Genomic DNA, 72,089 nt, shown 5'->3' on the forward strand with positions numbered 1-72,089 from the left:
CCAGTGACACTGTCAAAGTTTTGAATTTTATCCCGGAACAGTCAGGGGAAATCTTAGTGCTTTATGAGGCTTCATTTCCCCATCCTATCAATCAAGAATTTAAAGTATGTAGTTTCTGTGTGCCTCGAACCCATCATCATGCTCCACCAATAGAGTAGGTGTCACGGTTGTGTCGGGAAGAGGAAGGCGAAGGAGACAGCTTGTGCAAACCAAACTCACGTTAATTAAACAATGAGTATAGGAACTAATGAACACAGGAACATGACCAAATAAGGAAAAACAGGAACCAAACAGGAAACACAAAGAAAACCATAACAAAACAAACTGAACATGTCACAGTAGGCTATTTGAATTTAGCTTTGTGACGTTTCAGATAAGGCGGCTCAATAGTTTCTAGTGATGAACAGTATGCTCTCATGTTGAACGTTGATATTTGTTCAGAGTAATGATACAAGTTAGAGCGCTGAGTCTTTTTTGGTATGACACTATTTAGAGTGTCTACACAAGAATAATAGTTTAACTATATTTGAAGAAATCTCCGGTAAATATTAATGCATAATGTACACTGAGAGTGCTTTGAATACTACGCATTTTATTCTGGGGAGTGATAAAGAAATAACATTAGTACGTTTTTCTTGAGTTTAACCCTGAGGTATTCCTTACTTGGGTCACACTCATACTCCTTGGCGGTCAAAAGTGACCTAACACCTATCAACTAAATAAATGTATTATATTTTAGCTTAATGATATTTATTTAATGTTTTGATGGATATACTAAGTAATATCTGTTCTGTAATTATTACCCGCTGATGACCATATAAAATGTGTAGTTAATTCATCTCTAGGCTGATATTGGTTTGGTGTTCTGTTTTAATACAATTTCATTTTCTTTTAACAAACAAGTACCCAGACAACTTGGCTTATAATCTCTTTAATTAATGTGTAATCTTTTTTAAATGTAATGTTTAATCTTCAATGCCTCTTTCTTTTTCTTTCTTATAATATACGTTAAAACAACTTGATTAACACAATAATTGCTGTACAAAATGCCAAATGTTGTCCATGTCCTCTACTCACCAAGGTGTTGTGGTTCACAACAGCACTCTATGTACTTGTCATTATAGGCTAGTTAGGTTAAGCTGTAGGGTTTAAAACAATGGGCCAGTTCACTCAAAAAAGAAAATTCTGTCATAATCTACTCACCTTTTTTTTCTCTCTATACACTGGAGGTCAATGGTAATCAAAACTGTTATTTATTTACTTATTTATTTGATGGGGGACAGCACTCATTAATAAACAGAAACAATTCCTTAAAGGCTAATTTTCATATAGTAACTGGCCAGTTCTTAATAGGCAACCTAAATTAAAAAGTAAACACATAATCACATCACACAAAAATCACAATTATGACATTTAAAATACAATGCGTTCAGAAGAAGAAGAAGAAGAAGAAGAAGAAGAAGAAGAAGAAACAAACAAATCATGTTCTAGTGCTCCTAACATTCTTAAAAAATATCTATCAAAATATTGTTTTTTGTAGAAGTTTTACAGGGTTGGAATAACATGACAGTGATTAAATTATGACAGATTTTAAATTTGTGCTTTATATATCTCTTTAATTTATTTCTAGTACATAAATGTAATGTGAAATATAACATCAAAGTTTGAGATAAATAGTTGCAGACATGGTCTTCCTTATTTTAATGGAATATTTTATAGTATATTTTTCACTGAATCGTGTTCATTAAGATTGTTCAGTAATCATTTTACTCACAAATAAAAACAGAGCATAAAAATACAGTCCAGCAGGAGTCAGGACAACGCGACAGATGAGGATTATTTTTAAACTAACTTATTACTCAAAATTATTTGTTTGAAGCCTTAGAAAACACATTATTAAACACATTATTCTTATATTCTTATATTCTTATTCTATAACTCTCTCTCTCTCTCTCTCTCTCTCTCTCTCTCTCTCTCTCTCACACACACACACACACACACATATGAAAAAAACATTTGTTTTTGTATATTAACGGGGACTTTCCATTGACTTCTGTTGTTTTTTGCTATTCTGTTTACTGTAGCCCTTACAATGTACAGTATATGAAACCACACACACACACACACACACACACACACACACACACACACACACACACACACACACATTCATATACTTAAGTCATCTAAGTCTGAATAATTTAATGTTTTAAATGTATTTTCTTTTACATTTCCTTTACAATATGTTTTTAGAGATGAACAAATATACAGAGACGAGAACACAAAACTCACAAGCGCACATTTTTTCCTGCCTTCCTTTTTTTTTTTTTTTTTTGGTTATCAAAATTCCAACTTTTCTCATTTAGCACTGAAACTTCAAAATCCAAGTATATTCTGTGAGATGAACTTGTACAATATCACTTTTGCACTTGATCAGTGTGTGTGTGTTTAGTGGCATGTGCTATATATCACACATAGTTCTTTATGGCATAGCCACTGTGAGTGTCCGTCTTGGATAATGTGTATCTCGGTGAGTAGTTGTGGGCAGCTGGTGCAGAGAACCGCCCCACCGACGAACAGAAAGCCCGCCGTGACCCAGCCCACATAGAGCGCTGCTCCCATCTCCCTCTTCAACGCTTCATGCACGATGGGATTATGGAAGTCTCTGATGATGGAGTCGGCTGTCCAGGACACGGGCACCACAGCGGTCAGTCCAGAAAGCATGAAGGTGATCCCAGAGACCACCACGATCCGTGCTTTGGCTCGTGGGTTACTAAGGCAGTTCGTGCAATCAGCCCCAACCAGAAAGATGAGGAAAGCCAAGCATTCCAGAGCCATGGTGGTCACGATCAGCCCGCGAGCCGCCTGCAGGGAAGGATCCAAATCCAGCAGGGCATCGTAGAGTTTACACTGCATCTGTCCAGTGCGCTCGTACACACACGTCATCCACAGGCCCTCCCAGAAGACCTGAGCCACCACAATGTTTGTGCCGATGAAGGCCGTCACCTTCCACATGGGCAGAGCACAGATGATGATGGTTCCTGCAAAGCCGATCATTGAAAGAGTGATTCCCAAGACCTGCAGAGCCATGGAGGGGCTGGAGAGGATAGAAAACAGAGACAACTATTAGGAAATTCTTATTTTATTTCTGAGAAACAATGTTTTAAATAATGGAACAGATGTGATGTAGTTGCAGCAGTAGCATTTGAATGGCTTTCTCTTGTCAGGGGGCAGTATATCAAACTACAGGTGACGTTTAATTAGAATTTGTGTTTGGAGCGTGAATGAAACCGATACTGACTGAGGAGCAGATTTCTCAACAGAGAGCTGGAGAGCCCTTACCAAAAAGTAGTATACTTCAAGTTCATTTTATTAAGTATACTCAAGTAAAGTTCAAGCATATTTTTAAGTATACTTTATGTAGTAGGTATACAAATATCATTGTTCTAGTAGTGTACTTGTAAGTGTACTATTTCAATACTTCTTGGGACTAAATTGGCCCACTTTCTAGTATATAAAATAGATACTTTTGTATATAAAAGTATACTTTAAGTATAACAGTAGCAAACTTTGAGTACACAACTAGTTTACCTCTATGTTTGTAGTTTGTACTGCAGTTATACTTAAAGTGAATATACTGATAGTTTACTAATTAAATACTTTGTACACTTTGAAGTGTACTCTCAGTAAACTACTAGTTTAGTAGTTTTATACTGCAAGTATACTCATAAGTTTCATTTAAGTGAACTTTACATAATACTTTAAGTATACTATGTCCCTATTTAGGTATTAATTTGTATATATTTTGTTATATTAATATCTGAACATACAAAACATCCAAAGAAAGAACAGGATATCTGCTTGTAAACAACATTTTATTTTAGCTTCATGCATTCCTTTTTAAAACACTTTAATGCGGGGTAAAGTTTCATAAAAATTTAAGAAATAACATTTTGAACAAAAAGCTGAAAAAAGACTATAAATTGGATTCAGAATGATAACCAAACGTATATGGAGTCAATCAACACCCCAAAGCTTGACTGTCATTATTACCTCTTCATCGGTCGACATTTTTTTTCATAACGTTACAGTATTGAGTCATGTGTTAGTATCTGTTGTTTCTTCTTCTTCTTCACTTGTGTTTTTTTGGAAATTCTGTACTTTCGCCCTCTACCGTATATTCTTTATCGTTTTACTTTTTAGTATTGTGTTAGTATATTTTGAGCTGTGGTTGCCAGCATTGTACTGTTAGTTTACAGCTCTCTACAGTTAATTTACAGCTCTTCATTTTTACAGTATGTTACCGTTATTATACCATGTGGTAACTCGTTTCATTTGCGAAACCGATTGCTTCAAACCATTCGAGTTAAAAACAACAACAACAAAAAAAAACAACTACTGTTTAGATGCCGTTAGTGCAGCGAACTTATTTCATTTGAGTCCACTAAAAAGAAATACTTCTTAATGTAAAACTGCAAACATTGAAAGTGCAATCAAACAAAGCACAAATTTTACTCAAATCTTTGTAGAACGTCATTAACTAGCAATAGTACACACTTATGTACTAAAATGCTTAGTAAAGCGATTGTCACTGAATCAGCAACTCCACATTTACTGTCTTTATATAAAGCAGCAGAAGATTAGTGTTTGTGGCTCATCATTGACTGAAGCACAGACTCTACTCTCCAGCACAATGGTGAACCACAAAACTACATTAAACTAACAGATCTCTCTTTGTGCAAACACACATTAATACAGCTGAGTTCAGTATTTACTCTCATCATCAGTGTATGACTTTGCATAACTTTTTTTTCTATAAACATTTACTAATATTTTAGTTAAATTAACTTGTTTTGCTCTGTTACGTTTTACAGTATATTGCTGTTTTTCCCTTGAATTAACGGTAATCTACTGGCAGCTCTGGTTGCCAGCATGTTACTGTTTTTCTACAGTTCATTGCCGTAAATTAATTACAGTTTATTGCTGTTAAATTACGTTTCATGCTGTTTTTTTTCGTCATTTTATATCTTTAACTCTTTAAACCCCACAACAAAATCCTTAGTTTTAAATGAACACTTATAATGTGTGCACACTACAGAGTGTTAGAGTAACACTGAATCAGTGAAGTTAATGAGACAATTCTGTGATTAATTAAGTGATAATTGAGCATTAGTGATGAACACCTGCTATTAACAAACGGAATCAGTGAATGAAAGAGAAACACAAGAACTACAATTTTCAAACACAGCCTTAGATGAAATCAACTGAAATGAAAGACATTAAATCTCTCAAGATCTGATTAAACAACTGCTAAAACAGCTTCACCAGCCTCAATTATTACCAGAGTGACTTTATTCCTGTGAAACATCTACAGAAGATCTTACTGAGAGTTACAAAGGTTTTGATGTTCTTCTTCTTTTTTTGTTCACTACCATGATTGAGATCAGTGTTCACTTTAGTTGGGCTCTTGAACCTTGACTTTTTAATATTAACTTTTGCTGCTGTAGCAATGTGTTTCTGGAACATGTTTGTTATGGCACAAAAGAATTAAAAAAAAAAAAAAAAAAAAAAAAAAACCTGCCATTGTTGTTTCATAGCATTGTCCTCTTGCTTCAGATTCACTGATTTTGTCTGGTGTCTCTTCTGAACATTGTTACAGAAAAAGAAGCACAATCAAGCAATCAGTTATGAAAGACTGTAAAAACTCAACACTCATTTCAAAACAATTAAAAAGTTTATTGTAATTTAGACTGACACGTCAATAATCAGCGTATTAATCTCAATAATGGTGACAATCTAAAAAATATATAAACAGATCAGTTCTGAACATCACAAAACATGCTACTAAAGCCAAACACAAAAGCAAAAATAAAAACATAGTAAGAATCCAAGGAAACAAGTGGACAATTGAGCAGTATAATTTATTCATGCTGAAATGCATGCTGGGAGTAATGGGTGGTACCCAGCATGCATTGCATAATGAAGCTTTTGATTGTCACCATTGTTGAGATTCATATGCTGATTCTTGATGTCTCTCTTTGAGTGTTAATCAGATGGTAGTTCAAATAATAATTTAAATCTGAAAAGTTTTAAATTCTTATTTTCTATTTGTTAGACCAGTGATCAAGCTCATAACTGCAAATCACAAAAATATATTTTGTTATTAAGATGTTAGATCATATAATTCAAAACTTCATCAAAACTTTAAAAGCATATTACAGATTATGGTTATTTCAAAAACCCCAACATCACTTGACCATCCACAAACATTTTGCTATAACAATTGTATCTTAACAAAACAGTTATAGCAATTAAACAAACGTTAATGTTCAAAAGTCAAGGGTCAGGAGCACAACTAAAGCAAACACTCATCTCCACAATGGTAACGTCAAACGAAACAATAAAACAGCATCATTTAAACTGTTGTTTATTCTCAATAAGATCTTCTGTAGATGTCTGACAGAAATAAAGTCAGTCTGGTTAGTAATGAGTGAAGCTGGTAAAGCTGTTTGTTGATTGTTTAAATCTTTAAATCAGTTGATTTCATCTAAGGCTGTGGCTGAAGTCAGTTGTAGTTCATGTGTTTGTCTTGTTTCTCTTTTCTTCAGTGTTTTTGTTCGTTAACACAGCAGCTGTTCATCAGTGTCTGAATTCACTCATTAGTTTTCATTCTCTCTGTCAGGTGGAATATATTAGTAAACTCCATGTAGGGAATAGTGAATGAGGGTGTAGGGTGTGATTTGAAACACAGCCTCTGAGTGTCGACTTTGAACGTTGTTAATTCACAATATATATCAGCAGGCTACTTTCTCGAAAATGACAAATATTACCCAGAATGCACTGTTTTAATGGAAAACAGAATGTTACTGTCAAAATTTGGCCGTTTTTTTTACAGCGATTTTTAACAGTGTAACAATGAAATCATGGATTCTAGTAGCACAAGTATAGCTCAAATATATTTAGACTCTTTGTAAGTATAAGTCAAGTATACTTAAATGTCATTTTAAGTATATTTCTGAGGAGTACATAAAGCTCATTTTTGAGAAGTACATAAAAAGTAAACTAAAAGCATACTTTCCTATTTTTAGTTTAAAAGAAGTATACTAATAGCACACTTGTGTAAACTTCTTTTTTGTAAGGGAGGTGCTTGTCATGCTTTAATTTCTTTCTTTGTCATGACTTGTTTACATCTCTAAGAATGCAATTCATGTGCTCTGACATAAAATAATTAGAATGTGCTTTGTTTTAAATAATACATGACATTTCCTTGAAGTGTTGACCAGAAATAGCCCTGTGACTCGGGACTGCTGAGGAGTGAAAATAAGAAATATAACAAATAAGGCTTTCACTGTAAGCAAGGCCAGATTGTTTGTGTGTATAAGCCTGAGAGCTGTGTAACACAAGCCTTGTAAGGAAGGCCAGGCGGGAGAACTGGTTCTCAATTTAACTAAAACTTCTTAACTTTTTTTTATATTAACTATATGTTAACTAAAAATAGCTGTATATTAACTATACATTAACTAAAATTATCTGTATATTAGCTATTATATTAACTAAAATGATCTGTAGTCTAATAGAAATGGATAAAAAAAGCTATGTGTCATCTTGTTCTCAGCGTGCACATGGTTTGTTCGACTGACTAATGGTGTCAGTAGGTTTTCCTGAACAGCAGGTTTTCCTAGTGTTGAGTACTGTGTGTTCCAATCCCCCACACACAGAAAACAGAATGAGAGTGAATGCAGTACAACAAAATAATTAAAATAAATTCTAATAAAATAATAAAAAAAAAATCAACAATTTAGGAAACATCTTTAATTCATTTAAAATTCATATAAGATGTCTCAAAAAGGACCAATCAGTAAAACATTCTCCACAGCAACTGTTTATGCCTGTATGGCCCATCATGTATAGCAACACAAATGCATAATCTTGATTAATGACATGTTCTTCTGCATGTAAACATGGCCACTGTCTTCCCCAGAAGAGCTGAAAGAATGTATGGTGATCATGTTGATAGTTTTTTTTTTCTTTTAATCTTGCTGGCAAATATTAAATTATTTCCATCCACCACTCTTTCACCACTGAGCAGCGAAAGTTTATTTTTTTGGCTGTAAATTCAATCTCGCAAAAGCATCCATATCCTAGGAAATATTCAAAAATCAATCAATCAAACAAACAAACAAATAAATAAATAAATATTTACTTAAAATATGTTTTATAATATATTTATGTAAATGTTTTCTACCAATATATTTTTGCCAATTCTTGAAAAATAATTTTAAAAATATAAATATAGATTTTTTCAAGGCAGTTAAGAACTTATTTTGCCCTCCATATTTTCAATCCAGAAAATACATTCACGTTTCACTTTTTTTTTCTATTGACAAATTTATTTGTTGTCTATAACATGTGTGAACTTATATTTAAGAAAAATTATAAAAAAAATAAAAAAAAAAAATCATTAATGAATCAGTATAATTCTAGATTTGATCTCTAGTTTGATATTTTTTATGTAATTTATTTTGTAATTTATATTTATTTTGTGTGTTGTAAGACTGGAAATGTGTTTTCTTGAACCTGAAATATCTTTTGGAAAATAAACTTTGGTATATGAAGGTTGAATCTAAATATATATATATATATATATATATATATATATATATATATATATATATATATATATATATATATATATACATATATATATATATATATATATATATATATATATATATATATATATATATATTATACATTTGAAAAATAAATATATATAATTTAACTTTATTTTTTATTTACTTATTTTTGCTGTTTGGGCATGTTTAATTCATGCATATAAAACCGCACATCATTACTGAAAAACGAGTGCTTTTGCACTTGAGAGAATTCAAAATGTTTAAAAGTGCTCCAAGAATTTCTCCTGCACTATTCTTTCATTTCATAACACATCACACAATTATCTTTCAGATTGTTTAAGACTGTGTCAGGTGGTCTAGATGTAGGTCTTGGGAGGAGCTGAAGAGCGTGATGCTGGCGCTGTGTGGCTGAGAAGAGTGTCGACCCCACTGGATGGATTTGACATTTTTACAGGATTGAATATGACAGATGTTGAGCAGTTCTCTTTTGGTGGACAAGAACTGCAAAGCAGCCCTCCCAGCACCAGGAGGAGCCCTGCAGCCCAGTCGAGGTACAGTGAAGCACCCAGCTCCCTGCGCTCAGCATCCAGAACGGGATTGTAGAAATCATTTACTATAATGACAGCAGTCCAGGAACAAAACTCCATCAGAACCACCCCAGAAACAATGGATATTTTCACTTTTCTTTGTTCTTCAGCTATGAAGTTTGTCCGTTTCCTTGAGACGATCACCACGAGAATCCCAGCGATGCCCACCACGATGGACTACACCACCAGGACGCAAGCAGCTTTCAGATCAGGGCTCAGCACCAGCATGGAGTCGTATACTTTACACTATATCTGTCCAGTGCTCTCCACCACACAGCTCATCCAGATCCCCTCCCAGAAGATCTGAGCGGTCAGTGCTCTCCACCACACAGCTCATCCAGATCCCTTCATGGGTAGGGCACACACCAGATCACTTCAATGTAGATGTGAGGGGTCTGGGTGGTGAACCAGTAACTGCAAGCCCACAGACGCTATCTCAGTATCAGTCTTTCCAAAAACTAAAGCTAGAGGAGGTAAATGCGCTGGATTCAGAAAAACGCATGCTGTTCCCAGTGAGAATCTGCACAAACTGAGGCAAAACAGTTTTGTGACATTCTGTGTGTTTGAGACAAAAAGTGGTTTTAAATGTGTGAGAGATCGGTTTACGGTCCTTTGTCACTTTCTAAAGGGAGGAATGACACTTTTGTTTAATTAAACTTGTTTAGAAGCATACTGAAAGCTTTCTACAGTAAAAATCAGTGTGACTATATTCATCCAGGTCCATATGAAGTACAGTATTTAATGTTAAGACAGAAAAATTTTACAAAAAGTACCTGACCCACATCCTGTTGTTAATATTCAGACAGACGCCTTTGATAGTATCACCGCTGACATCTTGACTAACCAGTTTGGGAGGACCTGAAACCAACGTTCCAGCAAAACAGCTTCAGAGTGTTTTGGTTGGAATAGAGATTCAATGTTTTTCATTGAACTATTAAAAATCTTCAAACGTCCTGCCTCAGTGAAATAAATAAAATCTGTGCTAACCATGTTTTTTTTTTTTTTTTTTTCTTGAAAAAGTGCTAATTTGCTGAAATGTATGCACATGAATCTCAGGGAGGGATTGTCTTTTTGGCATGCCTCAGGCATAGATATTTCAAAATGGCCCATTAGCAATACATTCAACTGTTTATAACTTTATGACCCATCATACACTCACTTTTAAAAATCGCTGTAAAAAAAACAGCCAAATTTTGACAGTAACATGCTGTTTTTCATTAAAACAGTGCATTCTGGGTAATATTCATCATTTTCAAGAAGGTAGCCTGCTGCTATATATCGTGAATTAACAACGTTCAAAGTCGACGCTCAGAGACTGTTTCAAATCACACCCTACACCCTCATTCACTATTCCCTACATGAGTTTACTAATACAGTCCACCTGACAGAGAGAATGAAAACTAATGAGTGAATTTAGACAATGATGAACAGCTGCTGTTAACAAGCAGAATCACTGAAGAAAAGAGAAACAAGACACACACAAGAACTACAACTGACTTCAACCACAGCCTTAGATGAAATCAACTAAAGATTTAATCAACAAACAGCTTTACCAGCTTCACTCATTACTAACCAGACTGACTTTATTTCTGTCAGATCAGAGATCAGAGATCAAAATATTTTACTGAGAGTTACAGAGATTTAAATGATGTATTATTGTTTCGTTTGACGTTACCATTGAGTTCAGTATTTGCTTTAGCTGGGCTCCTGACCCTTGAATTTTGAACTTTAGTCTTTGTTTGATTGTTACATCTGCATCTTTAAAATACATCTGTTATAGTAAAATCGTTGTGGTTGGTCAAGTGAAGCTGGTTTTTTCAAAAAATCTTTATCTACTGACCTAACTTACAGTATTGCTGGATTAATTTGGTGTGTAGTTATTTGAGTATATGGAACAGATATATATGCACATACATATATTTTTTGTGATTGATCAGTGATGTGAATACCAGAACATAATAATTTAAAAACAATCTAAATTTAAAACATTTTGAACTACCGTGTCATTACCACTCAAAGAGAGACATCGAGAATCAGCATAAGAATCTCAACAATGGTGACAATCAAAAGCTTCATGATGCAATGCATGCTGGGTACCAGCACAGGACAAATCTCATACATGACTCACAGCATGCATGAATAAATAATGCTGCTGAATTGTCCACTTATTTTCTTGAATTCATATGTGCTTGTATTTTTGCTTTTGTCTTAAGTTTTAGTAGCATGTTTGTGGTTCAGAACTGATCTGTTTATTTATTTTGTGGATTGTCACAATTGTTGTGATTCATACACTGATTCTTGATGTGTCTGTCTAAATTGTAACAAAACTCTTTTTTTTTTTAATGAGTGATATGTTTTAACGGTCTTTCATAATTGATGGCTCAGTAGTGCTTGTTCTTCTGCTCTATTACCAGTATTTAACAAGAAAAGAAATGCTGGATAGATTCAATAAATAAAAAACAAGAGAATGATTGTTCTTTTTTTGCTATAACAAACAAGTTCCAAAAACACATTGTTACAGCAGATAGCTCATAAAACAAACAACAACAAAACATTAATGTTACAAAGTCACGGTTCAAGAGCCCAACAAATGTAAACACTGACCTCCATCATGGTAGTGTCCAAAAACAACAACATCTAAACCTCTGTAATTCTCAGTAAGATCTTCTGTAGACATCTGACAGAAATAAAGTCAGTCTGGTTAGTAATGAGTGAAGCTGTCTTCTTTTATTTCAGGGCTGTGGCTGAAGTCAGTTGTAGTTCTTGTGTTTCTCTTTCCTTCAGTGATTCTGTTTGTTAACAGCAGGTGTTCATCACTAATGCTCAATCATCAATTAATCACAGAATTATCTCATTAACTTCACTGATTCAGTGTTACTCTAACACTCTGTAGTGTGCACACATTATAAGTGTTCATTTAAAACTGAGGATTTTGTTGTGGGGTTTAAAGGGTTAAAGATTTAAGATGAAGAAAAAACAGCATGAAACATAATTTAACAGTAATAAACTGTAATTAATTTACGGCAACAATCTGTAGAAAAACAGTTATTTACTGGCTGCACGGTTGCCAGTAAATAACTGTTTTTCTACAGTTTGTTGCCATTAAGTCAAGGAAAAAACAGCAATATACTGTAAAACGTAAAAGTCAGATTTACCAAATGAAAAAAAAGTTAATTTTACTAAAATATTTGTGAACATCCATAGAAAAAAAGTTTTACAAAGTCATACACTGATAATGAGAGTAAATACTGAGCTCAACTGTATTAATGTGTATTTGCCCGAGAGAGATCTGTTTGTTTGTTGTTGTTTTATTGTTCCCCATTGTGCTGGAGAGTAGAGTCTGTGCTTCAGTCAATGATGAGACACAAACACTGATGTTCTGCTGCTTTATGTAAAGACAGTAAATGTGGAGTCACTGATGCAGTGATGATCTCTGTGTTAAGTATTTCAGCACATACATGTGTGCTATAACTGACAATGAACTGCAGTGATTTGAATAAAAGTCATGCTTTTAGTTACTTTACTATTACACATTAAGAGTTTGCAGTTTTATATTAAGAAATATTTCTTCTCGGTGGACTCTAATGAAATTAATTTCACAAGACTAACATCGTATGAATGCTAGTTCGAACTGTTTGAAGCAGTGGGAGTGGAGTTAATTTCTATGGTAGATTTATAGTAAAACACTAAAACATTAAGAGTTGTAAATTAAAGGTTGAGAGCTGTACATTAACAGTACCTTACCGGCAACCCTGCTGCCAGTAAATTACTGTTATTAATGGCACAATTTTTTACAGTGTAAATACATAATCAGAATTTGACCAAATTCTAATTAATAACATACTAATATTCTTATGCATGTACTATAAACATGGCCACTGCATTCCTCAAAAGACCGGAAAGAATGTATATGTGGATGCAGCTTTAAAAAAAAAAAAAATCTGTTTCTTCTTCCTCTTCCTCTTCCTCCTCTCCACCTACAATTCAACCTCATAATAACAAAACCAACCATATGCTAAAGTGTTATCATAGCTATATTATTGATGTAAAATAATAGCTTTCCAAAATACAATTCTAATCATTGCACTGTTTCAGTGAATCATTAGTACTAAATATTACTGGATAAATATTATTGAACAAATAATGTTTTTTTTTTTTCTTTTTTCTTAGTGCGTCTAATTTTGTCTAAATTTCTCTGAATGAAGTGGAGACAGACTAAACATGCATTATAGTTGTTATTTATTTATTTATTTTTACAGCAAAACATAGACAGCATTGCTAAAAACTGGTTTTACAGGTCTTTGCCAACATCTCTGTTAATATTGTCAACATTTTAGTAACCGTCAGAGACGAGCATGATCTGTAACGTTTTCTTTAATGTGAGAATATTCAGTATTTTCAAACTATTATTATGAAATGATGTCAAAGCAGTATCAATTAATTGTTTTACAGAAACATTTATTTTAACAAACAAACAGTAAGATAAATTTACTGATTTATGTTTAAAAAATGTAGAAGGTTAATGCACATTTTATAAAACCATTGCCTTTGTAATTTATTAACAGTCAGTCATCTATAATGATTAATGGAACTATTCATATTGTCATATTAAACATAAATTACAAGAACATATGGTTTCTGAAAAACACAGTTAACATTTCAGAAAATTGTATTCCCTGAGTTAGATTCCTCTCATCACATTACAAATGCACACTTTCAATTTCAGTGATCTGTAGAATCACACAAAATCTCAGTAGATAAACTACACCATATCAGAAACTGTCTTTCCTTCGTTTCTCCTTGGGAAAGAATCCACAGGTGGGAATAAAAAGGTTTAACAAAAAAGGGTCTTTATAAGTAAAAAGTCTTTGCGTGTTTGATCTTCAGACGTAGGCTTTGCTGGTGGCGATGGACCGTGGCTGAGAGTACTTGATGTTGTAGTTGTCCTCTTTAGGCGGGCAGGAGCTGCACAGAATGCCTCCTCCCAGGAGCAGCAGCGCAGCCGCACCGAATCCAATATAGATAGAAGGGCCCAGCTCCCTCCTTTGGCCATCTGTGAGAATGGGATTGTAGAAATCCCTAACGATGGTGTTAGTTGTCCAGCAGACGGGGACCAGGACCAACACTCCAGCAATGATGAAGATCACACCACTGGCGATAGCCACCTTTACCTTGCTGTCTTCTCTCTCAACAAAGTTGGTGCATTTTCCACCGGCAATCCCCAGGATGAGCCCAAAGATGCAGACAATAATGGCGATGATCACAAGAGCCCGAGCAGCCTGCAAGTCCTGAGGTAAAGCCAGGAGTGAGTCGTAGATTTTGCACTGCATCTGTCCTGTGCTCTGGACCACACAGTTCATCCACAAGCCCTCCCAGATGATCTGTGCTGTCACGATGTTGGCTCCAATGAATGCAGACATCTTCCACATGGGAAGGGCACAAACAATAATCGCTCCCAAGAAACCAATAAGTGCCAGGGACAGGCCTAGGATCTGTCGACACATAGACACCATTTTTCTCTCGTTTGCTCGGCTTCGTTGGCTTATAGAAGAAAGTGTTTGCTCCTCTGTTAGTCGTAATAATGACTTCTGTTCCTAGCTTTCAGAGTTTTAAGATTGTCTCAGAAGGGAGGAGTCTAGGTCGGATCGGCCTGAAACTGGGTTAAGGTGAATTTTCAAGCCTGACCAGATTCCCAAGCAGGGAATGACGATACAGCGGCTAGTTTCGGTGAGATACACATCAACGAGGAACTGAACAATAAAGTGTCACACAAATACAAAGGGACCAAGTCATGAACCGAAAGGATTTAGTTGATATCACACACAAACTTGTTGAGTCTCAAAACAAAAAATATGAAGCTAAAAATAAGGCTTAAAAATATAAGCCATCCATACACCTGTCATGGTGCATGTGGAGATGTAGGGAAACTTTAATAGTCTTTAATAAATGAAAACACAGGGGACTTTCCAAAACGAAAGCTTGAGCATGAACATAAAGAAACACTGAGAATGTAACGAGTTGACCAGACAAATGAGAACTGAACAGGCAGGAACTAATATACATTGGATGATTACAAAACACAGATGCCAGGGTTTAATTAATGAAAATAAACAAGGACAGGAAGGTGACCAAATAAGGAAAGACAAGACCCAAACCGGAAACGCAAATAAAACCATAACAAAACAAACTGAGCATGTGACAACACCATCAGTGGATTGATGGCAATGGAAATGCTTCTTGAATACACAAATTGTTTTTTTGTTTTTGTTTTACTACTGTAATTAAAACATAAACCAATGCTACATTAACAATGGATTGAATATATTTCCTGTTAATATCCAGGCAGAATTCATTGTGCTTTCTAAGTAAAATTAACAATGCAATTACATCTTTCAAATTAAATGGCCATTTTAATCACATTTTAATTTGTCGCATCACATTTTTGTCCGTTTGACAGCTGGGCGATAAAGGATTAATGCAAAAGTTTCAGAGAGTGAAGAATAAATGTATAAATGAAACTCTGAGATCATTTATAATAATCAAGAAATATATTTATTGACAAGACAATGTAAAGATCCAAAGTTATACATATTGTCAAAATATTCCCCAACGGAGAAGCAAAGTTTTACATTCTTTCAAAAAAAAAAAAAAAAAAAAAAAAAAACCTTCAGAAAAGGCATGATTTGCAAAAGTGAACAACACAACTTGTAAAGTTCACCCACTCTGTTGAAACATACACATACAGAGTTCATTAGCATTACATCATCTCTACCAGTAGAACAACTTGAAGGAGATGAGAAAGTGGACAAACAAGATTTTCCAAACCATCTTCATTCAGAGGCTAACAAAGAATAAGACACTCCAAGCAAGTCATACAGTACATATATTTATTATACATAAATTTTTTATTTAATCAAACACTGAAATATATAGAGATTTCATTCAAAAATGTTTCAGAAAGTGTCAGTTGAAATTATTGTCCATTAGTTAAAGATATTGTCCTGGAACAGGTGAGTAAGTTGGGGGTGGATATGGTTTGTTAGGAACATAAGCTCCAGTATATACAGCACTCGGTGCATATGTTTTGGCAGGCATATAAGATCCAGGAGGCCCATACATAGGTCCTTGGTAGGGGTACATGCCTGGGTAATTTGGATACATATCTTCACTTGGTGGGCAGGAAGTACACAAAATGATTCCTCCAAACAGAAGAGATCCTGAGGCGGCCCAGCCAATGTATATGGATGCCCCAAGCTCCCTCTTTTGGGTCTCGATTGTGAGAACACTCTGGAAATCTGAGATGGTGTAGGCTGAGGACCAGCAGACGGGAATGAGACAGATGACTCCAGCTACAATGCACAGGATACCTCCCAGGATCAGCACTTTGGCCATTGAGGACTCTTTCTTCAGACAGCTGCTGCACTGGCCTCCCACAAACGTCAGTAGCATTCCAATGAAGCTGATCACTATTGCGATGACGGTCAGCGCACGTGCTGCTTGCAAGTCCTGGGTCAGTCGCATGATTGAGTCTTGGACTTTACACTGCATCTGTCCTGTGCTCTGCATCACACAGTTCATCCACAAGCCGTCCCAGACGATCTGGCCTGTGACAATGTTGGCACCGATGTACGAAGTGACGCGCCACATGGGAATGCCACAACAGACACATATGCCAACAAAACCAATGAAGCACAGGATCTGGCCAGAAACCTCTTTAGCAATCCTCCCCATGTTAAAGCTGCTGGTGTTGTCAAACTCAAACGCAGCTGCTGGTCTGGTCTTAACCCATAGGTGTCTGAGAAACAAGCAGGAAGTGTCGGCCTGTTTGATTTAGACATAGACACTGGGAGGAGTTTTGCATTTCTGTTTGGTTAATCCTGCTGAACAAGATTCCAAAGAAAGATTCTTCAGATATGCTGCTTGCTCAGTGCTTTCCATGAAGACACATTCAGATCTGGTTTTGGCTGCATGTAACTGCTGCGTTGTCTCTCTTAACTGTGTCAAAGATAATGTCACTGACTTCATCCTTGTGGACAAATTTTTGAAGATTTTCTCAGATGAGTGGAAACTGGTTTTTAAGTTAATGAACACTGGTGTTTAACAAGATATAAAATGAAATGAATATTTGAAAGAGGAGAAATACTGAATAAATGACAAATTATTCAGTACATTTGATTTATGTTACCAGATGCAGTAGCAGAAATTAAGTATATTAAGAAATAAAAAAAAATGCTTAATGTAGAAATACCATGAGCTCAAGATGTTTCATAGACAAGAGAACAGTGAGTTTTTAGAATGTTAGGCTTTATTTTAGGTTAGAAAGTTATAGTGCAAGACATCTTTTCATCTCTTCAAAGAACCTTAGAGTATTTATGGGCCCATTAATCATTACACAACATGCCTTGAGTTTCCATCACTGGAATTAGAATAACAACTGTTGAGTAATGACATAGAAATTCCAGTGAATGTGGAACATGTACATAAACATCCTGTATATTAAAGAGGCTAATGCTCATAATAGTTGCACTGAGCCAAGATAGAAATATTCTGATGTTTTGATTACTAGGGATCAGATTTTGCCATAACATTTAAACCACGTCTTATTTATTTATTTATTCAAAATATTATTGGATTAATATGCTTTAACTAATACTTTACATTACAGCTATAATGCTGATTGTAGTTGTATTGAAGCACATGACAAAGGAGTACAAAGTAAGTGGTCTTTATTTAAATCCACAAGGAAACACTGGAGATCAACAGAAAGATAATACAACCACTTAAATGCAAGGTCAGTCATAACAGATATGTGACAAAGAAATGAAGGAAACAGGGCTTAAAAACTACAGGGCCAGTATTCACAAAACATTTTATCTTACCACTAAGAGTTCTCCTAAATAAGCAGTAAAAGTTTTTAGCTAAGAGTTTTCTCTTAAAACCTATTCACAAAGCTGCTGAGACAATCCCCTAAATTAGGGAGAAGTCTTAAGCTAAGAGTCTTTCTTTCTTTCTTTCGTTTCTTTCAGCATTCTTTCAGTGATTGGCTTCGGGGAGGGGGGGTCTCTGTCAGAGATTTATTCATTCTTTGTGACGATGTTTTATATTCTTTCTTTCTTTCTTTGTGAACTTTTTCAAATAAAGATTTTAAAATGCAGGCTATGTGTCACTAATTAAACCTGTATATGTTCAGCTAATTGTCAGCCTCTTACATGTATGCTTCTCGTAAACAATTAATGAATATGCATATAAATAGCCTTTTAATTAACAGAGTAGAATAATCATGGCTGATCGTAATACATGCAAACATAAAAATAAAAAATAAAAACAAAAAACTGTGTGCAAGAACAGCTGTTACTTCTTGCCCAACTGGTTAATGAAAACAAGGATATAATCAAAGAAAAAATTAGAGTTGGGATAACCTCCAAAACTGAAGGTGATACCTTTATAAAAGCTCATTATCATCAAATATTTCTAAAATGTTTACATTCAGAGGCAGATTGCCAGCAACAGCCATTTTAGGATAGTTTGTGGCTTGATCTTAGTGACTCAGGAGTCCACTTCACTACTCCTAACCTTTTACAGATTTAGGAGCTAGTTTTAGTGCTAAAACGCTTTGTGAAGAGTCCTAAATTTAGGATTTGACAGGCTCATTGTTTTCGGCTAGTTATGAGCTACTTTTAGCCTTAAGATGTTTTTTAAATATGGGCCCAGAAGCGCAGTCAAGGAAAAGCAGAACAGGTGTGGATGACTAATAAACAATCAGGAAACTAAAACAGCAATAATGCGTAACCATTTTAATAAAGAAAATTTTAACCTTCCTTGGTTAACAAATATAACTTATATATATATATATATATATATATATATATATATATATATATATATATATATATATATATATATATATATATAATATAATATATAATATGTGTGTGTATATGTGTGTGTGTGTGTGTGTGTGTGTGTGTGTGTTTGGGGGTGGGGGTGGGGGGTGAGATGAGTGTTTTTATGTTGGGGGGTCTATCTATCCACACATGTATGTATATATGTATGTATGTATTCGTGGCATGCATGCGTACACACACACACACACACACAAATACATACATATATACATACATACATACATGTGTAGATAGATAGAGAGACAGATAGATAGATAGATAGATAGAAGGCACAAGTCTTACAACATAAAATCAATTATGAATCAATGTGCAATATTTTTTATACCCTTCCCCCCACACATAACACTCACTCTCACCCACTCAGACACACACACTTCATCCCTCTCACACATATGTACTTACCTGCCCCCCCCCCCCCCCCACCACCACCACACACACACACACACACACACACACACACACACACACACAAAACACTCACATACATATGATATCTTTAATGATATACTCTGATCACAGTACCCATGCACAGTAACTTGTTTGGGCAACCGCATCATTTCACAATGTCTTGCTGGATAACTCTGTGTGTCACAAATTATCTTTGTATTCTTCTATATTAACGAAAAGATGTTTTACAGCATTCTACACATTTTCAGTCCAAGCCTGATGCAGGGCAGTTCTCCCGGGTTAAGGGGTCCCTGCTGCAGTTTCACCAGTAAAGAAAATTACTTGTTACAGTTCACTTGAAGGACCACATAAGGCATGCAGTGGTGTATGGAGGTATGGTGAGAGCATTTCTTTAGATATTGATTGATTTTTGTGGTTTAAAATCATAAATATGTTTATGTAGAATGATGAGGTAAATAATTTTTAGTGGACACATATACCCCCAACACGTATGTATTCTCTATTTTTTAACAGGAGCGCCAAGACGACATAAAGTGGAAGTTTGTAAGGGACATTGGCCCAGCGTGGTACAGAGTCATCGTGGGTTATTCTGTGGGGAGGTGACAGGGCCTGCCGTTCTCCAGATGGACAGTAAAAAATCAACAGAATGCCATCAAAGACTACCTGGAGGGAGAATCGGAGGATATATTAAAGCAAGGAATCTCTCTGTGTAGTCTGTGTATGTATGTGTGTGTACTGCATGTCAAGAACTGTATCTGATCATTTCAGCTGCTCATTCAGCTGCTCAGACTTTATAATATTTGGAGCATACCTTTTGTTAAACACAACCAGTCAAAAGTTTTTGAACAGTGAGATTTTTTTTATGTTTTTAAAGAAATATCTTCTGCTCATCCAGCCTGCATTTATTTAATCCGAAGTACAGCAAAAACAGTCAAATTTTAAAATGTTTGTATAATATTTTTGCTATTTAAAATAACATTTTTCTATATTTCTATTAAAATGAAATTTATTCCTGTGATTTCAAAGGTGACTTACTCCAGTCACATGATCCTTCAGAAATCATTCTAATATGCTGATTTGATGCTCAAAAAACATTTTATTATTATTATTATTATTATGTTAATACACTGAAGACTGGAGTAATTATGAAGAAAATTCAGCTTAGATCACAGGAATAAACTGCATTTTAAAATACATTCAAATAGAAAGCAGTTCTTTTAAATTGTAAAAATATTTCACATTACTGTTTTTGCTGTGTTTTGGATCAAATAAATGCTGGCTTGGTGAGCAGAAGAGACTTTAAAAAATAATAAAAATCTTACTGTTCAAAAACTTTTGACTGGTGGTATATATTATTATTATTATTATTTTTTGTAAAATTGTACATGTAATTATTTTTGTAAAATAATAAATATAAAAATACCCAATGAAACAATTGATGCCTTTTTCATTCATCTTTAAGTATGTGGAGGACCTGGACATGTTTCATATCAAGTTGTGATGAACAAGGCCTGAAGGTCAGTGTCATGTTACTTATATAATCTATCAATGCAAGTTTTATTCAGCCTAAGTATGTGTAGCCTACTGCATATGGGAACTGTTGATTCTATCATTCAAATGTTAACACTTTATGATAAGTGGAATAAATCTTTAGAAAATTAAATGACAATTATACAATACCAACTTTTACAATAATTTTGCATACTTTTACAATACCAAAATCTAATTGTCCCCTTAAAATTTGATGCATTTCAATTTTGTCTTGGTTAGGTCAAAATCGTTTTTTAATAAATGTGAATTTATCTCATTACATAAATGAACAAGGTAAGGTTTAAAAGTTTTAATTGACAATTAGCCTACTTTAATCAACATAAGCGTTTTAGGAGCTGTTATGATGACGAAATCAGCTCCGTATATTAGACATATTAAATATATATTAGATTTAAGTTGTGCCATTTTAGCCTTCACATCCTTTACAAAAATAAAAAAACGTGTATTAGTAAAACGAAGAACAATATTATTTTATTTAGATCCCATAAACTTCCATAAATTGCTTCAACATACTTCCGGGTTTCCAGGTACGGGGATGGGGAAATCACATGAGGAGACGTATTTGATATGGGCGTGGCTTTCGTTTATGTCACACTTGGACATGGGCGGGGTTGTGTCGGGGATGGGCGTGACTTCTGACGTCACACTTGGATGTGGGCGGGGTTGGATGTCCAACGCAGGCTGCAGCGAGCCCTACTTGGTCATGTCAGGGAGAAGCTGTGTGTATCTAGGAGAAAGCAAAAGCACTTTATTTGGCTTTCTGAAAGTAGATGCATTTAGGAAGCTTCAAGATTACTTACAACAGAACAGAAACACATTTTATGGATGACCGTTTCGTGAACCTAGGAGAGGAGGTAATTCTGATTTTGCTATGACAATCTGGCGCTTCTGAATCAGCTACTGTAAGTATGTTTTGTTATTAGTTTAAGTATTTGATATTGACTGTTCAAAAGGGGAATTTTGCGCGTTTTTTTTTTTGTGTGTGTGTGTGTGTTTTTGTGTTTTTTGTGTTTTTTTTTGTGAGAGAGAGAGAGAGAGAGAGAGAGAGAGAGGGTCACACAGTGGAGTAAGCTGTCTTAACTGTCAATGGCTTGTGTACTGCAAACACATATGAGCTTCATCACTGTGTCTGTCACATGACTCTGTTCCCCTTTCGGGCTTGAACTGATGGTAAAACAAAGGACATTATTAACTGTCTTTACATTTATTTTGAAAGTTGAAGCTCATGATTATGGAAAGGGGTGTTACATTTCCGACGAGTGCTTGCGGTGATTGGCCAATCACAATGCACTGGGTCAGTTGGCCAATCAGAGCAGACTGCTCTTGTCGGAAGGAGGGACTTTGTAGAAAATGACGCGTTTGAGAAAGGCGGGGCATAGAGGACCTACAATAATGTACAGTATTTGAAAAATAATGTGTTTTTTGAACATTTAAGCATGTCAACATATTCTGTTACACCAAATACACAAAATAATGATCTTTAGAAAAGCATCATATGACCCCTTTAAGAAAATGTAAACAAGCCCTGCGTCTCAATGTTCATACTATCCATCCTAAATAGTATGTGAGATAATAATAAGTGTGTCCCAAAGCATATTATATTGAAAAGAATATGCCAATAGTCTCCGGATGGTCTACTATTTAGGGGAGCTTTTTTGAAGTGTGGATCCATGCACACTCTAAAGGCTAAAATTGAATTGAATACAATGTGCTTTGCTTTGGCGAAGGATTCGGTCCAGAACTACAAACACGAATAAAACGTGTTAGAAAAACTACAAATGTGGCGGATACACGCGATAGGGTTAGGTAGAGAGGTTTACAAAAATGGGTTTGAGTTACTAATATCAACATTTAACCTGGTAAAAAATATTTATTTATTGTTATGCGTGTTATATTTCATCTGCAACAGCAATGTGAACTTTTATAAACATCCATTTGTTTGTTAACTTTTAAATGCATCATTATGCAGAAAATATGAGCAGAGTTCTCTGCATGAAAGACCTGCGACTGGCAGATCAACGAGCTACTTCTTTTCTCTCCAGTACGGTAGGAAGTTAAATGAAATAAAATGAGGAGGATGATAACTGTGAAAGCTGATTGACAGGCCAATTTACAGTGACAGGATGCGTGTAATTATGTGACAGAGCGGACCATTAAAGACGCAATTGCATGACTTTATAGTATGTGCAAAAGCTTGCCTACTCTTCTACTACACACTCAAAAGAGTGTACTTTTTCTTCACCAAAAGAGTACATACTTTAAGGGCGTAACATAAGTAGGTACACTGAGATGCAGGGAAGGAGTCAGGCAGGGGCAGCGACCAAGATGGCAGCAAGTTAGAAATCTCCTTGCCGCTCAGAAGTTAATTTATTTTAATTACTGGTAATCCTACAAATTTAAATGTTTGTACACTCACTGCAGTTCGTTAAGAAACTGGGGCATTCAGAATTCAGAGAAAGCACATAGAACAATATGGCTAGATCAAAATATTTTAAAGCTCCAAGCCTCCAGTCCACACGGAAAGTTCCAACACACAAAACGGAGGAAGAGACCTCAGACACATCCGGAAGTCCTAAAGATTCAAACGAAAGTCTTGAGAACCTGTTTGTGGAAATTTCTAAAATGAACTCTACGCTATCGACCATCATGATGGATGTTTCAACTATTAAACAAACCACAGCAGAATTGAAAGCAACAGTGACGGCTATAAAGGGGAGACTGGAGGAAGCAGAGGAGTGCATTACCCATCTGGAAAATTCTTCAGAGGAAATTGATAAATGACAGTAGTGCCAGAAATAAAAAGGGGAGGCGTTGTGGAACCGAGTACAAACTCTTGAAGACCAGAGCAAATGAAATAACGTGAGGCTGGTGAACAAAGAGACTTTTTGTACTAACTGGACTCTGTTAACTTGAGTTCAGAAAATCCTGAATGAAGGTCTCGATTTAGACACAGGAGGAGAGACTGCATCGGCAACTGCCTTCAAAGAACCTTAGAGTATTTATGGGACCATTAATCATTACACAACATGCCTTGAGCTTCCATCACTGGAATTAGAATAACAACTGTTGAGTAATGAGTAATTCCAGTGAATGTGGAACATGTCACATAAACAACCTCATAATAGTTGCACTTAGCTAAGATAGAAATTTTCTGATGTTTTGATTACTAGGGATCAGATTTTACATTTGAACCATGTGTCTTATTTATTTATTTAGTTATTTCACATATTTATTTATTTATTGTTTTTTTTGTTTACTTATTTATTTATCTGTGAAATAATATTGGAAGTGTACTGTTGCCCAAGAGTTTTTAAACATGTATGAACTTGAAATATCGTACATCACAGTCTGAGTCATACTTTATATAGATCAGTCATACTTTATTTTTGTTTTATTGATGGCAATATTTTATGACAAAAATACACAATACCCATGACAAATTAGAGAATAAGAAAAAAGTATTATTGCACACCAGTGCTGGGTTTAAATTTAAGTACTTGTAACTGGAAATTACATTTTAAAATACTTGTAATCAAACTACAGTTACTTTTTTATTGATTACGTGATTACATATTATTCAGACAATAGCAATACATTATTTACAATTTATTGATTCTCCCTAGTATTACTATATCATCTTTTAAATTTTCCTTTCTAAAATAGCCTACCAATTATATACATTTCGAAAATAAAATACAGAAATACATTCCAGTATTGTGGACATTCACACAAAGATCAGTCACTAGTCAGGTGGCTATATTTACACAGAAAACTGAGAGACCACCGGATTTACAAAAATCATTTCAGTTCTAAGTGTTTTCTCAACATTTCAACATTGCATCAACTACTGATGAACACATTAATGTTTATTTGAATGTTCACTCAATGAGTTAACCATCTGTTACTATGTCTTCGGAAGGCTTTTGTCTGTAAAAAACAATAAAGTGCACAAGGTTATTTCTTATTTACATGTGGTTAGGTCAAAACAAGTAATCCAATTTTATCAGATTATATTACCTAAACCAGATTATATAAACTAAAATGTGTAATGTAATGAATTATGTTACTAATTTTATTTTTTCATGTAATTTTGAATCAGTAACGGATTACAATTTGTAGTCAACCCAGCACTGTTCTACACATTTTAAATAAATAAATAAATGTACAATCTATTTTTAGAATCCCTCCGTTAAAGCTGTAATATATACATGACCCATTTATCCAAAGGGATTTGCTTTACACTGAAGGCATACATCAAGCATTCTCAGAGAATCAAACCCAGGATGTTTCCAGTACATCGCTCTACTGTTTGAGCTAAAAAAAGAATATAATTTCATAGAATTTATCCAACGGAATGGAAGGTGCTTAATGATACATGTAGAGGCATAAATATTATCACAACATAATTCATCTCTATTTATGTATATTCATCGTTCTTTGTAATTGTGAAGAGGAAGAATGAAAATGTTATGCTATTACATGTAAAAAAAGTAATTCTACAGATACATTGCTGACCTACAGTGATGAATTAGAAATCAATCAGTCACTTGAGTGTGCATTTTAATTAACCCAGTTCTATGGGTTCTGCATCTCAGACAAACTCTCTTGGAGCAGAACTGGACCTCACAGCGGAGAACTTGGGGTTGTAGATGCGTTCTTGCTTCGGTGGGCAGTTCCAGCAAAGTATTCCTCCTCCCAGTAAAAGCAAGCCAGCAGATCCCCAGCCGATATACAGAGCTGCACCCAACTCCCTCCGCTGGGCCTCCACCATCATTGGGTTGTAGAAGTTCTGTATGGTCGTGTGTGCCGCCCACGACACTGGGATCAGACAGAGAAGTCCAGAGATAATTAGGAGAATGCCTGCAACGATACACGCCTTTGCTTTGGACCCTTGGTCCTCAATGCAGTTGGTGCACTTCCCACCAGCCAGAGAAATCACGATTCCACAGAGTCCAGTTAAAATGGAGATGATGATCATGGCCCGGCCCGCTTGGAGATCAGAACTGAGCGCCAGCATGGAGTCGTAGACTTTACACTGCATTTGTCCAGTGCTCTGCACCACACAGTTCATCCACATGCCCTCCCAGATGATCTGTGCTGTGACGATGTTGGCCCCAACGAACGCAGACACCTTCCACTGGGGCAAAGCACACACGATAATGACCCCCAGCCAACCCAGCATGGCTGTGGATAAGCCCATAATCTGGAGTCCTTGGGAGACCATTTTTAAACCACAGCCTTAACAGTGACAAAATAGACGAAAGTGTGCAAACCTGAGACGTTTGCTTTTACAGTAAAGGTTTGAAAAGGTGGAGTTCAGTTTTTCTGAGCTGATGATTTCTAGCCAGAGCCCCTATGATTGCTCATTTACACTATAAACACAAAACTAATGTTTTTCAGAAGCACAGCAATACTTCAAGGTCCCTCAAAGTCAGTTAAAAAATACCTTTTCAAAATGACCTTGTGCTCACGTAAAAGGCACCATGAAAAGATATTGTCTTTAGAAAGGTAATTTATGATCGGAAATATTTAATGTATCACATTTTTATGATAGGCAGAGGATAAGTGCTGAAAAGATTTAATGTATCACATTTTTATGATAAAACACATAATAACCACACAAAAGGATCATTTACTGTAAATCTTTTTACTGATCAGTTGTGATCTGGATTAAATGGAGAGAGCTTTATGTTAGTGTTTCCATTCATCTCATTGGCAGTTGCTCACATACTTCACCCAGAAATACGTGACCTGGAGGCAGCCATCTATATTTCATGGGCACACAATTGCAAGAACATTTGTTACAGTAGATATATAAAAAAGGTCAGTTTCATGAGCCCTTAAAAAATAGTCTGTCACTGATAAACTATTGACAATAATATAATGAAATATTATAATCATGTATTTATTTGTTATTAGTTAATGCATGTTGCATTGCATGGATTTTTTAACATCACACAGTTTAAACTGTACATCAACAGGGAAACATAATGGTGAATCATAAATATTCATCAACTCATCAAAATAATTATGATCAAATTATTATTTACATTTATTTTGATGGGGTGATGAAACAATATTTTACTTTTTTATGTTAGATACAGTGGACTGGTGCTTTACTGCAGTTATCTCAGGGTAGGTTTTTTTTTTTTACGTCAAATTTCTGTGTAGATACATAGCTTATCAGCTACAAAATGCTACTGGACATTTCCACTGTTTATTCCCAGGCAAAAACATACTTTTCTTAAAACTCTTGGAACTTCACTATAGTAAAAACCTACAATTCTAAAATGTGAAATGTAAAAAATAGGAACATGTTTATTTGGGCCAGATTGCTGCCATCTGGTGAAATAAATAAATAAAAATAAAAAATAATAACATGACCTGGTGGTCAAGTAAATATCATGTAATGGCATTTTTTTTTTTTTTTTTGTCACGTTTTGGTCAACGTTTTTTTTAGTTGTTTTTTTTTTTTTTTGCAATAATGCTTACAGTCAAATACCATTAATTTCACTCTCTCTCTGTCCTTGTAAGCGTGTGAATATTTTGCACTCTTCCTGTAATTAGCACTTCAGTAGTTGCGACACATCCCAGATACCTTCTTTATTATATAATTGAGAACCCAACCATCTTTCTAAACAAAGAGAGTACAAACTTAACTGTTACTGTGTAATGAAGCACAAGAAACAATAATTGTGTGTTTCTAATGAATTTATTTGTTTGTAAAGCATGTAGTTGAAACGTTTTGTAGCATAGCACAAATATCTGTCACAAAGCACAACATGATAAAATTTACATTTTGTGTAAATCCTTAACACAAAGCATATCTGAAGAGGGAATGCACAGTGTGTGAATCCAGCTGGCAAAATTAAAAAGAGGTATTTACAGTTCCCACACAATTTTTGGCAGTACTGTTCTGTTCAGTGCTGTGACCTGAAACTTTCTTAGTATTCCACCATTACTATAAAATGTTGGCAGGTGACATCTAATTCAACCAGAACATTCACATACATGGTCAGTTGTAACACAAACAGGTCAAAAGCTGACCAAGATACAAATTAAAGTCACTTTTTGCAGTGCTCCTTGGTTCCTCTTCATACATAGCCTTTGTTTCCTCCAGGCCGAGCTGTGTACTTTGCAGTGTACTGATCTTTAGGAGGGCAGTTTGCACAAAGCAACGACCCACCAATAATTAACAGCGCCGAAGCAGCCCATCCAATAAACAATGAAGCTCCCAACTCTTTCTTCTGTGCGCTGACGGTCATAGGGTTGTAGAAGTCCCTTATAACTGTATTGGCCGTCCAGCAGACAGGAATCAAACACAGAACTCCAGCCACGATGAAGATGGCTCCTGAAATTATGCCCACTTTGGCCTTGGTGCGCTCGTCCTCTATGCAGTTGGTGCATTTCCCTCCAGCCGCCGCTAGCAGGATTCCAAAGACACCCACTAGGATGGAGATGACAATCAGGGCTCGAGCCGCCTGTAGATCTGAGCTGAGGGCCAGCATGGAGTCATACACCTTACACTGCATCTGTCCGGTGCTCTGCACCACACAGTTCATCCAGATTCCTTCCCAGGTTGTTTGCGCAGTGACTATATTCTGTCCAATGAAAGCCGTGACAAGCCACATAGGGAGAGCACAAACCACGATCACCCCGATCCAGCCGATGATGGCCAGGGCTATGCCCAGCATCTGCAACCCTGCTGATACCATGCTACCACGCTGCTTAGGTAAAAGAATAGTCTTTGGTCTCTAGAGCTGCTTTAGTGAACATGGGAGTAAAGCGGGCCTTTTTATGCAAAGTGAAACAAGGAAGGGCCACATGAATCACTCTCAGGTGCACCGTCACTATTATTTGCTCCCAGGCTGTGGTGTCATTAATCAAGCAAATCCCAGTGACAAGCCTTGACTCTAACTGCATTAGGGTGGATTTGTTTTTCGCTGAACAGGACATTTTATGAATCACAATTTCATAGTTATTCATAGTTTTACATTAGTGTGACTCATGGTTCAACGATGAAAGTACACTTTTAAGAAAAGCATAAGAGTAATCCATGAATAAAGGCAGACACAAATATATTATACCGACAATGGGTGTCCCAAGGCACGTGAAGGGTTTTGAAAGATGGAGTAACATAATTAACTAAGGTCAATACATTAAATTAAATAAATGAAATAAAAAAGGGATAAATAGGGATTAACCCTCTAGTACACACACCCAAAACACACTGAACATTGATTCACTGTCTTTTCTCCTTTTGCTAATTGCAGATAAAGCTTTAGCTTAGGAGGAGGATCCTGCTTAGAGATAATTATGTGACAACAATTCCATTGTAATAATAGGTTTTTCTAAATTAGTCATTTCAAGCAAAGCATATCACATGCCAGCCTCTCGCTAATACTTGTGTTACACATACATTTCTTTACTCTCACGAAAAGACAGTGAAAGCAGTTGCTTGAATAAAACTGAAAACTCTTTTCATACTTCACATTTTTCTAAACAGAAGCACTTCTAAATAGACAAATGAGAGAAAAACAACATGTAGTTGCTGACCTGGTTTCCAGTGTCCAGAAAGAGAGATGCAATCTTTCCTAAAGTCACTGCAGCACTATATAGTTAAAAGAACTAAAAAGTGTTCACTGTCCAAGAGTTTGCAGACATTTAGAGGCACATGGTAAAGGGATGAAAGTCAATCCCAGGTGTTTGCTGTGTAGAAAATAGAAAAAAGAGGGACAAAGTAAGGGATATTCATTGTTTCATCAATGAAAGAAGGCTCTGTTTGGTGGCCAGGAGGACAACAATGGCTCTATTTTACATGGCAGCTCATTAAAATCCCCTTGGATTTTGGCCAGGAGAAAGAGGATACAGTTCCACACACACACACACACACACACACACACACACACACACACACACACACACACACACACACACACACAGGTAAGGAATGTGTGCAATTAAGGATTTGAGGAAAGATGGTCTGCCACAGATTACCTTCATGGGTTCGGACGGAATTCTTTAAAAAAGGCTCTAGAAATATCAAACATTTCAATACAATCGTTGATTCATTTAATTTAAATACAAAGACAATCACAAATCATTTGGTTAAACTGATTATGTAACTGCAGCCATAATCACATGACCATAATGGAGGGAATACAATGAATCACATTTTGCAGTCTGTTCGAACATTCAAGTGGATCGTAGTTAATTTAATTGGGTTTGTCCTATCATGTGTATCTGAACACATGAGTTAGAAGCTTCTACATGCTTAAGGCTTTCAAACTCAGTAAGGCTCTTGTTAAAACCATCTAAACCTTTGATTATGGGAAATGTTACACATATGGAAAGATATGAATGTGAAAAGACAGCTCAGTTTTGTAATATTGTCAGAAGAACATTTTCATAAAGTGTCAACCTTAGAAACCTTGGGCAGAATGTGCAAAAATATATTTCATATAGAAACAATAATGTCTTAAATTAAAATGCATAAATACACATAAATATACTTCCAGCAGTGAGTCATCTGTCCCACACTCTGTTGACTCTTGTGTACTTACTAATGAAACTGTAAATACATTTCTTCCCCCGGGGGCTGACGGGGAGAGGCAGTATGTGTGATGTCAGAGAGTTTCAACCCTGGGCTCATGGGATGGTAGACAGAGTTTCTACGGATGATCAAGACTGTGATAGCGATCTAGAAGAATGAAAGGACTGATGAGTCAACAGTGCTTTCTAAAGATCAAGCATGACCGAACATTGAGAGCACAACACTGAGAGCACATGATGTCAACTACTTACAGACTGCTGGGTTTCTAAACAATTAACATATTAGAAGAGAAAAATAACAGTGGTCTACAGATCTTAAAGCACAACAGAAGACAATAACTTATATTCTTCTTAGGTAAGAAGGCTTTGGAGATGTGAATTTTCTTCTCTTTCTGAAGGTATATTTGATGTACTGAAAATTTTAATCTAATCCAAAAGCAAAAAAAAAAAAAAAAAAAAGAAAAAAAGAAAGAAAGGCAAATAAAAATATGAATTAATTAATTAATTAATTAAATACTACAACTGAGAATCACTGGACAAGTTGTTTGTAATAAAGCACATCAATAATGACCATACAAAAATATATTTACGTTTTGCAGCATTGCTGGTGACTCTTCCACATTAGGTGCTATAAACGATATCAACAGTCCAGTTTAATGAAAAAAAAAAACATATACCTGTGATTATATTTTTGCAAACTGATATGGCTTGTAGTACGTTTCATGGCACTTTCAAAGTTAAGTGTCCACTGACTGACGCTTAGGCATTAAAGTCCCCATGAAATCAAAATTAAAGTTTTTTTGGGTGTTAGTATCAATATGTTAGTCTTAAGGTTATCTATAAGGCAGTGTGCTCCAAAACAGTGTAAAAATTCGCATATAAGCATTCAAAGCTTGCAGTTCGTCACTTCCGCCAAAATGGCTCAACGATTTTTTTGACATCACATCGTACTTCATCTTCTCATCAAGTCTTCTGACCAATCAAATGCTCTCTAGAATCCAACGCGCCCGTCCCCTGCACCATAAATAGATGCTGAAATGCCGGCTGAGATCGGTCACTTGTTTACTGGGGGATTATTTCCTGGATAGCGAATGGCTCGTAGTGCACAATGTAGGTGATAGGGAACGATTCAAACAGTGTAAATAAGCTTTCGATTGGTGCAAATGAGGTCTGATTTCACATTATTTCATGTGAACTGTGGCAGCGCACACTGTCTGATCCGGATTTGGCTCCGGTCCAGAGACGCAATCGCACGGAGCGGATCATATCTGCGAGTTGGCATATATTAAAAACTTTTACAACTACACAGCCTCAGCATGATTATGACCACTATTTTGTTTTACTAAGAGTTTCATGTTGAATCTAGGGGGTAATCTATTAGACTGTGGCTGTCAAATGCGGTTTACCGAGCTCAACGGCTCTGGCCCGAGCAGATAAAAACACAACACTATTGGCTATTTTAAAAGGGGGCAGGGCTGCTTGATATGTCCCACCCTCTCCTCCTGTTTCAGTTGAAATTACGTCACCACATAGAATAATGCTGCATGTTTCAAGGCACTTCAGGGGACATTTAAAGTATGTTAAATTTTCTCTGAAACAGTGACACGCTTCGCAACATTTTATTATGTTGTGTTACGTGTTACGTTCGGAAATGAAATGTCCGGTGTGAGGCGCCATAATATTAAGACTTTATCGCATTTTAAATAAATTTTCCACCTCCACTAAACCATACCCTAAACCTTGACGATAATGTTAACAAAAGCAAAGGAAAAGAAAATAACAATTTTATGAACCAACCATGCCATTTTAGCTGATTTCAGATAAAGATAAACCATTTTTAATTTCATTTTAAAATTGGAAAAACCAATGACAACATTGCCATTTTTGATGTTTTTTGTTAAGTATGTGGTATTTTGTAAAAACAATAGTTTAAAAAAAAATCAGGAATCATAATACTGAGCAAAAATATCCACTGCACTTGTTTCCCCTCCCAGTCTGAGGCTGTAAGCCTTTAATGATCAATGATCTGTACTGATCATGAGAAACTATAGTGAAACAGGTTCACACTCCCACACCAAGTCACAGCATGCTGTGCTGATATTAAAGGCAGGCTATGTAATATTGTAAACATAACAACCTGGAAAAAAAAATGTCACTCTTATGTCACTTGTTTACCAGTTTGTCTTGTTTAACTGTTTTTTTTTTTTTTTTTTTTTTTTTTTTTGACAGGCATACTTTCAGGTTTCAAAGGCCAATGCTCAACTGTTAAATTCCTCTGTTGGTGCTTTAGAAAATATTCCCATATTTTACATTACATGGTACTTTAATATCCATGTACTTTTGACACTCATATGGTCCTGAATGTTGTACACAGTTGTACAAAGTTTTAATTGTATTTTGTTGTAATTTTAAAATAGTTTTATGTGTGTATGTATGTATGTATATATGTATATGAGTATTTTTAGATTTTCATTTGTAGCTTTACCCGTTTTTTATTTTTTTTATTTTTTATACATATGCTCAGTCTCAGGGAATTTGAACTATTATTTAAAGTACTAACATTAAGATTTATTCAGGGTTAAATTAAACTTTAAGCCAAGCAAAACATCCATCAAACATACAAGCAAACAGCAGTTATCTTCTAGCTCCCTCTATCAGTGAAAGGCAAGAATGTAAACACACAACACATGCTGTAGACCATCTGCATACTGTACACAGAGCCCAACAGAATTAAATCAAAAACAGTAAACATATGCCATGAAAATATATTTGCTTTTTATCAGTTTGATTTTACTCTAAAATTGAGAGATATCTAACCAGTGCACAATGTTTTAGCTTTGATAACAAAAGTGAATCTTTTCAAGATAGAAACACTGGGAGAACTACAGCCATCTGAAACCAGTCTACAGTATTAAATTTTTCCATACTTTTTAGTCTTAGCTTGTGGATTCTCATCTCTAGTATCAATCTTTTTTTGAACGGCTGTTTCATAAAACCTGACCTGTGTGTAGTGGAAAAATTAACTATATATTTAATTGGTGGAATTTAGTTCTGTGAAGGAATCAAATGTACCCTGGATGGGTACATTGAATCCATCAACCCCCCCAAAGCTTCCCCAAACCTGAGTCAACATTTCCCTTGTAAAGTAAGGTAACTCCACACAGAAAGGCCATTGACTTTTCTCTCAATAAACTAACTTGCTGTAATTAATAGTTTGTAAGGTAGTTGTTAACTTTAGGTATGGGGGTAGGTTTAAGTGATCTAAAATATGTTTATGCTGAATAAGGCATTAATATGTGCTTTATAAAATCTAATAAAACAGCCAATATGCTAGCAATATGAATGCAAATAAGCAAATAGTTTTTACTGAGAATAAGTCCTTAAAATAAAGTGTTACTGGCTAATACTGTAGATCTACCGAGTTCTTGGGTTGTGCTCAACATTATGATAAGTATCAGAACAGTGGGCTTGCTGCAGTTTGCCAGATAAAATGAGAGAGAAAAGAAAAATGGATATAAGATCGTTTTTCAGTGCACCGAAATGCCAAGTAAGTACAAAAAGTCCCCATATTAAGGCAATTTGGCCTCAATTAAGGCACAACGTCTCTATGTCCTCTTCAAAAATTGCTAGAGAAATTGTTTTTGTCCCTCACCCCAATTGCTCATCAGTGGCGGGGAAAGAGTGGAAATATTGAAAGAATCTAGTATTTACAATGTAGTTTTAGAAACTTAAAATTTGTTAGTAAACCACTGTATTATATTTACATTATGAAAAAAATATATATTTGTATAATCACTATTTTATTAAAGTCTGATGACACATTGAGCCCAATTTTGTGAGGCAGAGTGTCAAACATTGAAACATTAAACACTGAAATTCTTCCCCAGAATCCCTTGTGGTATTTTTAGAAAGCTTTAAATTAATGCAGCATTTGCAGCAAAGGGACTAACTTATTTCAGGTTCCCTCCACAGCTATGGTTTCAAAGCTATGAATTCAAAAGACAATACGATATGTTGGCTGCATTTATTGTCGTGGGTGATTTTAATCACTCCAACTTAAAGACAGTGCTCCCCAAATTCCATCAGCATGTTTCCTGCCACACTAGAGTAGATAAACTTTGGATCATGTTTACACAAACATTGATGGAGCCTACATCGCGACCCCCCTGCCCACCTGGGACAGTCTGATCACCTTTCTTTGTTTCTCACCCCTAAATATTCACCCCTCATCCACCATGTGAAGCCATCTGTGAGGACCATCAAAGTGTGGCCAACTGGACCAGACTCTTTACTTCAGGACAGATTTCAATACACAGACTGGAGTATGTTTGCTTCTCAGGCTGCCTGTGGCTCTCACACGGACATTGATATCTATACCTCCTCTGTACTGAATTACATCAACACCACCACAGTGACAGTGTTACAACAGTGAAACAGATCACAATGTACCCTAATCAGAAGCCATAGATGAACAAGGAGGTGTGACTCCTGCCTGAAAGCCCCAACAACACTGCCTTCAGGTCAAATGACGCTCAGCCCTACAGCAAATCCAGGGCTAACCCGAGGGCAGGCGCATCAAAAAGGCCAAGTACTGCTACAAGCTAAAGGTAGAGGAACACTTTTTCAACTCTGATCGCCGACGCATGTGGCAGGGCATCCCAGGTCATCAGAGACTACAATCCAAGCAACTCCACTCCAACGGTCACAGACGTCTCTTTCCTTAACGAGCTGAATGACTTTTATGCTCGCTTCGACAGTGACAGCAAGGAAATGGTCACCAAGATCACACTCTCAGCAGACCACCAACCCGTCAAATGCACCTCCACAGATGTCTACACTGCATTGAGCCGGATCAATGCATTTAAGGCTGTTGGCCTTGACGGCATTCCTGGACGTGTGCTTAGGGCATGGGCAGAGCAGCTCGCAGGGGTCGCAGGGGCACTGTCTCTCACCCAAGCAACTGTACCAAAATTCTTTAAGTCCACATCCATTGTGCCAGTGCCAAAACACTCCTTCCTGACGTGCCTGAATGACTACCGCCCCGTAGCACTCACACTATTGTTATGAAGTGTTTTGAGTGACTGGTCCTAGCACACCTCAAGAACTGCCTCCCAACCACACTGGACCCACACCAATTTGCCTACCGTACCAATAGGAGCATAGAGGATGCAGTATGCACAGTGCTGCACTAGGTACTCCCACACTTGGACAATAACAACCAACCTGTCCTCCAACTAATACGTTTGTATAGGTCGTTTGTCCAAATCCCTGAAATAGGACCCATCAGAGCGTATACTACAATTGTGCCCCATCGGCAAAAGGTCGTTTTCATATTAATGTTTTGTACTCTTTTATTTGCACTGTGATTTGCGTTTCGTGTAGCTCAGTTGGTAGATTATTGCGTTATACCTTGATATGCAATCATACTATCATGGGTTCGATCCCAGAGAACGGATGTGCACGTAAAATGTATATGCTTTTTGTTGGAGGACAGGCTCATAACAACACATATGTACAGATGTTGTTTGCTGACTTCAGCTCAGCATTTAACAATGTCATTCCCGCCAAGCTGACCACAAAATGTGGAGACCTGGGCATTAACCACCTCCCTCTGCAACTGAATTATGGACTTTCTGACCAACAGACCTCAGCATGTTAGATCAGGCCACACATGCTCCACCACCATCACACTCAACACAGGCGTACCACAGGGCTGTGTGCTGAGCCCATTCCTCTACCCCCCCTCTACACACCACGACTGCAAGCCTGTGCATGGATCCAACTCCATCATTAAGTTTGCAGATGACATCATGGTGATTGGCCTCATCAGAGAAAGAGACGAGACTGCCTACAGGGAGGAGGTTCAGCACCTGGCTGCATGGTGCGCTGACAACAACTTGCTCCTTAACACCAGTAAGACAAAGGAGCTTATTGTGGACTTCAGGAAGAAGAAAAGAAGCACACATGACCTCATCCACATTAACAGGATGGTTGTTGAATGTGTCTCCAGCTTCAAGTTCCTGGGAACCCACATCTCGGAGGACCTGTCCTGGACCACAAACACCTCCAGCCTAGTCAAGAATGCTCACCAGTGCCTCTTCTTCCTTAGGACACTGAAGAAGAACCAGTTGTCTTCAGCCATCCTGGTGAACTTCTACCGGTGTGCGATCGAGAGCATCCTGACCAGTTGTATTACAGTCTGGTATGGGAACTGCTCAGTTGCTGACTGCAAGGCACTGCAGAGGGTGGTGAAAACTGCCCAACGCATCACAGTGACAACACTTCCTGCTATTGAGGACATCCAGAGAAAACGCTGTCTACGTCGAGCTCGCAGCATTCTTAAGGATTCTTTTCACCCTGACCATAGACTGTTTAACCCCTGCGATGCGCTTCAGGAGCCTCCGGAAAAGGACCAGCAGACTCAGGAACAGCCTTCTCCCTACAGCTGTCTCCTTACTGAATTCTGCCCGCTGACACCCCCCCCCCCACACACACACACCACACACCACTACACTCCACACCCCTCCTCATCACTACATCTGGTTTACCCAAAAAAAAAAAAAAAAAAATCTGTTACACTTGTTATTACTTGCACTACTGTCTGTACATCCAGAATACTGAAATGATCCATTTGCACACTGGAATATTTTTCTATGCACTTTTTTTTTTTAAATGTCCATTGGACTAGTGTTTTGTACAGCTTAATGTATTGCTTACATATTTGCTTGTAAATGATGTTCATATGTTCATAGTTTCTGTTTATAGGCAGATGACACCACGGTGATAATCCATCTGTATAGTATGTTCATAGTACACCTATCTGTATATCATGCTGATAGTATTTAAAAAATCTGTAAATTATGTCCGTAGGTCTGCCTTATCTGTATATTTTATTGTACATTTGTAACATATCATAGACACTGTATATCATGTACTTACTGCTTATTGCACTTCTAGTTAGATGCTAACTGCATTAAGTTGCCTTGTACCTTACATATGCAATGACAATAAAGTAGAATCTAATCTAATCTAATCTAGTCTAATCTAATCTAATATAGTATGATTTAAATTTATGAGCACTTAATGGTGTGTTTGTCATTTTCTGTCCCATAGCAAACACAATAAAACAATTATTATTACGCAATGATAAATAATGACAAAATCATTTTTTTTTTCCCATTCATTTTAACATTTTAATGTCTACTCTTAGGTAGTGCTGGAATTAATTGAAATGACCAGCACCAGAATCAAACAGAACAGAATGAAACTGTTAAATGTAATTTCAAGTAAATCGGTAAAACAAACTAACTTAACAAAGTCAGCCTATCAATTTATGAAGTATATACGTTAATAATGCATGTTTCCATGTCTATGCAAATATATGGAAAATGTAAGTGTGTTAGAAGCACACTTCGCGTATAGTATGGATACTCCCAAGATCCCACTGGATTATGTGTCTTACTCCTGAAAACAAAGAGATGAATTATGTGATTCAGCAGATTTTCTCAAGGACACATGAGACACTAGATTTTAATGTGGGACAAAATATATACTTTTATACAATGTCATGGCAGGCAGGCCCTGAAAGATCAAGCTGAAATCTGATCCATATAATTACTGGGGCCGAACAAGTAAATAAGACAGAAATGTTAGTTCTTTTTAATGCATTGTTTTTAATAGTTTATAATCTTCCTTCTTAGGAGAACAATCAAAATGAAATCAAAAACAGTTTTTTTCACCAATGACATGCACGATACATGCTGCTATTCTTCTATTCTTCCTCATTGTCGCAATAATGCCATCCTGTTATAAGCAAAGTGCTACAAAAAGCCCCTGTTTCTCTTGTATCACACAAACCACGATGCCATCTAAGACTCCACCTTCCATCTTCTCTTAGCTGTATAAAGAAGGTAGAAACCGTATCTCTCTCTCTCTCCCTCCCTCCCTCTCTCTCTCTCTCTCTCTCTCTCCCTTTCTCTCTCTCTCTCTCTCTCCCTTTCTCTCTTTCACCATTTCTTCATTTAAGCAAATCTCCAAGTCTCTAATATCAGAGCTAATCCTCAGAGCTGTGTCCTGGATCCTGAGCACCACAGTCTGTGACACAGAACAGAACAGCGAAGCGCGATGGCTTCAGCCGGCCTGGAGATCCTGGGGATGATCCTGACCGTGGCCGGGTGGCTCGGCGTGATGGTTGCCTGCTGTTTGCCCATGTGGAGAGTAGCGGCATACATAGGCCAGAACATCGTCATCACGCAGATCGTGTGGGAAGGTTTGTGGATGAGCTGCGTGGTGCAAAGCACAGGACAGATGCACTGCCGAGTCTACGACTCCATGCTGGGGCTTCCCGACGACCTGCAGGCTTCCCGGGCTCTCACCGTTGTAAGTACGCTGCTCGGCGTGGTGGGCATGGCTCTGGCAGTGGCTGGAGCAAAGTGCACCAACTGCACCTCAGATACAGCAAACAAGCCGCGCATTATGCTGGCAGCCGGGGTGACGTTTATAACGTGTGGGCTGCAGCTACTAGTGGCCGTCTGTTGGACAGCTAACGGCATCATCCTGGATTTCCAAAACCCGATTCTAGAGGAGACTCAGAAGAGGGAGTTTGGGAACTCGCTGTACTTCGGATGGGGCGCCTCCTGCCTGCTGATCCTAGGTGGAGAGGAGATTTTATGTTGTTGATTTTGGTAAATTTCTGTGATTAGTGTGGGTGGCGTCGTGTATGCTGCTCAGGGGTCAAATCTATGGTGGTGAATGGATATGACAGGAGAGACTATGTTTGAGGGGTCTGAATCTTTGCACATGAAGGACCTTGAGAGAAAAGCCAACAAGATGTTAAATGACAGCAACAAGCATTCAAATGTCAATAACACATTAATGACTGGTGCTGAACTTTGATTACCAACCTGGCGCCTGTTTTTTATTTTCATTTAATAATGTATTTGTTACTGTTTTGCAATAACTTTGTGTTTTGATCTAAGTTTAGCATGCTCCAAAATGCTAATAGGTGAATAATCAGTTGTTCTTTTATATCACTGAAATTGTGATAATAAATGCTGATTTTCCACTCATATTGCAAAATGAATGGTTACACTTTATTTTGAGTCCCCTTAATACATTCTAATAACTATAAGTAAATTCGTAACTAACTCTCACTAGTGTATTTGTAGACTGTTAGGTTAGGTTTAGAGTAGAATAAGCTGACATGTATGTGCAAAGTTACTTATAGTTATAGAATGTCTAAAGTGGATTATTAAAATAAAGTGTTACCATATTAATTAATGGACAAACATAGCTGAATTTATTTAAACGGGCATTATATAACATTAAATCAATACAGCGTAACTGTAGCAAAACAAAAAAAAGAGTGAAGCAAAGAGTGAAGCAAAAGGATGTCAGCAAAACAGTGCAGGTTTTTGTAATAATTTGAAACCAATCCCTCTCTTAAAGGTCAACCACAAATATAAATGATACTCTCCGTGTCGGCCCAGACATGAATGGAGACAATGCGCTGGTTGTTCTAGTAAATCTCTAAACCTCTTTGTGCCCAATTCTTTAGTCAAGAGAGTGTAACTGAGACTTCCACGGGTGAAGATAAAAGCACCTGCTATGTTACAGAGAAGATGCCCCTATTAATTACTTTCTGTAACTCTTTCTCAAAATGTTCAGTCATTTGGAATATATGTAAAGCTCTGGTAGGTTAATATACTAACCTACTTTGTCTTGGAGTCATTAAATATTATCCTTCAAGGTACTGTAACAGTATTTTGTTTACTCTTCATAAAATTTAAATATGGACATAGATGATATACAACCAATCTGTATGAAAGAAAACCTACATTTGATGTAAATAATAAGAATTGGGAGATGCTCATTCCACTTGTTCTGCAAGCTACAACATAAATAAACACTGCAAAGGTTGATGAAAGGTCACCAGGCTTCACATATCAATGCATGACTGATTAAAGACTAAGTGTGTGTATAATGTGTGTGTGTGAGAGAGAAAGCGAGAGAGTCAATTAATGCCTGATGCTGTTTAGGTTAGAGTGATTTCTATTATTGTGTGGCCTTGAGGAATCATGGACTGCTGATAGCAGCTAAAGTCAGTCTGCTTGTCAGGCATCACTGATTCAGTCTCTGTTGACTCTCAGCCCTCAGTTGACTTTATTGCTCCTTCTCAGGTAACGAATCAGTTGAATTATCACTTTCACATCAATCTCTGCTCACAGTATCCAAACAAATTAAGTTTGTGCTTGTAGTATACCTGTTTTATGCACCTGAAGCATGCATTTCAATCTTAAGCCATCGGACGTATTTTATTTAAAAGTCTAGACTTTCATTGGTCATGCCAGTTATCCTTTAACTAGTTCCCACTGGGCTTTTGTTATCTATCCACCATTTGGTCTCCGAGTGGGAAATGCCAAGATGAAGTGAGCTAAATCATTAAACTAACTCATTTCCTGCCAAGGTTAAGCTCACTCAAAGTTTAGCCAATCCCCTGAGACTTTTTCCAACATAACTCCACCTTCCTCATCATTGCATTATAAAGCACGAAGCATTGTGCTGAGAGCCTTTCCTTTGCGAATTCTTAAAACAGAATGGCAGCTCTAGGGTTAGAGGTCCTAGGGGTCACTTTAGCTGTGTTCGGTTGGATTGTGGCATTGTGTCTTGTGCTTTGCCCATGTGGAAGGTCACAGCTTTCATCGGAGTGAACATTGTAACGGCGCAGACCATATGGGAGGGAATCTGGATGAACTGTGTGGTGCAAAGCACTGGTCAGATGCAGTGCAAAATCTACGACTCCATGCTGGCTCTGAGCTCAGACTTGCAGGTGGCCCGGGCTCTGTGTGTGATTGCCATTGTGATGGGAGTACTGGGATTCCTTCTCTCCATTGTGGGGGCCAAGTGCACTAAATGCTTAAATGAGGAACGCGTCAAAGCCAAAGGTTATGATCACCGCTGGAGTCACCTTCATCTGTGCTGCAGTCATGCACTTGATCCCTGTGTGCTGGTCTGCTCACATTATCATCAGGTCCTTCTACAACCCCATAATTATTGAGGCACAAAAAAGGGAGATAGGTGCATCTCTTTACCTGGGATGGGCATCTAGTGCCCTTCTGCTGATTGGCGGGGGGATTCTCTGCTGCAGTTGCCCCCCGCAGGAGGAGAATAGGTATGGCCCACCCAGCAGGATGGTTTTACCTCTCCGCTGCACGTTATGTACCAGCCCAGTGGCTTTGACAAATGAGACTATGTGTGAACAAACATACTCTTTATATGTGTTGCAACTCTGTTCACTTGTGTCCTGAACAGAGAATGTGATGAAAAGGCACAAGACTGTGCGTATTTCTGTACAGTGCGTTCTGGTGTTTTGGCCATTCAAGTATCTTTCCTAATTTGCTGTGTCCCTTTCTTTGTTACAGTCTTTTATACAAACAGTTTTGAAGAATTGCAAGTATTACATTATTACTAATAATAAGCACATGAATAAGTATGTTCATAGCCATGTGTAAATTGATAACGATGTTGTCATTTTTAGTATTGTGTTATTACCAATAATTAGAAAATTTTTTCTTCAGTGGTTTTTATTTTGTAAAATTTTCATGTACATGGATTCTATATGATATACAGTTCATTTTTCTTGTTAGTCTAAGTGTGCCACTTCTCTGGTCGGTGCTGCAGGGTTTAAAAAAATTAACCTTAACCATTAAAAAATATTAATTTTTTTTTTCTATTTTTCCATGACTTTTTCTGGGTCCTTACCAGTCCTTACTGCACTGAACAAACTTACTGTGGCCACTTTGTTGAGTTGGTCTATGAAAACACAATGAAGAATAGTCAGTTTTCAGACCCTTAAATAGCCTCAATAATGAGGTGATGAGTTGAATCAGCTGTCACTAGGCCTATTCACCTGTTTTCAAGGTATTCTTGCTCTCTGCACAAGAATCTTGTCTATGTCAGGGCTCTAATCTAAGCCAGTCCCAGACAATGGGCCTGTTTCAGGGATGAAGATGAGGCTCTGGGTCATGGAATGTAAAACAAAAACACAGAAGAATCTCTTAGCGCTTGAAGCAGCTTAAAGAGCAGGTCATAATTTTTTTTGAAAAATATCTCTTTTGCAGATTATAATGTAGTAGCTATCCTTAAATGAAAACAATCTGCAAAGTTGTTAATCAAAAAAGTGCATGATAAATAAAGATCGCTTTGTCTCTCAAAAAGAGAGAGTCGGTTCTGAATCTCCTTAATGTGTTCGTTATACGTTATATTTTTTGAATCTTTGGCCTGTTCTTTTTCCGGTGTACGTCACTGGTGTAACACATTTGCATAATCCCCACCTGCCCCGCGAACTACGAACAGAGGTCTGACCTGCCCACAAAACACTTCCGCTAGTTAGTGTGTTTTACATCATGTTTAAGAAGATGCTGTGTTTAGGGATAATATACCGCAGAATACAATTTACATTTTATTTGAACATTTTCTTGTGTGCACTGTCATTTAAACCAAGGACTCTGCTTCTTTTAGCGTATTTCGGCTTTATCCTCCGTCATTCGGCTTTCTAATCTTTTTAATTTAGAGAAACAAGATCTCCAAACCACAAACTGTAAGTACAATTGATACGTTATGTGTATATTTTCAGGTCGAGTTCTCAAAATATCACGTTTTTCTGTACTAATATGTGATGTATAACCTAGTGCAGTTTAGGTTTTCTGTCTGAAGTAGTTCTGATCATTCGTAGAGTTTTTTTTGAACTTTTTTTCGCCTTGTATGAACCCCCTATTTCCTAAGAATGTGTCGATTATTTGTATACTGATGTTGTTCTTAGTTTATGACATTACTTCGGTTTAATAATAAAGAATGTAGTGTACGCAGGAAACAGACTTTATACATCATTTGTGACATTGCTGTTTATTGTGCTGCACCGGCAGTTATAGGGTTAATGTGGGAGAGACGGGTGCTCCTGGGATACAACTGCTCTGCATTTGATTAAAAGTAAGACAGAGCATTGGATTTGGAGCACTATGTTTATCTGTTTTTATTTGCTAACTGTGCTTTGTCATAGTAGCACTGGCTAACTGGGCTCAGTGACTTCCTCTCTGTCGGTCAATCACACAGGCTTGTCCAGCTGACCAACAGAGCAGAGTAGGTTTGAGGAAGGGAGGGGCTTGCTCCGAACTTGCTGGGAATGAATTGTTTCGAAATCATTGGCAAATGACTCTAATATTAAATGTTATATCTGAGGAAAATTACAATGTTTTTTCTGACCTTAGATGCATTTAAACCTGTTTTAGGGTCTTTAATGCAATCTAAGAACCAATCCTTCTAATCCATGCAGCTTCAGGATTGTAACTTTGATACCAGTTGGAGTATCATGCAATCCACAAAATCCATGAGAAATAACTTCGCAAAGGCTTGTTCATACATTGGCTGATGTGTGTCTAAATATGTTTTAAAAGTAAATTTACATTTTTCTAAGGGCGACATCCTCCCCCATCTTCATGCTGTAATACTGTATATATTTGAATGAAGGTAACATTTGCTCGGATTCTATTAATGATATTGACGACTCCTCTCTGGTGCACAATCCTAAAGTCTGTGTAAAAATGAAAAGATCCTAAGAAACTATGTTGGGGTTATTCACATGTACACTGTAAAGTGGACAATATGGCCATTTATTATTAGCTAAGGGGTTAGTGACTGAGGGAGGGAAAAGAAAGTTTTTCCTTCCGCAGTTTTGAAAAAGGTTGTTGTAACAGATGAAAATTTTTGTCAAAGCAATCCCTGTTCACACCACAGATATGTGAAAATTGCAAAAGAAACACTTTGGGAACATATTATTCATTATTAACTAAGAGTTTTCCCTCAATAAATTCATAATTTGCTGATAGAAAGTAATGTAGTTGTGGTTGTAGCTATGTTTATGTATCTAGAATATGGTCAATGCAGCAGATAAGGCATTACGAACAGTATGTGCTTTATAAGTACTACTTTATAAAAAGGTTATATGATAGTAATATGTCATGCTAAATAAAGCAAATATTTCATATTGAATAGTGTTGCCTAATCTAAAGTGTTACCAAAAACTCTGTATTATTCATGCCAGGAAAGTAGCTGGTGATGTAACTTTGTAAAGAAAACCTACACGCCCCTACCACTCAATGCGCACACATACCTACAGAACTGAACATGTAATACTCTACACGTGCATGACATAGCCATTTTCACAAATTCACAGAGAAGATAATGGCCATTGTTTACTAAAAATAATAAACTTTTGAAACACATGTTCACAAGTTTACGTTTTCACACCTAAACCTTTAATCAAAACGGTTCAGTGGGGATGCCGGCTTTTAGGGTCCCAATACTAATTGAGCAATGTCTCAATGCCCACAACCAGACCGCGTTGATAATTTTTCCTGACCATGTGCATCCTTTTGTTGGCGACAGTTCACTTATCTTCTAATGGCACACCTATTACAAGGTATTTCCATGACACCTGACAAGAGGTTCGTTACATCAGTGACCTCCACACTCCATCCAATAGCATGGGCACAGTCAAAAAAAAACAAACAAACAAAAAAACCTTATGATGTTATCATGCCAGTATGGCCCAGAATTTAAGGAATCTTTCCAATGTCTTAAATCCATGCTAAGAAGAAATCGCTGCTCTGGGGAGAAAGGGTGGCTCGACTCAGTCTCAGAAGGATGTGTCTAATAAAAGGGTCCATTGGGGTGTGGCCATCTGACTCAAAACACTAGTACACTGGACTACCTCAAAAATGAAAAAGTAATGAGGGCAACCTCTAAACATTTTCTCATATAGCTCCCCGTGTTTGGAATTTCTAATGCTTGGTTAGAAAACAATAATTATCCCAAAAATACACAGACAAACACTCATCAAACAAAACTTGGAAACCACAGACAAAACATCTCCATCCACTACATGCCTGGAAGGAGAATAACCAACAAAGGAACATGAGAAATGCAGTGGTGTAACTGACAAGACATCATAACAAGACACACACAACAACAAGTAACAAGTAAAGAGGGCACTCATGCCTGGAAGGAGGGCCTACAAAACAAAGACACGAATATACGTTCTACAAACTAAAAGTCCACCTAAAAAAACAGGGCCTGTGACATGGACAATGGACAATTTAAATAGAATTTCATTTTTAGATTAATTCAAAGTGAATTTCTGAATGCTGGAAACAGACAGCAACAGAGATATTTGAATAGGGCATGCAGTTAGGGGGAAAAAGGTGCATTGTGTCATGTTGTCCAAATTACAACCTTTGGGTTGTGCGTTATTTTCTAATAATCCCAAATGCCTATGTAAATTTTTTTTATGTGATAGAAGTGTTTTTCTTTAACAAGAAAATTATGTTTAAAATCAACCCTGTAAAAACCTCTGTGTGGAGAGAGATGGAAGCAAGGATAGTTCATGAATAATTCAGAATAATTCATAGGTTTTGTTCATTAATCAGCTGACCAGGTTATAAAAAACTCAGCTATTTGCAACACAGTGCAAATTCATAACACAACTTTCTTTTAATATTAATGTCACTCAAAAAATGGAAAGCACTACATTTATTTTATTTTAATGATGGATAAAATTTACAGGATGGCAAATTTGTTTCAATTCACACTAAAAAATGCAATTGTAGGTTATATTTTAAAAGCAAATAGGCTTGTTTAAAAAAGGTTTAATAAAGCAATGTAACGATTACATAATCATTCAATTTGAAGATATTCAATGCACAATATTAAATGCTCAAAGGGTCAAACTAAGTAAAATATGCATACCATACTGACATCAGAAGGATACATGTGTAGCTGCGTGTATGGAATGACGTTTCCCGAATTCCAAGGCATTTTGGGACCAGGGGAGAGGAATGGGAATGGGTTGAGCAGACAACAGTAGAGGGGTTTGTTTTGAGCACAGATCATATGGACACCAAGAAACAACAAATGTTGTGGACCATAGCCACCAAAACCTCTTATGAAAGGCTCCCATTACCAAGTGCTCCACCACATGCCCAGTGGGCAAAATTGTACCAGGAAAGGGGCACTGCAGCAAAAAGCAAGATGCGTGCTTGATAATATTTTTTTAAACTTCAGAAGTAGGCAACATGCTAGATACCCGTTAACACCTAAACAGGGACCTTGGCATTATGGCAGTTGAATGGCTTTTCAGCCATCTGCACCATGACTGTAGGAGCTGTTTAGACTCTTTTTGAGATTTTCTTTGGGTAAAAGAGATGAAAAAAAGCAAGGAGCCTGACAGAAGAAGAAACTCTCATCAAAGCTGTTAATGGCAACCACTAAGAGGCTGGTGGGTTCAGTTGCATGGGGGAACACTGTTTTATCGGGTCCTGTAGGGTTAGCTACAAAATGCGGTCCTAGACAATAGGGTTCCCCCATACTGCGTCATGTACTTGGCATCATCTTAGTGTAGGTCAAGTCTGTGGCACTGAAGTGCTCTGAATAGCTTAGCATCCCGGCATTCAGCTTATATTCTATGAAGATAGTATAAGGAATAAAGATTTATTAAGAAAAATAAGTAGTTTATGAATTTTGCCTGTATGAACCCTGATTAGAGTATTACCATATTTCCATAAAAGGACTTGTCCTTTTTTTCTTATATGAGTTACAACACAACTAATAACATTACTTGACATATTGGGAAACATACCAAGAAAAATTAAAATATTGAGTCATATTGCATTTCTTTGATTTTATTACGGTAAAGTGACCATGAAGTAACCCAAAAGTAAGTGTTAATCATTACTTGTGATTTTTCTAAACTACTTTTTTTATGAAGTCCCCCCCCAAACCTACTTCAGCACAGTCCAGGTTTTAACTAAAACAATTTGGGAAACATTTGGAAAACAATTTGGGTTTTAGAACATTTCCAATTTAAAAAGTCCATTGTACAAAACAGCAACTACACATTGTAAAATTTGCAAATTTTTCCAACCCAAAACGGAATAATTGTCGCAATTAGGGATTTCTGTACGAACAAAACCCTTTATAACACCCTCCCTTTTCCCAAATTTAAAAAAATTTTATAAAATTTTAATAACTTAAAATTAATAAAGAGGTAATTGTGGGCAATACAGTAAAATGGCCCCGTCCTTTCAAAGAATATCCCCTGTTTGTCTCTACCTTTGAAAAAATGTATGCCCTTTGGTGGAAACCAAATTGTTGGGGTATACTGACCTTTTTTCCCTTGTTTCCCCCAATATTTTTTCAGGTAATGGGGGTTTTTTTTGTTCTGGTGTGACTATCCCTTCCTTTGTGTAAGGTTTCCTTCCTAGGGCTCCTCCTTTTAAACCTGATCTGGGCTAAAAAGGGCCCCTTTTTTTTCCCCAGATGCGCTCGGGCCTCCAAGGCTTTCCCCAAATTAGGTTTAAATATTGCGGGTTTTTGAACTGCTGCCCAGTTTTTTTACCAGCTCTCTGGCATTGCATGTAACTGGCACAGCCCCTTCAAAAAAAACATTTTTGGGGGCCCCTGGAGCTCATGGATTTGTGTCAGTGTGCGGGGGCTGGTTTTTTGGCCATTGTGGTTTGTGCTCTCCCCTGTGGAGGGAAACAGCCTTCTCTTAACATCGGGGCGGCTCAGATTATCTGGGTGGCCGTGGATGTCCTGCGGGGTTCAGAGCACTGGACAGTTCGGTGAAAAGTCTTGATCCCTGCTGGCTCTCTCTGGGGCCCCAGGCGCTCGAGCATTTTACTGTGATATCCATTCTTCTGACCCCTCCCGGCTATATTGGGTCCATCGGGGGGGAAGTTTCACAAATTGGCATTGAAGAAGGGGGTTCCAAAGCTAAAGTCCTGATCTTAAATTTCTGTTCATCGTGGGTGGGCTTATCAGCTGATTCCCCTACCTGGTCTGCCAACAGCATCATCAGGGACTTTTTAACCCTTTTTTCCTGGGCCCAGGCGGAGATGGGGGGCCCCCCTACATGGCTGGGGAGCAGCTGCCTCCCCGATTTTGGGGGGGTCGTTGCTTTGTTGCTCCCGCCCTCCCGGGGGAAAAAATTCCCGTCCGGATGCCGGGATTTCCGCTCTCGCTCTACAGGTGGGGAGGATATGCAGAAAGGGGGATGTTTTTCAAAAAGGACAACTCTGAATTAGGTGTTGCAGTGTTTAATAAAAAGGGGATCATTTTCCCGGAAAAAAAAATGAAAATTCCCTGGTTTTTTCCCCTCGTGGGGGAAAAATGTCTCATGAAGTTTTTTTTTGATTTTAGGTTTTCAAGTAAGTGCGATGGGTTTGGGTGTTCAGAATAAAGGGCCTGACAGTGAGAAATGACCTTTTTTAATTGCTTTGAACATGCATCTAGGTCTGTTCTTCAACTTTAAATCTCAACGAAACCCCCCCTTTTTAGTTAACGGGGTGTATAAAACTGATTTATTTGGGAATTTCTTTTAGTTTTTTTGGACTAGTTTTCACTAGATTTTATGTTTTATTTAGATATATTTTTTACAGACTGTGTTCACTATATGTTGTAAAATTTAAAAAGTCATTATTCTTTTTTTTAAAACCCTCAATGGGGCCTGTGCATGATTCAAATTTTAATTTTCATTTCTTTATTATTTTATATTTTTTTTTGGTTCCCTTTTTTACAAAAGGAAATTTTAGAAAAATGCATTTTTTTTGTACAAATATGTTGGGTTTATAAAAACCCTACTCCCCTTTTAAAATTTTTAAGCTAAAATATAAAATAACAAAAATAAAATGACTAAAAATTTTGGGCCCGGGTTCATTTAAGTATAAGAAAAGGGCTGTCGGGTATGGAATGACGTTTCTGAATTCCAAGCATTATGGACAAGGGGCGCGAAGGGGAATGGGAATGGGTTGATGCAGACCAACAGTAGAGTATTTGTTTGACGCACAGATCATACCCAGGACACCCAAGAAACAACAAATGTTGTGGACCATTAGCCACCAAAACCTCTTATGAGAAGGCTCCCATTAACAAGTGCTCCACAACAATGCCCAGTGGGCAAGAAATTGTACCAATGAGAAGGGACAGCCAGCTGCAGCACACAAACTAGCAGGATTGAGCGATGTCTTGATATATCTTTTTTTAAACTTCAGGAAGTAGGCAACATGCTGGGCTGCCAGTTGGGAGCCTTACCTAAGCAGGGGACCTTGGCCTTATGGCAGTGAATGGCTTTCAAGCCATCTGCACCATGACTGTAGAGAGCTGATTTAGACTCTTTTTGAGATCTTCTTTGGGTAGAGAGATGAAGAAAGCAGGAGCAGGAGCCTGACAGAAGAAGAATCTCTCATCAAAGCGGTTAATGGCAGCCCACTAAGAGGCAATTAGGGGTTCAGTTGCATGGTGGAAAACATGTTTGCTCGGAGTCCTGTCAGGGTTTAGCTACAAATGCTCGGTCCTAGACAATAGGGTTCCCCCATACTGAAGTCAATGTATATTGGCATAATCGTAGTGTGGGTAAAGTCTGTGGGCACTGAAAGTGCTCTGAATAGCTAGCATCCAGGCATCAGTTATAGTCTATGAAGATAGGATAAGGAATAAAGATTAATTAAGCAAATAAGTAGTTTTGATGTTGCCTGTATGAACCCTGATTAGAGTATTTACCAATTTCCATAAAAGGACAGTGTCCTTTTCTCTTATATAGTTACAAACACACAATAATAAATTACTTAGCATATTGAGACAAACCTACCAAGCAAAATTAAAATTATTTGAAGATCATATTGCGTTTTCTTTGATTTTATTACGTATGTCGACCATGAGTAATCCAAACAGTAAATTGTTAATCATTACTTGTGATATTTCTGAAGACATTTGGATGGAAGTCACACTCCCAAAACCTACTTACAGCACAGTCCAGGTAGGTATTAACTAAAACAATTGAAAAATTTGGGAAACAAGTTGCTAGAACATGGACGTAATTAAAAAAGTCCATTGTACACAACAGCAAGCTACACATTGCTGAACTTTAGCTAATATTTATCCAACCAAAACTGGCAATAATTGTCTGCAATTAGAGGCTTCTGCTACTAAACAGCTCCTTTATAGACATTGCCTATTCACATGGATGACAATAATTATAACTATAATTTACTAACTTATAAATTAATCAAAGAGGTTAAATTGTGGGCCCAATTGGAGTAGGTACAGTTCGACCTGACCTGCTCCATTACAAAAGAATATCTCAAAAAATGTTTTTATTGTGTCTTACTCTTTTGTAAAAATGTATGTCATTGTGGAAACACAAATTGTTGTGCTCATACATGATCTTTTTTCTTGATTCCCAATACTTTCCCAGTATATGGAGAGCAGTTTTTTTGTTGTTCTGGTGTGACTATCCCTTCCTTTGTGTAATGTCTCCTTTCCTAGCAGGCTCCTCCTCCTCTACCTGATCTGGGCTATAAAAGGACACTTGTTTTGTCACAGATCGCTCTCGTGTTTGCTCCACAGGCATTAGCCCAAATTAGGCTTATATTGCAGGTTTTCGAACTGCTGTCCAGTTAATTTAACTACCACATCTCTGGCATCTGCATGTAACTGGCACAGACCACCCTCAAGAAAAAACATGTCTTTAGGCCTGGGAGCTCATCGGTATTGTGTCCATGTGTGCTGGGCTGGCTTTTGGCCATTGTGGACTTGGTGCTCTCCCCATGTGGAGGGTAACAGCCTTCATCGGCTCCAACAATCGAGTGACGGCTCGATTATCTGGGGATGGCCTGTGGATGTCCTGTGTGGTTCAGAGCACTGGACAGATGCAGTGTAAAGTCTATGACTCCATGCTGGCTCTCTCTCTCAGGACCTCCAGGCAGCGTGGACGAGCACCTGACTGTGATATCCATTCTTCTGACCGTAGTCCTGGCTATCTTGGTGTCCATCGGAGGAGCGAAGTGCACTAATTGCATTGAAGAAGAGTCGATCCAAAGCTAAAGTCATGATCTTCGGAGGGGTGCTGTTCATCGTAGCTGGGCTTATGCAGCTGATTCCCGATATCCTGGTCTGACCCAACAGCATCATCAGCGGGACTTTTACAACCCTTTGCTGCCTGATGCCCGGAGACGGGAGATGGGAGAAAAGCGGCGCTCTTACATCGGCTGGCTGCGGCAGCAGCTGCGCTCCTGATTTTGGGGGGGGGGATCGTTGCTTGTTGCTCCTGCCCTCCACAGGAGAAAAAATATAACCCGTCTCGGATGCCGTATCCTGCGTCTCGCTCTACAGGGGGGGGAGGATATTTATGACAGAAGAGACTATGGTGTGAAACAAACAAAGGACAACTCTGAATTTAGTGTTGCAGTAGTGTTCAATAACTACCCATGGGCATCATTTTCTGGACTGGAAAAAAGTGAAAATATGCCATGCATTCTCCATCGTGGGGGAAACATGTCTCATGAAGTGTGTTGATGTTTTAGGTTTTTCAAGTAAGTGCGATGTTGGCTGCTTCAGAATATAAGGACATGTTGACAGTGAGAGAAATGACCTTTTTGTAATTGCTTTAAACATGCATACTAGGTCTGTTACGTTCAACTGAAAATTCTCTCAACAAAACATCATTTTCAGTTTAACTGACGGTGTAATAAAGCTGATTTATTGAGTAATTTCTTTTTCGTTTTTTCTGGCACTAGTTAGGGCACTAAGATTTTATGTTTTTTTTTAGATGTATAGTTGTTTGACATCCAGACTGAGCCCACGTGTTCACTATATGCCTTTGTAGAATTTAAAAATGTCACATTATTTTTTTCTTCGTTTCTTAAACCATCAGCTAGACCGACTGTGCATGAATTCAAATTGGTAATTGTCATTTCTTGTATGTATTATATACAATTTTTCCCTTGTCTATTTGTACAAATGGATTTGATTTGAGAAAACATGACATTTTTCTTGTACAAATATGATTAGTTCATAAACACCATACTGCCACTTAAATTTTGTACCAGCTAAAATTATATAAAATACAAAATAAACTGAACTAAAAGTTGGCCCGAGGTTCATTTAAGTATAGCCCAGAAATGTGAGAGGAGGAGTCTAGCAATGGTGGGAGTTTGGAGTACTTTTATCTGTGAGCACTGAAAGGCAGAAAAGAACAGCTGAGGAGTACAGGATGCTTCTGTCAAAGGTAATTTTTGTCGCTATATGAGTGTAGTCCATATTGTAGTCTGTGTACGGTAGTGTGTATGTGATCAGGAACATTACAAGATGTTGTGACCTTTGTGTTTCAGTACAACAACTAAATGGATAACATCAACCCATGATTATTTTTTGAATATAGCTATAGATGCTTAAAACCATCATTCCTGTATGTCGAATTTTTATAAGGGTGTAATAATGAGGGACTAGAGAAAACCTGAAAAACTCAAGCCATGAGGACCGTGTTACCTCCAGTTAGCAAACAAAGCCAAATACACACCAGTAATCATCAGCAGCAGGTCACCTAACAACAGTGAGGGTGGCAAATGGTGGCAGAGGTAAAGGGACAAGCAGAAACAACATAGAAAAACAGCCCTTAGTGTACACAAATACACTTGCCAGAGCTTAATTATTTAGTCCTGAAGAATTACATCATTAGGAAAAAAATATTATATATAAAAACACAAATAAAAAGGAAAATTCTTCATAAACCACTTTTATTATTTCTACTGTGTAATGTGTTGTAATTAAATTGTAATTAATAACTTGATGGAGAACCAATTTTGGCAGCTTCTAACAGTGGCAACGTGAAATATTGAAGAGGGCCTCATATGGGTGACGCATACATCAGCATATCACCTTACCAGGGTATGTCACCTGTTTCTATAAACACAGGATCAGTGGCAGCTCAGTTAAGGACAACATGCAGGCTCCTAAATAACCTACCTTGATAATATTAACACCATTAATATCATTTTGTTTAAAATAATAATCATAATTACAAGTGATGATAGAATCTATTACTGTAGTGTTTGAGCTCTTTTATAAAAAAAGTTGTAAAATTTGTTTTAGATGGTTTCTAGCAATACATGATGACAAACTTTCAAAGACATACAATATAATATATACATTTGGCTGAAAGCACACTAACTTTAATATGTTTTTTCAGTACTTACATGGCTGAAAGCACTCTGAAACGCTTATGTCAACATTTCCCAAATTGTCACGGCAACTGTACTGTATGTGCTGTGCACAGAAATGAATGAGAGTTAATGATTTGAATTAAATTTGCATGCAGAGTTACTAAAATAATTAAACAAAAGAGAGAAACATTTCCATGAGAGAATTTTAGGAAAACAATGCACATTTCTTAGTTTATTCATAATATGCTAATTACATGCACAAAGATATTCTAACAGCAATTTTTGTGGAAAAAGTGATTAACCATGTAACTTTCAGGGGACAAAAACAGTTTTGAAAGTTTTGAAAAAAGTTATAAAAAGTATGTGATCTAGGACCTTTACACATTACATGCCATTGTGCACATTGTTTATCCATCACAGCCTTGTTTTCAAACTTGTTAAATTCAATATGGTGTCTTACCTGATTAAGGTCTAAAATGACATCAAATATTTATCACAAAGTCAAGGAGTAATTAAAAGATGTGCTTCATTATATTGAATATTCACTATAGTGTACTTTATATCTTAAAATATATAGTTGAAATGATGATACTTAATATTAATATTGATGAAATAAAAGGCCACTTAAGTGAATTAAAGAGAGTCTAATTTCATGATTGTTTCTTAAAACATAGAAGTACACTTTTAAAAAGTGCACTTTGTAATAAAACAAGTATGTTACATTTTAATGATCTTTTGTGCTTTAAAGAAGTACACTTATTTATTTTGTTCTGTTGACTAAGAAACTAAATACATGCATTATTTGATATTACATTTTAAGGTAATATATTTTAAATGTACTAAATTTGACCTTCATCATTACAAATGTTTAAATTAAAGGGATAATTCAACCAAAAATGAAAATTACCCCATAGTTTACTCAACCTCAAGCCATCCTAGGTGTATATGACTTTCTTCTTTCAGACGAATCCAGTCAGAGTTATATATACATCATCCGCCGGAATGAAAGCATGTATGACAGTTAGCAGAAGCTAGAGATTACGGTTTATAAAGTTTTAAATATTGATATTTTTCTTACAAAAACGCATTGAGATGCTAAAGGAGGCCTTTATTCACCCCCTGGAGCAGTGTGGGACACTTTTTATTATTGATGGATGCACTTTATTGGACGTCTTTTGGATTATTGACAAAAACACCAATACACTGCCAATATTATAGCTTGGAAGAGCCAGGATATTTTAAATATAACTCTGATTTGATTTGTCTGAAAGAAGAAAGTCATATACACCTAGGATGGCTTGAGGGTGAGTAAATCACGGGGTAATTTTCATTTTTGGGTGAACTATCTCTTTAAAAAATGTGTTTAAATGCACAATATGAACATGATATCAAACATGAACTGTTGATTCATGGGGATCTGGCCTGGAAACTCTCTTCCCAAACTCTCTCCCTTGTATGCCCATACTCTACACTGTCCCATATAAAGAGCTATAAGGTTCAGTTGATTCCATTTAATATACATGTAAACTTTAGTACATTTTCATTTAATTGCAAATAACATGCAAAACTGCTAAGTGCCTTACATTACATTCATTTCACACTTAAGTTTATTATTATTATTTCTGTAATAAGCACTCTTTTTTAAAAGAATGCTAAAGAATACTTTTTTTCTTTTTCACATATAGCCCTATAACATTACAGAGCCCAAAAAAAAATGACAGAAACCACTCTTGATGTACCATACTTGACAGTAGCAGAAATCACAATACTTTTTAACAATTACATTTTACATTTATTCATTTGATGGATTTTATCCAAAGGCATTTTTAATAAATAACAAAATTATAATAATGTAATTCTTCAGCAAAATTTTGTAAAGTTATTAAACCTTTTCGCGGTTTCACCTGCCATGTGTGCAGTTTCCTAATGAATAACTCAATTATTAGTCCCAGTGACTTCAGCTGAATTGCTGGTGTCCCCGTGTTCTCTGTAATTAATCTATCTAGAAGCGCTTCACAGAGTTCTCTTTGTTCAAACTCGACTGTTCCTGGGGAAACAACTCTGTTCACAACAGTGATTCCTCTGAAACTGAGGTCACATGACCGATACTGGAGAAGGTAAGGAACCAGAGTCACTGGAAGAAAGATCTGTGCTTTCTTTGTGTTTGAAGGGACAAAACTGTTTGTTTCACATTCAGATGATTTTGGCAAAAAGATCATATTTAATGGTTATATTTTACATATTACAGTTTTTCTTGATTGCAAACAAACTTTAACTAATTCATGTGGCTCAATTCTCCAAAGGACATTTGTTCCTGATGATAATAGTTATATCAGGAGTATAATTACAGTACATAGTAGCAGTATTAGATGAGAGATCTTTTACTCTACTATAAACAATAAATACTGTAGCACAAACCTGTAACTGTTGAATTACAGTTTTTCTCAATCGATTTGACACATTACTCCAAACTTAGGTCACTGCTCTCAAAACAGTTAACACAGTGATCTGAACACTTTGTAATTGTCCTACAGGTTGTTATTGTTTTTAACTGGTTTGGTTCTAAAACTATAAAATTATACACAAAATTAAACAAAACTACACACTTATCTCACTTAAGTAATGTACACTTTACAGTCTCAAATAATGTCTTACTTTCATCTGTTTGCCCATAAAGGAAGGAGTATATTTTGTTTCCAGAATTATAAGAAAAAAAAAATCCAAATGATCACGCCGGCACCTCATACCCTCTCAAACAGCATATAGAAGTACAAAGCCTTACTCACAGCTGGTGACTCTGCTGAGGTGCTGTTGGTGGTTGCAGTTGCAAAGGACCAGATTATCATATTTTTTATACATCCTTTTTTATATATATATATTTCCTGAATTTTCTATAAATATGTTATATTTTATTTACAGGGAGATGTTTTGGATCAAATGTAATAGTTTGAATATAAATCTTTTGTTTATGTTTAAAATTTATTTATTGTTTTAAATGAATGTTTTCATTATTTGTTTGTGTGCTTTACTTTTGAATAAACGAACAAGACATTCTGTAAAGTAATTACTTTTAATATTTTTGTGTATTTGGTGTAATGAAATGTGTTCATGTGGTTTTAGGTTAAAAAAACATAATTTTCCACATACTGTACATTATTGTTTCTCCTCTATGCCCTGCCTTTCTGAAATGCGCCCAATTTTTACAAGGCTCATCGCTCTGAAAAGTGAGGTGTGCTGTGATTGGCCAGCTATCCAGTGCTTTGTGATTAGCTGAATATCTAGCGTGTGAAGGAAATGTTATGCCCCTCACCATACTGTGATGCCATCTCCTGACACAATGAGACAAAACCAATAAAAACCCATTACAAACAAAGCATTTGTTGCATCCAGTGAGGACATAATTACTGATTATAATAAACTTATAATGTCTTTTTACATGTTGCGTTGCATCGCACCGCGTAAAACATAAAACCATGTCTGTATTTGTGATCGAAGAAATGACAAACAACAAGTGCTACTCTACACTGCTTAAAACTCTGAATCATCAGTGGCAAATTCTTTAAATATGAAAATGTACTTACAGACTGAGAGTCAGAACAGCCGGCAGATCAGGAAACAGTCCTCCATAAAATGCGCTGCACACATCTGAATATTTGGGTTGAACTGTTCTGGAACAGTGTTGTAAATACAACTTAACCACTGATTTCTAGTTGTGTCCTCTTTTAGAAGACCAAACAAAGTAGTTTCACTTTCACAATGAAACCCAGCGTCACACACGGCGGGCTGAGTGAGCGGAGGCTGGCTTGAGAACGGGGTGGCCGGCGGGCAACTACATGTGACGACCCCGGGCTGGACTCCGCTTTGTCCACGTTGAAAGCCAATCCTGCAATTCACAGCCCAAAGTTGATGTATTTCCTCAGCACCCAGCACGGATCAGCTCCAGGCATGACAAAGCGAATATCATCCTCTTTTGGAAGGCCTAACAAAGTAGTTTCACTTTCACAAAGAAACACACAGCATTTCCACAACATAGTGGCGGCGGCAACAACAATACTGCAGCGAGAATAAAAGTTACGCCTTCTTTCTTTGCATGAACATTTGGCCGGCGTTACTTTGATAAAAAAAAGTTACTTTGTAACTTTGATAAAGAAGTATCTCTTTGTATTGAGACTTTAGTCTTTGCAACTTTACAGATCTTCTTTATGAACCAAGAGCTTGTAACACTCCAAAGAGAAAGGAAAACTTGAAATCGCATCATATGACCCCTTTAAAGACTTGAGACTTGACTTGGACCTCAGAGATTTGTGAACATGTCTGGGCAGAGGTAAGGAGCAACAGGTGAAAACAATCAGGCATGATGAGTCCAGGCAATGGGTTATGGGAAATGCAGACTTGGGGCAAGTTCAAGCTCAAACCGGTGCGCAACGTTTTGCTACGGTTTCCGGTTTGAACAACATGTTTACTGGAAACGGTTGTGCAATGGGGTTTGAGATACGTGTTCTCTACATTGATTAAAATCAAAATAAATTCACAAGAGCAAGCATATTGTTTGCAAGTTTATTTACATTAAAGCAAACTGAACTGAAATAATAAGAGCACAAGTATAGAACTAGAACTTCTTTAAGTCTGTCTAAATATCATTTAGTAATTGCAATGTCTTCTGGTCCATATCCTTGCCTTAGGAAGGTGTGCTAAACACTGATTAATTTAACATAAAATGTTAAATGTTTATATGTTTTGCTATTGTATTGTGGAGTGACACTTTCATAAACTTTTCTATATTCCTCTGATTATATAATGGTAAATATTATATAACATAGCACAACAACAGTGATCAGCAATAATGATAAGCCTAATACTCACAAATAAAAATAATCACGGTCATATAGATCATAATACAGTCTCAGAGGTAAGAAGATTATTCTTCACGCTGAAATGTTTATCTTTTCATCCTTAAATGCGAGGCAAATGTTGGATCACAATAATTAGGAACCGCATTTTCCACAAATCTCTTCATTCGATTGGGATGTTCTCTTTTATTCTGGACGGCAAGGGCAGTGACTGTAACATCGAGCAGATTTTGCAGTATTAAACACGTATTTATACCGGTTTCATCAGGCTCCAAAAATTCTTCAAAAAGAACACAAAGAATGGCCTTCTCAGCTGCCATAGTTGCAACTCTTGTGTCACCAGAACAGGGTGTTCAACCCACCACCGTTTCCGTTTAAAAAACATTTTAATCATTGAATCAAATTTATTTTTACCCATCTTGTGGTTCTGACTGGCATGCACAAAAGTTGCACACTAGTTTTCACGTGGTAAAAATGCTGGTTGTGGTGACATTGTGATGCTGTGAAGAGCTGAATATGTGTTTAGAGTTGTGAAACACAAGAACTTTTAGACAGTGGATTTTATGTTGATAATATGGGCAAATATTATTCAAAAATAAAACCAGATCTGAAAACCACTAATGTGAGCTTCTCGTCAGACTGTTTCATCTTTCTATAGTACTTCCTCTTTACACTCAGTCTCTGTTAATTCTACAATTTAGGATACACGTCATGTCAATTGATGAATGTCTTTTCTAACCATTTTCTTCACAAAAATCTTATTTTATCCACCAGTGCCAGACCTAGACTTCTAGGGGCCGTAGGCAAAACTTAGTCAGGGGGTGCCTGTCAGTGCGTTCATAAAACCCCCAAAATGACCTCCAAACCCTTAATCCTTTCTTTCAGCGCAGTTGCACTTTCGATAAACAAAAACAGACAGTAATTCAATCAAAAAGAAGAAAATTACAAACAATAGGGCAAATATAATAAAATAATACAAATGAAATAAACAATTTAGCCTATAATAGCCTACTTTACATAAACTGAATAAAGAAATTAAAAGTAAAAATAAAACACTGTATTCACTCTATGAATTAAATATAAACTGATTCTTTTTAAAGTTATTCAGTAAACAGAAGTGAATGATCTTCTTAATTTCTTTTGATGATTGATCAACATTAAATGACAGAGATCAATTTTGCTATCACAGAAGCATAGAAGCTAATATACTGACAAGCATTTGTGTTACCTTTCTCAAGTGTTTATTTATGTTATTTATCATTTATTGCTATTTTCACCTAAAACCCAAAGTAACCTACTGTATGTATTGTCTTTGTTTCCACTCGGTGTTCTCGAAAATCGCTTGCATAGAACCCTACAAAACTTGTTATAGTTTGCACATGGGACACTTTTTTGTGTTTGTTTGTGTGGTTTTACTGTTGTGTGGTGTGTTTTTTTTGTTTTGTTTTGTTTTTTGCAGTGTCCATTTTTTAAATGAGGAGGTCAATTGGCCATTCTTCCCTTAACAAAATTCACCAAATCATTCTGCAGTATAGAAAGCCTAAACTAAAAGTTGCTCATGAACATATACTCTCTGGAAGTGTAATATGTTTTTAGACCTCTTAAAGTGTTAAGCAAGCAATTTCTTAGCTAAAATTGTAATGCTGTAAAGCATACCTTATCAGAATACCTAATATGCATCAGAGAGAGAGAATTACGCTGCACCCTCGAAAACGTCAAAATTTTGATTAATTTGACCTTTTTGATCCCCACCCCGACCTCCTTCCCCGTGGCTTTGACCTTTTGACCGTTTTGACCCCTCCCCCACCCATGTGGCTTTGACCTTTTTGACCTTGACCCCTCCCCCACCACCATGTGGCTTTGACACTTTGTGACCTTGACCCCTCACCCCATCTGGCGGCCCATGTGGCTTTGACGCCTTTTTTGTCCTTGGACCCCTCCCCCACTATACCCCCCCTTTTGGCTTTGACATTTTGTCCTTGACCCCTCCCCCCCCATGTGGCTTTGACCTTTTTGACCTTGACCCCTCCCCCACCCATGTGGCTTTGACATTTTGTCCTTGACCCCTCCCCCCACCCATGTGGCTTTGACCCTTTGACCTTGACCCCTCCCCCCACCCATGTGGCCTTTGACATTTTGTCCTTTTGACAACGGTCGCAGCTGTTGTTACGACATGTGATATGACATCTGTTTGTAATAAATCATACTTATATGTCATCAGCAGTGAAATGACTCGTTATTTACAATATCCGTGAATGATCGGCCCAGCTGTGATCTGTCATCTGTTTTGTCATATATCATGTCATTATGGATTAACCTGTATGACAAGTGTTTCAGTCACGTTTTGTTATATATACACCGGACCTTTGATATGTGACATCCGTTTGGTTATTTTGTCTGTTACGGAAGACAAATGTTGTCTCTGCGTGACCATCCTGTGACAGGCGAACTTAGGGTGAAAGATTTTATGGTCTGTTCTGACATCCGGCGGTTTGTCTCATAGGGGGGGCCCGTATGTCTGGTTGCATTCCAAGCCAGGGGATATGTTGCTCCCTCTCTCTTACTCTATAGAGTGATGTAAGAAAGATTATTGGTTTTAAGGACAATTCACAAGTTCACATTTACTTATAATTGAATAAAGGTTATGCGTATTTGGCGTGCTGTCCGGGGAGAGAGTCCGGTCCAGCCCAAAGTGCTATAAATAATGTCACATACTTGATTATTTATAGGTGTTTCCTCTTGAGCTGATTGGTAAACGGTGTAATCACTAATGATGAACTGGCCGTGTTAATTATCCGTGCATGTCCCGCTGGCAGAGGTGTACCAGGCTCTCTATGGCAGCCTGTCCAGCTCCACCAGGGGCTCACCGCTCAGCTGAATTAAAGTGTACATACTAATGTTTTTTCTTTATCTTTTTCTTTTTCCAATCCGTTTAATGTATTATTAATACAATGTTGATGTTGTTTTTCAGATGTTGAAGTGAAGTTATTTTGTAATTCGTTGTAAAAAGTACTTTTAGTATAGAACAATTTATTTTCATTTTCAAATGTTATTCAGAGGCAAAAAACAAACAAATGTTATGGCAATTTTTTATTTTGTTAATCTTGCATTGATTGCATTCATCTCATTTAAGTATCTTCTTAAACATACAATGATCAAGGTAGTATATAGTCCATAGGGACATTGAGTTAGTTTATGTAACTTGTGCACATAACTGCTTTAGGTTGAAAAACAACATTTAAAGGGAAACTGTTTACCCAGGGACTGGCAGTTTTGAGAGTAACCAGACATCTACCATGTAATGTGCATGAGATGTGCATGTGTTATGGGGTGATGTGCACTGAGCAACATGATTGGCTCAGAGGTCCTAATCTGTCCTTCAATGTATCTTGTTTGCACACAGACTCAAGCTGTGTGTAAACCAGATCATTCTCTGCAGAGAATTAAAGCAATACAAAGACAAAACTCTGTTTGGTGTTTCATTTTCAGTCTCTAAAAATTGTTATTGAATTAGAATTTCCACCACAAAAAAAAAAAAAAAAAAAATGTTTTTATTAATATTCTGTCTATTGAATATTTTATGTTGTTTTGAAATTATATCTTGCTTTGCAAAAATAAACAACTTCCAGAACTACTTCTTGTCTTTTATTTACAAGTTTCAACTAAAACAATAGAATTTAATTAATTTCTTAAATTACAAAAGTAATGAACAACTTCATTTCATTTCATTTTCAAGTTTCCTAGAAGCACCTTTTTCATCAGAACTGTCCTAAAAGAAGAGAAAAAGGAATAAAATTATTAAGAGAAGGCTGGAATCTTAAGGTTAGAAAATATGACAGCAGGATACAACAGAGAGTGCATGCTAAATACTTCAGAAATCATATTCCTGGATCATCTAGTTTGCCTAAAACATTTGTGGATATATCTTGAAACAAAATGAATAATAATAAAAAAAAATACAAGTGAAATACTTGTCTGATTATTAAGTAGCCTTACAGGCCTACTTGTCCTATTGTTGTGGGCATTTATGGGTGAGGGCTTGTGAACACAAGAGGTCCTAGTGGAAATATTAGAGATGGGTAATGCCTCACCTCCGATACACAATGGCTGAGTTTTTGTCTCAAGTACAGGAATTATCAAATTCAGCCCCCAATTTCATAAATACAAGAACTTTTGCCTCAGACCAGCTAACAAATGAATCTGGTCACATTTTTTAAGACTTCTGAGGTTTTAAACATTTGTTTCACAAGCTATTTGAGTAAATTAAAAACACGATACTTACATTTCTAAGTTGTATTTGCATTGTTTATTTTATGTTCTTTCAGAAATGGGCTTTAGGTTACTCCTCAGAAAATATACTTAAAATGATATTTAAGTATACTTGACTACTTACAAAAGTCTAAATATATTTGAGCTATACTTGTGCTCCTAGAATCTTTTGGGTTTTTTCAATATTATGCAGTAGATGGTGCTAGTACACATCTTTCTGTAAAGAATTTCCAAAAAAACACAAGTGAAGAAGAAAACACATGTAATCTAACACGATCATCTGACATAAAACAGCATCAAAACTGTAACTTTATGGAACATAAATGTTAGAGGTAATAATTACAGTCAAGCTTTGGGGTGTGTTGATCAACTATTTTTGATTATCATTCTGATCTCAATTCATAGTCTTTTTTTCAGCTTTTTGTTCAAAATGTTATTTTTATGAAATTTACCCATTAACGTGTTTAAAAAAAAGAATGCATGAAGCTTAGAATAAAATGTTTTTTGTTTACAGCAGATACCCTGTTCTTTTTTTGGATGTTTTGTATGTTCAGATATTCATATAACAAAATATATACAAATTAAAACCTAAATAGGGACATAGTATACTTAAAGTATGATGTAAAGTTCACTTAAAGAAAACTTATGAGTATACTTGCAGTATTAAAACTACTAAAACTAGTAGTTTACTGAGATTATACTTTGAAGTTGTACAAAGCATTTAATTAGTAACGCCTATCAGATATAACTATGAAGTTCATTTTTAGTATAATTGCAGTACAAATTACAAACCATAGAGGTAAACTAGTTGTGTACTCAAAGTTTGCTACTGTTAGGCTACTTAAAGCATACTTAAAAGTATGCTTTTTTATACGAGAAAGTGGGCCAAATTTAGTCCCAAGAAGTATTGAACAGTACACTTACAAGTATACTACTAGAACACTGATATTTGTATACGTGCTACACTGTAAAAAATGATTTTATGGCTCAGTAAATAAAACAGGAAAAATCATGCATCTTTACTAAAAATATATTAGTAAAATTAAAAACTCCTGAATATTAAGTAAAATCTAAATATATACTCAATATTTTCTTGTAAATATTATACATCCAACAGAGAAGTAAATTTGACTTGTGATTATCTAGCATATTTACTCAAATTAATAAAGTACTTCCTTAAAAAAAATCTTACTAAAAAATCACATAAAATTTTAAAGCGAGGAATCTGCGCATGCGTGGAAAGAAAACCCGCGATGATTGAAGGCTTCTCCATGATCTCCATTAGTTCTCGTTACAGTGTGAATGCATTTAACCTGCAGTTACAAATGAATGAATAATGTTTTGATATACAAGACATAAAATGTTGAATACTCATTTGAAATTATAAGAAATTAATTATTTAAAAAAAAAATCAAAATATACTTTAATGTGAAATTAAAATGGCCAGTATGTGTCAGCAAGTCACTAAGTGAGTCATTGCGATTGAACCGAATCATTTAAAAGGTTGATTCATTCAGGAATGAAACACTGTCATGTTTTTCACAGATGCAAAACAGTGCTTTGGTGGCTGTGTTTGGAATAATTTTTTGTTGTAAAAAATAGAGCAAAAACAGGCAATATCGTGTCTAAAACGCAAGTCTCTTAATTAACTGTTTACTGACCTGTTGTAAATAATATATATATATATATATATATATATTTATATATATATATATATATATATATATATATATATATAGTACAGGTCAAAAGTTTGGAAACATTACTATTTTTAATGTTTGTGAAAGAAGTTTCTTCTGCTCATCAAGCCTGCATTTATTTGATCAAAAATACAGAAAAAAAATTTAATATTGTGAAATATTATTACAATTTAAAATAATTGTTTTTAAATTTATTATACTTTAAATTATCATTTATTTCTGTGATGCAAAGCTGAATTTTAGGATCATTATCACATGATCCTTTAGAAATCATTCTAATATGATGATTCATTATCAAAGTTGGAAACAGTTCTGCTGCTTAATATTTTTTCAAAACATGTGATACTTTTTTAGGATACTTTGATGAATAAAAAGAAAAAAAAAAAAAAAAAAAAAAGCTATGTTTTTTAAATATAAATATTTTGTATATAACAATATACACTAGTGGTCAGTAATTTGGGGTCAGTATTTTTTTTTCTTTCTTTTTTTAAATAAAATCAATATTTTTTTCAGCAAGGATGTGTTAAATTGATAAAAAGTGATAGTAAAGAAAATATGTTATTAGAATATATATTATTAGAAATTTTTTTTTTATTTTGAATAAATGCAGTTCTTTTTAACCTTTTATTCATCAAATATATTAGACAGCAGAACTGTTTCCAACACTCATAATAAATCAGAATATTAGAATGATTCTAAATGATCATGTGATAGACTGGATGTTACATGTGACACTGACGGCTGGAGTTATGATGCTGAAAATTCAGCTTTGCATCACAGGAATAAATTATTTTTTTTTTAAAGTATATTCAAATAGAAAACTATTATTTTAAGTTGTAATAATATTTCACAATATTACTGTTTTTTTCTGTATTTTTGATCAAATTAATGCAGGCTTGATGAGCAGAAGAAACTTCTTTCAAAAAACATTAAAAATAGTCATGTTTCCAAACGTTTGGTCTGTACTGTAGCTATATATATATATATATATATATATATTATATATATATAAATCATGATGAATGTTTTTGGAGGAAAAGACGGCATTCTTTGTGTGATTTTGATTTACTATATGATATGTATTATTTTATTTTTATGTGAATTTATCTTCAATTTTGTGATCATTCTAAATGCATTTCCACAGACTGAATCACACAGTTAAAGAACGCACTGTAAATGCGCGCGCACATCATTAAAACAACAATTATGATGTTATCGCAGACGATATATATCGCACACTATCCACACCACTGTCTTCGTGGGTAATTTGTGCAAAACCTCTTGCTAAAATGTCAAAGCTTCATTTTAACCACCAATGCAACGATGCAATCATTTATCTCACCTCTACATGCTTGCGAAGGGTTGATGTCGAGATTTAAAAGCTGCTAGTTTGGTCTCCCTAGGTAAGCACAGCTTACACTGCATAATAGAGCATAAATATGGCCAGGGGTTCACTTCATTTTCCTTCGAGTTCAACTTCAGAATATGACGGGGTTTAGTTTTCAGCGGTGTCTGCGCCACTAATGCCTGTTTTGTCCGTCTGCATCTTTCTTGTGATTTTAGCACCAGTTTGCCCTCCTGCCCGTTTTTTTCTTGTGTTTTTTCCAGGGAGCCTTTTTTTTTTTTTTTTTTTTTAACTATTTATATACAGTGTGTTTTAAAATGTAGAGAAGTACAATACTTCAAACAAAATATACCTAAGTAAGAGTAAAAGTACAGATTAAAAAAATTACTTTATAAAGTAGAAGTACACAAAAAAGCTACTCAATTACAGTAACGCAAGTAAATGTAATTCGTTACTTTCCACCTCTGAGAATAAGTGTGATTCATAAAGGTTCCTAAGTGTTAAGACTAGGTCTCAGCTCCTAAATTATTTAAGAGAGCTGGAGAGGTCTCCTAACCAATTAGGAGTAACAAGATGGCAGCAGAGAGGAGGATGCCGCGCAGTTTCCAACAACGTAAGAATGTGTTGGAATTATATGATGACAGAGAGTTGATCAAACGATACAGGCTTGATCGTCAGTGTATTCTTTTTGTTACTGACCTAGTCAGAAATTCAATAACTTTTCCCACTGTAAGAAACAATGCTTTAACTGCACAAATGTAAGTTATAATGACTCTGCGTTTCTTGGTGACTGGAAAAATGCAGCAATGCACCAGTGATGACTTAGGGCCATCACAGTCCACAGTTAGCAGGGTCTTAAATACCACTGTTGCTGCACTAACCACACCAGACATAGTAAGGCAGTTCATTGACTTCCCAACTGACCTTCAAACTATACGGCAAGAGCAAGCTGATTTTATGAGGATTTCGAGTGCAATGGAGCAGTATCAGACTCACATTCTGCCTAGAATATGAGGTATGACGAAGTCAGGCTAAATGAGGAGACATACATCAATCAAAAAGGATTCCACAGCATCAATGTTCAAGTCGTATTTGATGCCAATTACAAGATCCTCGATCTTGTGCCAAAATTGCCAGGGTCAACACATGATGTATGCTCGGGTTCTTTCCCAGAGTGGCCTCACTGGGTTATTCGAACAAAAATTATGTTGCCCCTGGATGTCATCTGCTGGGAGACTCGGGTTACCCTTTAAAACACTGGCTTCTCACCCCTTACAGAAGACCTCAAGGAGAACAGCAGCTCAATTAATAATTACTACTGTACTGGACTGAACTGTAGACAAGATACCAATTTTGTTCAATGAGTGCATTCTTGACTTATCTGACCTATGTTCTTTTATTGTTTTTGCGTCATGAAGAGCACACAAAGTAACAAGAGCCGTGGTGGAGAGAGGAATTGGACAGCTGAAAAGAAGATTCCATGTCCTTCATGGAGAGATTCGACATTCACCTGAGCGTGCTTGTCGCATTATTATGGCTTGTGGCATTTTGCGCAATATTTGCAAAGCTCGTAACCTCCCATTACTTGATGATGACGATGAAAATGACGATCATGGTGATGATGATCATGATTATGATGAGAATGATGACAATACCACCGAACACACATTACAAAGCATTTCAGGGAGAGCATCACTAAGGGACTGCTTTGCTAACATTTTGGGTAAGCAAACTTGTCGACAATAAGTAACAACGAACTAATTTTTCCTTACACAATTTTATTACACAAAGCATATGTACAATCATTGAGTATTCTTTATTCTTTTCAGTTTTAGTGCGTAATATTCATTTTAAATTTCCAGCAACTTAATTTGCAATTTGAGCTTTTTTCTTTTAAGGGACTCAATGTCATCCTCAGTGGCTTTGCCCTGTGCAAATCCAGTGTCTTGTGAGGCAGAAGGCTCATCTGGAGGACACAAGGAGATGTCCTGAGATGATACAGGAGAAGATCTATCTGATGTACCGGCTCCAGAGTTATCCACACTACATTCACACGCAGAAAACGTTAAACAGTGCAAACATGTTTATTCAGTTTGATGTGGTGATTGAAATATTATCAATTTATTAAAAAGGCACATTACATGTATACATTATTACATGCATAATTTTCTTCTTACCATCTTTGTAACTCCTTCAGTTTGAGAAGGGCAGGGTCTGGGGCATCTGGAATGCCACAAATAGAGGGATTGGCCGTTCCAAGTATCTCCTCTAATATGTCGCCAATCTTAGACAGAGATTTACATGGAGGGCCCCCACCTGTTTGACAAGAACTCAGCTGCTGACCACATGGAGACAATTGTTTAATATAAAATGGTTTAATAAGCTAAAATAAAATGAGACTGTTTAACAAGTGCTTCTTCAGATCCTAATAAGTGTTTGATCAGGACCAGGTTGGGCACCCCTGTTGTATATTAATAAACTGTGTCCCAATTCAAAGACTGCATCCTTCGGAGGATGCGGCCAATGCAGTCTTCAAAGGACGCTCCGTGTCCAGCCTTCGCAGGATTTCCTGATTCCTGAAGGTGTTTCCGATCGCGCTCCTGTCGCATAGCAACGGTGCGAGAAGAGCGCTGCCATAGATGTTTTTTTGTTAATGAAAATAACTGGAGCCTGAATTGTTAGTTTTTGACTGTTAATTACCTAATTATACTTTAAATGTAAGTATTGGGTTTCGACTTACTTGAATATTGTAATGACATGAAAAAATACAAAATTAAATGACTTATATCTTACCAAAATGTGATTTTATGTTGCTTATTGTATTATTATGTGCATAAATGGACAATGGTGAACATATTTAAACAGGTTTTCAACCCTGTTTAGTTTTATGCAGCAGAATATAAAAAGTTCACTAACAAACTTTACTCCCGCTCGTCATCGGCAGCTGTCGCAGTTGCTAGGTAACAAGAACAGTACCCCATAGTCTAGACCGGCCTGAGTGCTTCTGAAGCAGCCTTTATATGGTTCGCAGTTGTAGCAACTGTTTGTTAATATTCTAGCTATAATTTCTTTTTTTTTCTTTTTTTTTATCTGCTAAACAACAAAGTAGTAGAGTGTAATGAAATACTTTTCTTAAGTATTCACATACAAATGAGAAGTATGCTACTGATTTTTTTTTTTTCTCTCACAGGACAGCTACGATACAAAAAACATTGTTCTTTACAATATCATGCACTGTTACATTTACATTTACATTTAGTCATTTAGCAGACGCTTTTTATCCAAAGCGACTTACAAATGAGGACAATGGAAGCAATCAAAAACAACAAAAGAGCAATGATATATAAGTGCTATAACAAGTCTCAGTTAGCCTGTTGTACATGAAACTGCCCAACAGTAGGCTTTTATAAAGTATTTTAAATTTAACAACCTTAAAATTTAACTTACAGTACACTCTAGTGCAGCAGTGATATTAAAGTGATATAAAGACCATTATATAGGAAGTTTTTTTCTGCAGAATACATAGGCTACTTTTACTCTTCAAACCTTAAGTACATTACAGTATGAAGGATATCAGTTTTACTTAAGGTTTTAAATGCATTACTTTTTTCCTCAATGCACTAATACTGAAAGTACTTTACTAAAGTAACTCATATTTCTTCCACTGATTACTTGGTCATAGCTCTACACAATTAGTCCTTTCCTCATTTCTCAAATCAGATCAGACCCCTGTACTGCAGGATAGCCCTGAACCTCACTGCTGGACAGTGGAAATATGCACTCAAACACTCTGGAGACTATCCCAGATGTTGTTTATCTGTGAGATGTGTAGCTGGCTGTGTATGTAAGAGGGTCTATGTGGTCCAGGGGCTCACTGCTCAGCTGAATTAAAGTGTACATACTAATGCTTTTTCTGTATCTTTTTCTTTTTCCAATCCGTTTTATGTATTATTAATACAATGTTGATGTTGTTTTTCTGATGTTGAAGTGAAGTAATTTTGTAATTCGTTGTAAAAAGTACTTTTAGTATAGAACAATTTATTTTCATTTTCAAATGTTATTCAGAGGCAATAATTCGTTGTAAAAAGTACTTTTAGTATAGAACAATTTATTTTCATTTTCAAATGTTATTCAGAGGCAATTATTGAGTATCTTCTTAAACATTCAATGATCAAGGTAGTATATAGTCCATAGGGACATTGAGTTTATGTAACTTGTGCACATAACTGCTTTAGGTTGAAAAACAACATTTAAGGGGAAACTGTTTACCAGGGACTGGCAGTTTTGAGAGTAACCAGACATCTACCATGTAATGTGGATGTGATGTGGATTTGTTTTGGTGTGTTTTTATAACTGCTTTAGGTTTGGCTCAAAGGTCCTAATCTGTCCTTCAGTGTATCTTTTTATATACTATAAAAAGTGTTCTGTGAGTCTGTGTGTTATCTCTTTGCACACAGACTCAAGCTGTGTGTAAACCAGATCATTCTCTGCAGAGAATTAAAGCAATACAAAGACAAAACTGTTTGTTGTTTCATTCTCAGTCTCTAAAAATTGTTATTGAATTACAATTTCCACCACACAAACAAAAAAAAAAAAAAATGTATTGAATAATTTCTGTCACTTACAAAGTATATATTAAAGCTTGATTTTAAAAATTTAAAGATTTACTGATTTTCTTTTATTTACAAGTTTCAACTAAAACAATGCACAGAAATTACTTTGCTTCATTTACAAATAACTTAAATTACAAACGTAACAAACAACTTCATTCATTTTCAAGTTTCCTAGAAGCACCTTTTTCATCAGAACTGTCCTAAAAGAAGATAAAGAGGAAATAAAATTATTAGAGAGGGCTGGAATCTTAAGGTTAGAAAATATGACAGCAGGATACAACAGACAGTGCATGCAAAATACTTCAGAAATCATATTCCTGGATCATCTAGTTTGCCTAAAACATTTGTGGATATATCTTGCAACATATTAAATAATAATAATAATAAAAAAATACAAGTGAAAGACTTGTATGATTATTAAGTAGCCTTATAGGCCTACTTGTCCTATTGTTGTGGGCATTTATGGGTGAGGGCTTGTGAACACAAGAGGTCCTAGTGGAAATATTACAGATGGGTAATGCCTCACCTCCGATCCACAATGGCTGAGTTTTTGTCTCAAGTACAGGAATTATCAAATTCAGCCCCCAATTTCATAAATACAAGAACTTTTGCCTCAGACCAGCTAACAAATGAATCTGGTCACATTTTTTAAGACTTCTGACTTTTAACATTTGTTTCACAAGCTATTTGAGTAAATTAAAGCACGATACTTACATTTCTAAGTGTATTCGCATTTGTTATTTTATGTTCTTCTCAGAAATGGGCTTTATGTACTCCTCAGAAATATACTTAAAATGATATTTAAGTATACTTGACTACTTACAAAACGTCTAAATATATTTGAGCTATACTTGTGCTCCTAGAATCCGTGTTTTCAGTATTATGCAGTAGAGGGCGCTAGTACACGTCTTCTGTACAGAATTTCCAAAAAAAAGAGGGCGCTAGTACACGTCTTCTGTACAGAATCTAACTCGATCATCTGACATAAAACAGCATCAAAACTGTAACTTTATGGAACAAAATGTTGACCGATGAAGAGGTAATAATTACAGTCAAGCTTTGGGGTGTTGATCAACTATGTTTTGATTATCATTCTGAATCTAATTCATAGTCTTTTTTCAGCTTTTTGTTCAAAATGTTATTTTTATGAAATTTAGCCATTAAAGTGTTTTAAAAAAGAATGCATGAAGCTAGAATACAATGTTTTTGATTACAAGCAGATACCCTGTTCTTTCTTTGGATGTTTTGTATGTTCAGATATTCATATAACAAAATATATACAAATTAAAACCTAAATAGGGACATAGTATACTTAAAGTATGATGTAAAGTTCACTTAAAGAAAACTTATGAGTATACTTGCAGTATAAAACTACTAAACTAGTAGTTGACTGAGATTATACTTCGAAGTGTACAAAGCATTTAATTAGTAAACTATCAGTATAACTATAAGTTCATTTTTAGTATAATTGCAGTACAAACTACAAACATAGAGGTAAACTAGCTGTGTACTCAAAGTTTGCTACTGTTATACTTAAAGTATACTTAAAAGTATGCTTTTATATACTAGAAAGTGGGATAATTTAGTCACAAAGGTTTGCTACTGCAGTACACTTACAAGTA

At 36.3% G+C, this 72,089-nt stretch overlaps 4 protein-coding genes and 3 pseudogenes across 4 annotated transcripts; 3 read left to right on the forward strand and 4 right to left on the reverse strand.

Annotated features, from left to right (window-relative positions):
* Window positions 1-1,954: 1,954 nt before the first annotated feature.
* Window positions 1,955-3,468, reverse strand: LOC109061187 (annotated as a pseudogene).
* A 9,977-nt stretch (window positions 3,469-13,445) lies between these two features.
* On the reverse strand, window positions 13,446-14,817 carry LOC109098988 (claudin-4-like). Its single transcript, XM_019112545.2, has one exon. The coding sequence runs from the start codon at window positions 14,734-14,736 to the stop codon at window positions 14,107-14,109; it is 630 nt and encodes a 209-aa protein (XP_018968090.1). The 5' UTR covers window positions 14,737-14,817; the 3' UTR covers window positions 13,446-14,106.
* Window positions 14,818-15,752: 935 nt separating this feature from the next.
* cldnf (claudin f) lies at window positions 15,753-26,351 on the reverse strand. Its single transcript, XM_042770797.1, has 2 exons — window positions 25,836-26,351; window positions 15,753-16,964 (listed from the first exon to the last, which is right to left on the reverse strand). The coding sequence occupies exons 1-2, from the start codon at window positions 26,309-26,311 to the stop codon at window positions 16,211-16,213; spliced, it is 1,230 nt and encodes a 409-aa protein (XP_042626731.1). The 5' UTR covers window positions 26,312-26,351; the 3' UTR covers window positions 15,753-16,210.
* Window positions 26,352-27,592: 1,241 nt separating this feature from the next.
* Window positions 27,593-29,254, reverse strand: LOC109045032 (claudin-4-like). Its single transcript, XM_042770790.1, has one exon. It carries the CDS (start codon window positions 28,800-28,802, stop codon window positions 28,182-28,184), a length of 621 nt encoding a protein of 206 aa, XP_042626724.1. The 5' UTR covers window positions 28,803-29,254; the 3' UTR covers window positions 27,593-28,181.
* Window positions 29,255-38,571: 9,317 nt separating this feature from the next.
* On the forward strand, window positions 38,572-39,318 carry LOC122147648 (claudin-9-like). Its single transcript, XM_042770791.1, has one exon. It carries the CDS (start codon window positions 38,764-38,766, stop codon window positions 39,316-39,318), a length of 555 nt encoding a protein of 184 aa, XP_042626725.1. The 5' UTR covers window positions 38,572-38,763.
* A 1,904-nt stretch (window positions 39,319-41,222) lies between these two features.
* Window positions 41,223-41,896, forward strand: LOC109113746 (annotated as a pseudogene).
* A 6,263-nt stretch (window positions 41,897-48,159) lies between these two features.
* On the forward strand, window positions 48,160-51,881 carry LOC122147628 (annotated as a pseudogene).
* The last annotated feature ends 20,208 nt before the right edge of the window (window positions 51,882-72,089 follow it).

Source organism: Cyprinus carpio, chromosome A15, assembly GCF_018340385.1.
Source record: "Cyprinus carpio isolate SPL01 chromosome A15, ASM1834038v1, whole genome shotgun sequence".
NCBI lineage: Eukaryota > Metazoa > Chordata > Actinopteri > Cypriniformes > Cyprinidae > Cyprinus > Cyprinus carpio.

Bases quoted from the DNA above. Each gene is read 5' to 3' on its own strand.
- LOC109098988 (XM_019112545.2), bottom strand. From the start codon at position 14,736: ATGGTGTCTATGTGTCGACAGATCCTAGGCCTGTCCCTGGCACTTATT.
- LOC109045032 (XM_042770790.1), bottom strand. From the start codon at position 28,802: ATGGTATCAGCAGGGTTGCAGATGCTGGGCATAGCCCTGGCCATCATC.
- LOC122147648 (XM_042770791.1), top strand. From the start codon at position 38,764: ATGGCTTCAGCCGGCCTGGAGATCCTGGGGATGATCCTGACCGTGGCC.
- cldnf (XM_042770797.1), bottom strand. From the start codon at position 26,311: ATGGTCTCCCAAGGACTCCAGATTATGGGCTTATCCACAGCCATGCTG. The intron at 16,965-25,835 runs GTTGGGTGCAGC...TGACAACACCAG, and splicing joins GTGGAGGCCCAGCGGAGGGA to CAGCTTTAACATGGGGAGGA.